At 46.4% G+C, this 72,089-nt stretch overlaps 1 protein-coding gene and 1 long non-coding RNA gene across 28 annotated transcripts in view; both read right to left on the reverse strand.

Moving 5' to 3' along the window:
• Window positions 1-4,510, reverse strand: part of LOC100859944 (TOM1-like protein 9) — an 8,871-nt gene extending 4,361 nt beyond the window's left edge. The window contains exons 1-5 of the mRNA XM_044574211.1: window positions 4,223-4,510; window positions 1,657-1,735; window positions 912-1,010; window positions 716-829; window positions 343-506 (exon numbers count right to left, since the gene is read on the reverse strand). Of these exons, the coding sequence (XP_044430146.1) occupies window positions 343-506; window positions 716-829; window positions 912-1,010; window positions 1,657-1,735; window positions 4,223-4,326 (560 nt within the window). The 5' untranslated portion in view covers window positions 4,327-4,510. The remainder of the gene's footprint in view (window positions 1-342; window positions 507-715; window positions 830-911; window positions 1,011-1,656; window positions 1,736-4,222) is intronic.
• A 27,156-nt stretch (window positions 4,511-31,666) lies between these two features.
• Window positions 31,667-38,106, reverse strand: LOC123160415 (uncharacterized). 27 transcript variants are annotated; one of them, XR_006480192.1, is made up of 13 exons: window positions 37,715-38,106; window positions 37,468-37,616; window positions 37,310-37,367; window positions 36,933-37,028; window positions 36,454-36,675; window positions 35,590-35,871; window positions 35,427-35,494; window positions 34,545-34,643; window positions 33,971-34,110; window positions 33,635-33,719; window positions 33,107-33,158; window positions 32,293-33,025; window positions 31,667-31,983 (listed from the first exon to the last, which is right to left on the reverse strand). It is a non-coding gene; the product is annotated as an uncharacterized lncRNA (long non-coding RNA). The 27 variants fall into 27 exon arrangements; XR_006480196.1 differs by having other exon boundaries at window positions 32,293-32,397; window positions 32,958-33,025; window positions 33,107-33,719; XR_006480181.1 differs by adding an exon at window positions 36,249-36,308 and having other exon boundaries at window positions 32,293-33,719; window positions 34,545-34,638; window positions 35,590-35,656; window positions 35,752-35,871.
• Between the last annotated feature and the right edge of the window lie 33,983 nt (window positions 38,107-72,089).

Below are 72,089 nucleotides of genomic sequence, written 5' to 3' on the forward strand. Positions count from 1 at the left end.
TCTGGAAAGAGGAAGCATTTCAGTATTTAAGGTCTCATATATTTGTGCATCACCTCAAATTAATACATAATATCTTAGGGTTCTGGTTAGGTTATGCCGTAACACTTCTCTATAAAATGATCCTAACGGAAATAATAATGTACACATACTGTCATCATATCAATTACATAAATTTTGGAGGCAAATTGCATAGTATATTAATGAGCAAAAGGATTAGCAGTATGTCAGCAATCAATACTGTCATCATTCAAATGCGCACAAGATAATGGACATAGTTCACATTAGTTCTGAGCATCATTTATCCGTGCCTGCATGGTCACTAAGTTCGTGAAGATAATGTACCTTAGTGTAGATACTTCTGGCACTGAAGATGATTCAGGTGCCTCTTGCCGATAGTCAGTATTACGTAAAGCAGGAGGAGGGTAGTTCTGTAGAGGTTGAGTTTGTGGTGGAGTATAGATTGGCACAGAACTCTCTGACCTTTGAGGAAATACGGCTCCAGCACGCTGGTATATCAGAGAGCGACACTATGATAAGTTGAAGGAAGCTTCATATATCAAAGAGAAAATGTATGATGTACACTAGAGCACAGATGTTTTCATGTTACTGATGAATGTTGGCTTAAGAAATGCTCAAAAAATATTGTACAACTGATTTAATCTGATCTAGTAAAGGAAGATGAACCAAATGTCAGCATACTTAAAGTGAATAATACCAGCAGTTCTTGATATGCAGCATAATATTGTGGGTATCTTGCACGAGCACCACCAAAAGCTTCTTGCCAGGTGTCAATCAAAATGAGTATCTTCTCTTTTACATGATAATCAGGCTACAAAACAAAAGGGAAATCAAAACTGAAATCTTATTCTTAATATTATATTGTGAGACAGAATACTAATTTGCAGGCAGACCTTTTTCTTAACAATCTTCACCATTTCATGGAGTATATCTCTCTCAGCAACATGCATGTGAACAAAATCTCCACAATTTTTAATCAGCGTCTCCAGCAGCTAAAAAGGGGAAATAAAATGAAGTACTTCAGTACAGGCTTGCTTAGCTTACTTGGGATTAGATTACAGAACAAATAAACCACAAGTATGACTTTCCAACTAGCACTATGCACAGATACAGAGATACAAGATACTGCTCAGCATAGGTTAAGGAAACTAACAAGTGACAAGGCTACGTTACATAGCCCATTATGTTCTCCCTCATAAATTCTTCTGAATCTGTCACCTAGATCACTCCTAATATCCGCAATCCAAACAAACTTGTATTCACCATCACACCCATCTTTAAGATGCTATTCAAGCATGAATCATTTGACATACAATGATGTTGAAGTGCTGACTGGAGCCTCTTCAATGTCTTTTTGGCTCTGGCTAACTGTCAATCATTGATCATTACATGAGATTCTCCGCTTCACATTATTATGGCTACCATCAACTTCCGAACAAGCAATCAGTAGCTCATCACGCTAGCTTCATCCTAGTTTAGCTTCTAGCCAACTTATCATTCCGAAATCATCACCAAACCATAAGATGACGCACCCAATATGGAGTCATTAATCAATTCATATGTAAGTAATACTGAAAGATGTACAGAACTTTGCATTATCATGGAGATAAAGATACGAGTGCACAAAATGATACTTACTGTTAGTGCGAGGAGCTGGATCTTTGAGTTCTTGTGTCCAATCCGTTTCTTGATAGACTTGACTACATCTTTAGCTTGCCTATGTGCACATAAAGTATGAGAGAATATACTAGTAGTGAAAATGTTAAATACGGCATACCATGCAACAATATAGCAAATAACTGGCACACGAGCTAAAATAACATTTGGTCCGAGACTGTCTAATACTCCCTCCGTCCCAAAATAAGTGTCTCAACTTTAGTACAACTTATAAGCCTCAGACCAAAATCCTCGTGATTTCTTCAAAGCCCCTATGCAGGGGCGGAGCTCTGTAGGGGCAGACCCGGGCCATGGCCCACCCAGGAATTTGACAACAATTTTTTTTACTAGTCATCTTAGGCCAGCCCACTGAGCGCACACACGCATAGCCGCACAGGCCAACCTCCATCTTCTCCTCGTCTCAGGAGGGCTACTCACGCACGCTGCACGCGCAAGCGGCTTTCCCCATTTCCCCAATCTCACTATCAAACTCATCTAGCCGCGCCGCCGATGCCGACCGCCGCCGACAGGGAGCACGGTCCATCGGAGCACGCCGCCCGCCGTCTCGCGGAGCAACTGCCGCGGCGATGCCCCCCCCCCCTCCCCCGCGGGACCTCGCCTCGCCCCTGCCATGCTACCTCCCGCCCAGACTGATCTTGCCGCCCATCATCCGCTGCCTCCGGGATCCAGTGCGTCGTGCATGCTTCCGGCCATCCATTCCCGCGGTTGTTCTCCTCCAACTCCAAGTCTACAAGACTACAAGGCTGGCGCCCCCATGACTTAACCCCCTGCCCTGCCGCACGCACAATTCACAGGTAATTTTTCCCCAAACACTCAATTTGATAAGCAAATAGCCTGAATTTATTTAGTTCCATACAACTAGTGATCAGTCCTGCTAGTGATAAATAATAGCTTGATGATCTGATCTTATGCAAATTTCAACATAGGTAGTCATGGGAAGGAAAATCAGACTCAGAGAAGAATTGATTTAGTTTTTAAAAGAAAAAGAGATGACATAACTCAAGTTGAGTAAGACCATGAATTGCCCTTGCTTGAATTGGAACAACAACAGCCTGAACAACAACATAACCAAGATGGAGGAGTTCGAACAAATGAAGTTGTTACTTTCCGAGGTATCGAGTTCTTGCAGCGACACCCTGGATTGCGCCCTCAAATTTGGCAATATCCACCAGTTCAGAGAGATACCGTGAGAAGAGCATATTTGATGTTAGGTCCTATGCAACCCCGCCTAGAGAACTATAAACCTTCAGGTGAACCAGGGCATCAACGCCGCTTCCAGTATAGTTGGTTTGATGATTTTCCATCATGGCTAGAGTACTCAGTGGACAAGAGTTGTGCGTATTGTCTATATTGCTTTGTCTCCAGTAACAAAGAGAATACACGAGGTGGTTCTCATGTCTTCATGGTACATGGATTTGACAGTTGGAAGAGGGTTTGTGGGAAACATTGTGCATTCTTGACACATATAGGATCTGGACACATATAGGATTTGGATCTGCTAGCTCATTCTTGTAACATGTCGCTATGATTCATAATTTGAAAGGAAAATTGTGCTCTTCTTTTGTCTGGCCCGCCCAACTTTTTCTTTCAAGCTCCGCCACTGCCCCTATGGCTTTGAAACATCAATACTACTCGTACCGGTGATTATCTATTTTGATGGAACATGCACTTACTGCACAAGCTTCATGAACAGCTCAACAGGTCAAGATTATTACATTCATTGTCTATACGAAGTCAAAAAAAAACTAACAAGGAGTCCTCAAAATTCGCTGGCACAAGCTCCACTAAAATCCTGGTTATCGAATATTTGTTTCTTCCACTCCATGCAAGTTTTCTTATCCTTTCCAGTACCATTACTAGCTGCTACTGAACAGCTTGTTCATATTCACTTCTACAGGTCACAGGACAATATGTCAGCTATAACATTTGTATAGTGATTGGAAAGAGCTGACCATGTCACATTTTCCCATCACAACCCCAATCCTTGTCATTCCTTGACTAGGCACGGTATATGCTATCCTGTGGCAAGAAGATGGGAGATCTTTTGGCACCAGCAGGCGAGCCAGGAGTGCAGATAACTCGGGTGTATTGCATCTCCAAACAAAATTCACACTAAACTGGCATCTCAACTGTAGATTTAACTAACCTGGACAGGGCATTGATTCCTTAATTTCAGTTTCTTTACTTATCAGTGAATAGTGATTAGTGAAAAAATTCGCATTCACTCCATGTCTACACTGTACCACGAAAATAGATTGAACCTCAGTTGAATTTTGCAGGACAACAGGATCGATCAATCATTCCAGTCTGAGCCCTCGCCCCATATTTACCACAAGCGTCACCCCGACCTCCATCCTACAAAATCATGGGGAGACTACCACAGAATAGCAGCGGGACAGACCAGACCCCGTCCCAATCAAGCACAGTACCTCTCGTCTCGACCACGAGCACCACTCCACGCCGACGATGCCGTGAACGATCAAAGCAGACATGTGGATAGCAAAGGGGAGGGCGAAGAAGGGCTCACGAGGGGTCGTGGTTGAGGATGTCGCAGATCTCGAGGTTGAGGGACCAGTCGGGCCCGATGAGCGACTCGCTGGTCGCGCGATCGACCAGGACGGACTGCGGCATCGCGGCGGGGCGCCTGGTCGGCGTCGGTGGGGACGGGAGAGAGGAGCAGCGCAAACCCTAGTCGGCGAGCCTCGCTGTTTCCGTATCTTCGCGTTTGCTTGGCCCCTCTATGTCCGGTCGGTCGGACGACGAAAGGAAGAAAAATTCTCTCTCTTTAATTAAAAAAAATCCCTATTGGGAATCGGAATTTGATTTTGATCTGGTTCGGCCAGATTTGCTCTAACTTTGGTATAGATTGTCTTGTTTCTTTTTAAAGCTAAACGCCCTCCGACTCTTTATTCATTAGGCGCCAGTATGTCTGACTGCAAACAATCAATCAGCCACACAGGGATTGTACATACAAATGCATAAAAACAGAAAGTTTTAACGAGTGTCTAGCTAGATGGTGTGCCGCCATGTTAGTCTAGCGGCTTGCAAACCGTAGCTCAAATCCCTGGAATAAAGTAGACAGATCCTTCATCTCCGTGATGAGGTGAAAACACGCCGACCTCTGAGGTAACTCCCAGAGCCGCTGAATCTCTTGACAGTCCGTCTCCAACACCACTTGCTGAAAGCCCATGTCATGCGACATTAGGATCGTGTCTCTGCATGCAAGTAGCTCAATGGATAACGGGTCAATAACCCCGTCATATCTTGTACCTCCCGCTCTAACAAAAGCTCCATGATGATCTCGAGCAATGAAGCCCGCTCCTCCATGAATTAGACCCATGTCCGTAGCACCATTGGTATTGATCTTTATCCATCCCGCCTCCGGTGGCAACCACCTCGGGTGGGCAGTAGCTTGAGTTTTCTTCCTCTCAGGGATCTCAAGCGCCCTGATAATCTCTTCAATGATCACCATTGATTTGATCGGCTGGTACACCAACTCACCATGAATATAGTTGTTCCTGGAGTGCCACCAGCCCACATCACGGTAATCATAATAGTCGTCACTTCCTTCTTGTATAATCGTTGATCTAACAGATCTCGAGACCATGACAGTGGGTGTAATCTTGGTATGTCAATACCAAAGAAACGTTATGCTGCCTCCCAAAAACGTCTTGCATGTTCACATTCTATCAGCGAGTGAAACAACGTTTCATTGTCATGTCCACACATCGGGCAATTAGGTAGCTACTTGATGTGCCGCCTTTAAAGCTCACCATAGGACGGTAAGAAATTCTTCAGCGCTCGCCACCAAAACACCCGGATCTTTGGGAGCACATTGATCTTCCACAATGCCTTCCATATGGCCGAATCACCAGATGGTAAACCAACAGTTTTAGTCACCTGTATTTTAGTTTGCATCTCATGCCTGTACGCCGACCTGACCGTGAAAAGGCCGGACTTTTCCCTTGCCCATGCCCACACATCTGCCCCTCCCACCCGCGGTCTTGCCATGGCAAGAATAGCTGTCGCATCGGGGGCGTAGAAAATACTCCGGACTAACTCCGTGTCCCATTGATTTGTAGTCGGGTCAATCAGGTCCGACACTAACTGTACTGAGTTCTGCTCAAGAGCTCCCATCGGTTTCATTGATATGGTGCCATCAATCCATTGATCATGCCACACCTTAGTGGTCTCTCCATTACCAATTCGCCGGATGAGTCCCCTCTTCAACATCTCTCTCCCTTTGATAATTGCTTTCCATGTCTTGGAGGCACTAGCCGGACAGCCCGCCGTTAGAAAATTCTCACTAGGAAAATATCGTGCTTTAAGCACACATGCACACAAGCTATTTGGATTCTCAAGTAACCTCCATGCTTGCTTTGCTAACAACGCATCGTTGAAAGTTTCCAGGTCTCGGAATTCCATTCCTCCTTGTGACTTTGCAATGCACATCTTATCCCAAGATTGCCAATGCATTCCTTTTTTGTCAAGTGATCCGGCCCACCAATATTGTGACATATTTGTCGTCAATTTCTTGCACAAAACCTTTTGTGAGTTTGAAACAACTCATAGAGTAGGCTGGTAGAGCTTGGACCACTAAATTCAAAAGAACTTCTCTTGCTGGACATGACATTTTTCTTTTGCACCATCCTTGCACCCTTGCCCTTGATCGTTCATTAATATGTTCAAAACTTTGCTCTATAATTTTTCCCGATGTTGTTGGGAGCCCAAGATACTTTCCCGACATCGCTTCTCTTTGGATTTGTAAGGCTGCCTTGACTCCCATCTTAACTGAGGCGCCACTATTAGGGCTAAAAACATGGAGCTTTTTAGCTTGTTTGCACTCTGTCCGGAGCCTATGTTGTAGTGGTGCAGAATTTCATTCAGCCTTACAGCACTCCTGGAGTTAGCTTTCATAAAAACTAAGCAGTCATCTGCAAATAACAGATGGGAAATCCATGGGGCAGTATTGCCAACTCTGATCCCCCTATCAATCCAACCTCCATCATAGTTTTGCAGCATACACGAGAGGCCCTCTCCACACAGTAAGAACAGATACGGTGAGATCGGGTCCCCCTAACGAAAACCTCTCGGCGGTGAGAACAGCGGCAGCAAATCTCCGTTGACTTTCACTTGGAAACTCACTGTTGTCACACACGCCATGACAAGGGTAATCCACCGCTCATGAAACCCAAGTTGGCGCATTATCCCTTCTAGATACTCCCATTCTACTCGGTCGTACGCTTTGATCATATCGATCTTCACCGTACACCAACCTTGTTTTCCTCTCTTCCTTCTCATCGAGTGTATGCACTCGTACGCCACTAGGACATTGTCAGTGATCAACCGTCCCGGGACAAAAGCACTCTGTTCCTCTGCAATAATCTCATCAAGAATCTCCCTCAAGCGACTAGCAAGCACTTTAGAACAGATTTTGTATATAACATTGCACAAGGAGATCGGCCTATACTTTGTAATATTTTGCGTATTTTTTACCTTTGGTATAAGCACAATCACCGTGCTATTCACCGAAGCCGGCATGTGTCCTCCATTCAAGAGACCGAGGATCGCCGCTGTAACATCCGGTCCTATCAACTCCCAGTAGCGTTGATAGAATCCAGCATGGAAACCATCACATCCGGGTGCCTTTGTCGGCCCCATAGCAAAGAGCGCAGCCTTCACTTCTTCTTCTCTGAACGGCCTAATCAGTCGTTCATTCATTGGTTATGTTATTTTATGTGGTACATGGTGAAGTACTACCTCCACATCCGTATACTCTTGCGCCGTGTACAGGCTAGTATAGAACTGCTGCACCTCGGCATGAATCTCTTCTTTTGTCTCACAAATCTCCCCATCCACAGTTTGGAGGCTGTGAATCCGGTTTATGCTCTTGCGTGTTGCCGCTCGAGCCTGGAAGAAGCCCGTTCTACGATCACCTGCCTTAAGCCAGTTTGCCCTCGACCTCTGCCGCGCCAAGGTCTCCTCCTTTGAAGGAGCTCCGAGAGCTGACGGTCTAGGTCTTTTTCTTTCTTGGTCGGCCCCCGAAACAAAGAGTTGGATCTTTCCTTCTCGTACTCCTTGCGTACATTCTTACTTTTCCTATTCATGTCTCCAACCTTCTTTGTTTTCTAGTCCGTAAGATGTACTTGCATGTCCGAAAGGGCATGTTCTATGCCCTGCAATCCTTGCATTCCCGCCCCCTTGCGCGAGCCATGTAACACAGCGACATCATATGATTCTTCCTGCTGCCACGCCTCCTCATACATGAATCTGCACTGGAGCCTTTCTTCCTCCAATGCTACCCCCTTCATCTTCACCACTAGCATGCACTGATCAGATTTTGGCGTTGGAGAGTGTCTCACGAAGGAAGCTGGATACATTGACATCATCGCCGGGTTCACTAAGAACCTGTCAAGCCGAACTTTTACATTTGAATCACCACGTTGCATATTATCCCAAGTGAAAGGTACACCCTGGAAACCAAGATCGTGTAGTTCACAATCATCCACACATTGCCTAAAACCCTCCATTTGCCACTCCAGGCGATCATGAGCTCCAAAGTACTCCGAGTTATCAAGAATTTCATTAAAATCACCTCCACATAACCACGGAGCATCACTTTGAGCTTTCAACCATCTCAATAAGTTCCAACTTTCTACACGTTCACTTCGTCTAGCTTTCGCATAGAAACCCGTAAAGCGCCACTTTTTATTATCACCTCGTATGTTCTTAACCGATACATCAATATGCTGATTTGAGAAAGTATTCAGAGTTACTTCTACTTCTCTTGACCAAAACAAAGTTAGTCCGCCACTGAGGCCGTCACTACTAACAGGGTAGCAACCCTCAAAACCAAGTCGGGTAGTAAGATCACTAACCCTTCTTCCCTCAATCTTCGTCTCCGAAACAAAGACTAGGGCGGGAACTTCTCTCTTCACTAAGTTGTGAAGTTCACGAACTGTCTCCGGGTTCCCAAGCCTGCGACAGTTCCACGATATACAATTCATTGCTCCCCGCGGGGCTGGTACCCAGCCTCCGCGAGGTTCCTTGCTTCTTCTTCCTCCGCCTTCTTCTTTGAGTCTCTGTTGTCCTCTCGTGACACGGACGACTCATCCTCCTCATTCTGCCTCTTCCTCATGATCATCTCACTATCTTGCAGTAACATAGGGTCACTACCACCGCCCCTCGCAGTTGAGTTGTTCATGTCGACCCTGCGATAAACTGAGTTTGTCCCTCAACCTGTCCTACCTCCTCTGCCATCAACACCTCTCCCCCTTGCATTAAATTGATAGATTGTGTTTTTAACTCTGCCATTGGGAGGTCTCTCGGGTGAGTTTACTTCCAAACCAGGCTCCACATCTTCATGTCCTCCTCTTGTCTTGCTGTCTTCCCATGTCACGGGCGACCTCATGCTTATAAGTTGGTTGTCTGCCCCAACTCCTGTTTTTACTAGTTGAGAATCTGAGAGCCTCCCGGTACGGCGGCCTTCCATGCTCATCTCTCCCAAAAGGTGTAGGGCACATCAGTTCGGCATGTCCCAACAACTCACATGAGAAGCAAAAGTAGGGTAAATTTTCATATTGGATATCAAAGAATTCAGACTCTTTTGTTTTTGACTTCTCCAATTGCACCCAACACATCAAAGGTTAATCTACCTTGATCCAAGCCCTGAATCTGAGGCAGTCCCCAAAAGAAAACCCCTTGTCATCCGCATCCAGCGCAACCGCATCTCCCACCATGCTTGCTATGCGTTTTGGCCACGGCGGGCATAATAGGTTAAACGGGAGGTTGATCACCCGTGCCCAGATTTCGATCTTGTCTAATTCTAGCTCTATAGGGCGTGATCTGATGTTGAACCTCTCCAGAACCACACAGTGCTTCCCCACCACCCATGGACCTCCCTCGAAGATCCTATCGCAATCCCTCTTGATGGCAAAACTAGCAAGAAAAACGTTCTTTCCCTTTGGCCGGAAATTCAGTCCCCTCGGATTACCCCACGCAGGGCGCAGGGCCTCCTCGATGATGTTCACGTGAAAGGACTTCCGATACAAAACCTTGCCTATGAGTGCATAATATTCTTCCACTCTCTCTTCCTCCTCCTCATCAATGGCAAGCTTCGTCTTCTCCTTCTCCGTTAGATCCAGTCGATCCATCATCTGCTCCACCGTCTCAGCCTCCTTCGTCTTTCCCTCTCTCCTCCCATGGCGCTTGACTCCGCCATTACTTCGCCCAGCCTCCCCTGATCCCCTTGCCCATAGGGCCGCCAAGGGTGGGAAAGGACGCCAGGTCCCCCCTTGATCACCCCGAGCAGGCCGACTGCCAAGATCCGGCGATCGGAGAGTAGATGAGTCGGCGATCACAAAACCCTAGTCATGTGCCCCCGAGATCGCCTCGTGCACTGCCCTGCCACTCGAAGCCCTAGAAAAATGTTTCGGGGCTTGCATGGTGTGTGTTCGCTTCTTGGTCGCGTGTGGTAGTTGTCGGTGTCAAAACCGGCGGATCTCGGGTAGGGGGGTCCCGATCTGTGCGTCTAAGGCTAATGGTAATAGGAGGTAAGGGACACAATGTTTACCCAGGTTCGGGCCCTCTCGATGGAGGTAAAACCCTACTTCCTGCTTGATTGATATTGATGATATGAGTGTTACAAGAGTTGATCTACCACGAGATCGTAGAGGCTAAACCCTAGAAGCTAGCCTATGATGATTATGAATGTTGTGATTGTCCTCATACGGACTAAACTCTCCGGTTTATATAGACACAGAGAGAACTAGGGTTTACATGGAGTCGGTTACAAGGAAGGAAATATAATATCCGAATCGTCAAGCTTGTCTTCCACGCAAAGGAGAGTCCCATCCGGGCACGGGACGAAGTCTTGAGTCTTGTATCTTCACGGTCCAACAATCCGACCAAAGTATATAGTCCGGCTGTCCGGATACCCCCTAATCTAGGACTCCCTCAGTAGCCCCTGAACCAGGCTTCAATGACGATGAGTCCGGTGCGCAGTTGTCTTCGGCATTGCAAGGCGGGTTCCATATCCGAATAGTCCAAAGTACTTGTTGTGACGAACGGTGTCCGGCTTCCCATTAATGTTGTACTCCTCGGCTTATGTGCTTCAATAATGACCATCTCCACGTGTCGAGCGAATACGAGGAGCCGAGGCACTTTTGCATTTGCCCCCTTGGTCCTGTACGCAAACCATGTATTTGAAGGGACGGGGATTCCTAGATCCAAGCTTCACCTTCTTCCCTTGAACGAGCATCCAACAGAGCGCGCCCAGAAAAAATCATTCCAGCATGGCCGGCCGTCGCAGCTCCTCCTCTTGCTCCCGTAGCTCTAAGCCAGGCGATTGGGAAGAATGTTCTGTTTCTCAAAACCGCTTAATAGAGTTGCAGACCCAGGGGTTTCTTCCACCAGCGTTCATGGTCCCCGTCCGAGCCGGACTAGCCACCTATAATGGTGGGGAGCAAGCGGAGAAATCTCCAAATCCATCCCCAGGGGAGCGAATATGCCTCATCCCGCATCTGCTAAGAGGCGTCGGGTTTCCAATCCATCCATTCCTTCGTGGGCTCCTGGAGTTTTACGGCCTCCAGTTGCACAACTTTACCCCTGCCTCCATGCTGCACATAGCAGGATACGTCGCCCTTTGTGAATTATTTCTAGGCTGCGAGGCTCACTTCGGATTATGGAAGAAGTTGTTCTGCCTCGTCCCTCGCAACCAGGGGGAATCCATATGTCAAGTGGGCGGAGCCGAGGTATGGCGCGTCGCCGAGACCAGATACCTATCCGGTACTCCCAAGAAGGCACCAGAGAACTGGCCCTCGGAGTGGTTTTATATCGATGACGTTCCCCTTCTGGATCCAGTCCGGACAAGTCTCCCTAAGTTTAGTAATGCTCCGCCGAAGACATGCCGAAGTTGGCGCCCTCGGGGCCCCCAAGAGGAGGATACCAGAGAAGTACATTTCCTGATGAGCAGGATAAAGTTACTGGCAAAATCAGGGCTGACAATAGTCGAGGTTATGGCAATATGCATAATGCGGGGAGTGCAACCGCTTCAGTATCGGGGGAAGCCCATGTGGCACTACAACGGGGAAGATGATGCCCCCGCTGTGGTCGTAAGGGTCCGGACTCGGCCAATGCTCTGTCGAGAATATTGTTCGATTTGTATAAAGGAGAAGAAGAAGAATTCCTTCATATTAAACTGCGGGATGGGTTTTCTATGTACAACCCCCAAGCTGGGTAAGTCGTCACTCTTCCCCCCACTTCATTCATTCTGGCGTCATTCGTCAAGACTATTAACCTCGACATCTCCGAGCAGGAACCGAGGAGGGCCGTAGAAGGATTCTCCAGCCCCTCCCCGCAGCCAGAGGACCCCGGAAGGGCCTTCGATCTAGGACTCGAAGAAGACCCGGATATTACCGTGGAGCTCATCAACGGGACATTTTATCAGGCGAGCTGTGATGGCGCCTCAGTGGCCATTATTGCCGACTATCCTGGACTGCTACCTGCATCGCGGGTAAGCAAAGCCATAAACCCCTATCCTCATAAGAGGAATCCTTTTTGATGCCATGCCTTATGCCTGAAGTATCGTATTCGTGTAGAGACGACAGTCGGAATGCGGTACCGAGCCCCTAGGGGCCCGTCGGCAAAGGGCGTCCGGATCGGGCAGGTTTAAGAGGAAGGCGGTTAGGGCCGAAACGCCGCTACAAAGGTATGGAAAAAACCTACTATGTGATTATTGTGTTTAAAATGTGACAGTGTCCTTTGTGTCCTGGCAGAAAGAGGAGTAGCCGGACTATATCCGGAGATCCTGCCAATCACGCCTCCACCAACCGGATTCCAGGACCAGCTTCGAGGGAGGAGGCGGACACGGGGCCAATGCCGAATTGTCCTCCGATAGAGGATGCGGATATGCTCTTCGCCACGAATTCCGAAGTAGAGAGTGCCATGAATCATCAGCGCCGACGGGCCATTCTTTGCAACAGCATCTTTTTCGAAGAGGCATTTAACGCCTTCAATTCGAGAGACGCATACACCCGAGCTGCTCAAGGCGGGCTTGCCCGTGCGACGGACCAGTATGCCAAAGATATACGGGTAAGAAAATTTGATAAGCATGTATAGTAGTAGCCCCTGAGACTTGAAACGGTTGGAATAACTGTTTTAAGGATCAATTTATGCATAGGTCCTTGTAGATAAGAATGAACAATTGTCTCGAGAGCTGGAGGAGTGCAAGGCCCAACTGAGGGCCACAGTTGCCAAGCTAGAGGAATCCCAGAAGGCCTCTTTTGGTAAAATTTGTCTCAATTGTATGGAAGTGTACCAGTTAGTAAGTGGCTTGTATGATAAGTCTAACAGAAAATTCTGCAGACAATCCCGGGGTTAATCCGGAGGTCGTAGGAGGTGACGAGTCACATCTCCAAAGGCAGCTAAAAGCTGGCGAGCGTATTCTTACGCAAGTTAGGCAGGAGAAGAACAATCTTCAAGATGCCAATGTCCGGCTGGGCGTCGAATTAGGAGACGTTCGCACTCAGCGGGCGGACTCCGTGAAGGAGAACAGAAGGCTCCGTCGTGGCATTTATGGTAAGTGCCTAGACGAACTGTAGTACAGTTTGGCGAGGGAGCATATTGGCAGATTTTTATATCTGTAGGTATGCTAACGGGCCGTCCTGAAGAGGAGATGCCCGCGTCCACAGGTGATCTGCTGCGAGACCTCTCACAACTGCACGAGCGAGCTCGGTAGGTGATGCAGGGTATTGCCCAGGCCTTGTGGCCATCCACTTCCCTGCCAAAAGGCATGTGGGAGCTCGTGGATATGCTCCAAGGAGCAGGGCGGCGCTTCCGATTGTGGAAGATGTTAGCCTGCCGACAAGGTGCAAGGGAAGCCTGGGCTATGGTGAAGATGCACTACACCAAGCTTGACCCGAACCATATGGCCAAAGTCGGATCGGCGGGGCCAGATGGGCAAGAAATTCCCGTGAGTCTGGTGTATGACCAGGTAGCGTTAGCCGCAAAGTATTCCCAACAGGATTGTAGGCTAGATAGCCTGTTGGATGGTATAGAGGAAGAATTTAGTCAGTCCAAGTGACTATGTAATTCAATGGACATATGTAGTCCCTAGCCGGATTAAAATCATTTGTCATGGCTGACCTTTTCGCTTCAGCCTCCGAATCCAATAGTCTGGGCTGTATCCGAATACCCGCTCAGTTATGTAGAACCGGGGTATGCGTGGAAACCAGTCGTAGGGGTCATAAGTGCTTGAACAGACAAGTACCCAACTAGTTATGTTATATTACATGGATAGTAAGAAACATCTTCCAGGGAGAATAGTTCCGTTAGGGGTTCCTTTCCCTGGGTGCGCATGCATCAATGTACATGTCCGTACTGCGAACGGAGGCGCGGGATAAAAAACTTCAGGGGGTTCACGTTGTGATAAACGAAAAAAAAACATATTTTGTTCACCGACGGAATATTCCCTTAAGAACGCTAGCTTTCGGCTTCACCCAGTCTGAGGTACACATCCGGCTCAACCGGCAGTAACAATCGCAGAGGTGCTCCCCTTATGCCCTAACCGAATTAACGGGAACGTAGGGTATAAATACAAGAGCCAGGCAACCCAACATGGCCACATCTTAAGTCATATCGATGCATATAATGGTGAAAAAAAGGCACATATGGAAAAAGAACGCATATGTGATAAGTGTTGGTGTCAAAACCGGCGGATCTCGGGTAGGGGGTCCCGATCTGTGTGTCTTAGGCTGATGGTAACAGGAAGCAAGGGACACAATGTTTACCCAGGTTCGGGCCCTCTCGATGGAGGTAAAATCCTACTTCCTGCTTGATTAATATTGAAGGTATGAGTAGTACAAGAGTAGATCTACCACGAGATCGTAGAGGCTAAACCCTAGAAGCTAGCCTATGATGGTATGATTGTAATTGTGATCGGCCCTCTAAGGACCAACCTCTCCGGTTTATATAGACATCGGAGAGGGCTAGGGTTTACATGGAGCTGGTTACAAGGAAGGAAATATAATATCCGGATCGCCAAGCTTGTCTTCCACGCAAAGGAGAGTCCCATCTGGACATGGGCCGGAGTCTTGAGTCTTGTATCTTCACGTTCCAATAGTCCGATGTCCGGATACCCCCTAATCCAGGACTCCCTCAGTAGCCCCTGAACCAAGCTTCAATGACGATGAGTCCGGCACGCATTCTTGTCTTCGGCATTGCAAGGCGGGTTCCTTCTCCGAATACTCCAAGGTAATTATCGAACACGTAGACCGTGTCCAAATCTGCAAAATGATCTTCATATATCACCGTAGAGAGAACGATATTTCACAAATGTACTCTATTGACAACTTTTTAGACGTAACATGTCATTATGGTCGGGTCATTATTCGAATCGTTTTCCTTCAACCAGCCATAACGCATATTGCGAGGCGGTTTCCTTGACATGTCTTGTCAAAGCAGAGATCGTGTCCCCTTATCACGGGATTCTCATCAATACGGGTATGGGTAATCCCACCATGCCATCAATCGTGGCACTTGGGAGGTGAGCGTTTCCCAACGGGCAAGTGGGGAGAAGCACCGCTTCCGTCGCCTCTATAAGGGGATAAGAGTTCCCCATTTTTACCCACGCCTTCTTCCTCCTTTGCCCACTCTTGCCCCCTCGAGCTCCAGGGCCCTAGTCCAAGTCTCCTCCGCACAACTAAACATGTCCGGAGCAGGAGGTAAGTGGGTGGCTTCCACCGTGAAGGAGAAGGATATCGCGAATCTTCGGGCGGCCGGATACTTGGCCGCAGACATAGCGCACCGGCTACCAGACGATGGGCAGGTCATTCCAACCCCAGGACCCCACGAGAGGGTCGTGTTTCTCGCCCACTTCGTCCGTGGACTGGGGTTTCCACTTCACCCCTTCGTCCGCGGGCTCATGTTCTACTACGGGCTAGATTTCCATGATCTAGCCCCGAACTTCGTCCTCAACATCTCGGCATTCATCGTCGTATGCGAGGCCTTCCTCCGCATCAAGCCTCATTTCGGCTTGTGGCTACAAATCTTCTGCGTGAAGCCGAAGATCGTGAGCGGCCAGCAAGCGGAGTGCGGAGGAGCCATGGTGGGCAAGATGCCTAACGTCACCTGGCTTGATGGCTCCTTTGCGGAAACTGTGAAGGGGTGGCAGTCGGGGTGGTTCTACATCACCGAGCCGCGCGACGCCAACTGGGCGGTGGCCCCCGAGTTCCGATCCGGAACCCCCATGCAGCTCACCTCCTGGGGTGAGAAGGGCCTGTCCTGGGGCGAATCTAAAGAGCTGACTGGACTCCAAAACTGCATCAAGAGCATGAAGGACAAGAACATCAAGCTTTGTCAACGTGATCTCGGTCATGCTCGTTCGCCAGATTCTGCCGTGCCAAAGGCGGGCATTCAATCTGTGGGAGTTCGTCCCGGCCGAACACCAGATGCTTCAGAGGCTCTACGGCATGAAGCACAAAAACGCATGGAAGGCGTTGTTCAAGGCCTCCGAAGTACCTCCTCCCACATCCGAGGACCGTGGGCTCCATGCCGTGCGGCCTCCTATTTAGGTGAGTTTCTAGGCTACCACCGGATTTGGTTCTTCCCAATATATTCATGGGGGAGCCTCAAGTAATTGTGCATATTTGTTCAGGATTACATGGAGACAGCGGAGCAGATTGACTGTCCGGCTCCGCTGCCAGAAGACCCGGCTGATGCTCTCCTGACGGAGATGCTGGTCCCGGCGCCCTACAAGGTGCCGGAGAAGAAGGCCAAAAAGAAGGCCCTGGGGATCCGAAAGGGTCTCCGGCGTAAGGTTGCACCGGAAACCTCGTCCGAAGACGACGAGGCACGCTCCTTCCCCGAAGGGGAAGAAGAAGAAGAAGAGGAGGCCGCCCCATCCGGAGAGGACGGGGGGCCTGAGAGGGCGGACCAGGGGGCCAGGAGAGGCCCCCGGCGCAAGGCCGTCATACCCTCGTCGTCCGATGACGACGAGGCAGATTCCTCCCATGGAGGAGGGAAAAAACAAGAAGAAACTCCTCCTCCCCATATTGGGGGGGGGGAGAAAAAGAGGAAGGCCGCCCCGGAGGGGAGGCTAGGACGTCCAAGAAGGGAAAGGCGTCCCTTCCGGACTACTCCGCCACCGCCGCCGATAGCGAGGAGGGGTGGTTGCCCAGGAAGAAGCCCCTAGTGCGATCGTAAGTATCTGCACTCTATCATAATTTTGCTTCATAGTTTTGTTATAACGCCGAACTTGCATGTAGTCCGACCAGGGTCCATCCCGAGGTGTCATCTTTGGATGGGTCCTTGAGCGATTTGGCGATGAACTCGCTCCCGACGGCCACTACTCCTCAGCCTGCAAATGACACGGAGGTGTTGTCCCAAAGGCTCCTAGAGCGGGGGGAGGTGGCTCTGGAGGCGCCCCAAGGCGGCATTCCAGACGTCGGACACGCGGGGTTCAAGATCCCCGCAGATCGTGTCGGTGAGAGCCATAGTAGGTCGGGCTCTCAACCGAACACGGTTCCGGAGCCTTCAATGGTTCCGGATAAGGCGGGCAGCCCCTCGTTAAGGAGGGAGAGCCGTCTGTGTCGAGGACTTCCGTTGCGCCCGAGGCGCCGGATTGTCTGCTGGAAGCGCTTCGCGGCGCTTCCATGGATGAAGAGCACCGTACTCTTATGAGTGCGGTGATTCAGAAGGTTTCGTCCGCCAAGAGCGGACTAACCGAAGCTTGCACCAGCCTCCTGACAGTCTTTGAGGTAAGTATTAAAAATGTGTGAAATTACCACCCGATAGGTAGTATCCCCTGATACTCTGTTTGGTGTTCGGAAGGAAAAACCAAACGGAGGGTCAATTATAATTCGCAGGAGTCTAACAATAAGTTTGAATGTGAATAAGCAGGCTATGCTGCTTGCCGCTACGGTCCGTACCGTCGAGATCGCCAGACTAAAACAGGACCTAGAGCAGGCTCAGGGAGAGCTCAACCTCACGAGGAGGCAGCTCGAAGAGAACAAAGGTGAGTGATTCCCCGCTCTCATATAATGAAGGATAGATAAAATTGGTTATTCTAACAACGAAGCGTCGTGATTTTGTAACAGGGGCCACCACCGAAGTGGCGTCTCTGAAGAAAGCGCTGTCCGAGGCCGAACACAAGGCGGCCTTGGAACGCAAGGAGCGCGAGAAGCAAGATGCTAGAGTGGGCGAGGTACAGCAAGAGCTCCAGGAGCTCGGCAAAAAGTTCGAGTCCGTGGAGCATGAGCTTAAGGCGAAAGAGGCCGAGCTTGCGAAGGCCCTTGCAAGTATAAAAGACGCCAAGGCCGAAGCCGAGAAGGCACAGCAGGAAATCCAGGAGGCCAAAAAGATAGCGGCGGGTAAGAAATTCTTTATGCAAAGCAAACATGTGGAGGAGGCGTTTCTTTTACTTACCCGAGTTCGGAGCTCTCCAGGGGCATTCGCAGATCTACCATGCAGCGTATCAGATACCGCGGAGTTCTACCGTGCCCAGGAGGGGAGGTCAACGAAGAAGCTGTTCTGGTCCCAGTATGCTGGGGCCAAACATCCAACGCCTCTGAGTGACCAACTAAAGCAGTTGGTTGAACTCCACAGGGCAGCCGAAGCGGCTATGAAGGATTTCATAGTCCGGATGTGGCCCGGTGAGCCCCTGCCCGCCAGCTACTTCGGCCTGATCAAGCAGACGGTGAATACCTGTCCACGGCTTGAAGTGATCAAATGATCCGTTTGCATTGAGGGTGCCCGCCAGGCCTTTGCCCATGCGAAGGTGCATTGGGGCAAGCTGGATGCGGAGAAGCTGGTGAAGGATGGGCCGCCGGAGGGCAAGGCGCGCCGCTATCCCGAGAAATATTATGAAGGCGTTATGAAGGGCGCTCGTCTCGTGGCCGATGAATGTACCAAGGACACAATTTTAGAATGAATTCACTTCTTCCATGTTTGTAATATAAGGATGAAGTTACTTGCACTATGTAGTGCTTTTTAATTTAAAATATTACCTTCTGTGTGGATGTTTATAAAATTCTGAAAGTAGGCCAGTCGTCGGCTTCCGCCCTCACGCAACTAGTACTGGGGTGTTCGTGGAAAACCCGGACACTCTTTATCCAAATGTTTGGTCCCTTAAGGAGGTGTGTGGCGCAGCGAACAAGGCAATCGGACTATGCGGCTTTATAACTTTCACATAGCCATAGAACTCTACAATTTTAAATTTCGGCGAAGCCCCTAGAATCCGGAAGGCCGAATTGGGGCGCTATATACGCCTAGATCGGACGAAGCCGATTTATCGCCTAAAGCGGAAAGATCTTTAAGGATTTTGAGACCTCTCGAACAGGGACCAGCTCTCTCCACACCATGCCGGTCAATTTTCGGCTTTCTCTACTGAGGTGCTCGTCCGGAAGAACCGGGACACAATCGCAGTAGTTCTCCCTGCGCTATCTTAGCCGATATAACGGAACGTAAGGTACCAAAACAAGGAAGCCGGGCTAACCCAACTGTAGACCCAAGACACGATTCGGAGCTTATGCATATAATGCTATAAGTTCGGGGTGCTGCACTGTTGAAAGTGTTCGGACTTTGCTTGCCGCATTGCGGGGTGCCATAAGAAGCCCGTGGCAAAATAAATGTACCAAAGTGTACGGATGCAATAGTAAATAAACATTTATAGAAAAAATGTGCAGATAGGAATAATAAGCTGACACTATATATGATTTCCCATTGATGAATAATACGTTTAAGCGTATGTTTACAATGCGTGCATTTAAGCAGAAATGTGTAGGACTATTTAACATGTCCTATTCAAGGGCAGGCTGCATGTAGGTATATAAAATAGGTATAACGATCGTGAACAGATTCCACCTGGGTATTTCCTTTGATGCGCAAAGCATGTTACCTCCTTGGTTTGCTCTCCTTTGTAAGTTTGACGATCCGGCTCTTCTGAAGAGGCTGCACTAAAGCAATGTCCTGAAAGGTAAAAGGAAAGGTTATGAAGGTATATTGCGGTGATACCGCACTGTTGACTGAGCCACTGCTGCGCCTCTGCCTGTGCCCATGGTATTTTGAGTGCATAATTGTGTACACGTGGCATGAATGCTGCTTTGATAGGATTTGAGCGGAGGCCGGACTGCTAGTCGCGCTCTTGGCGTGCCTGGTGATCCTGTTGCGGGGTGCTCCGGACTCGCTTGACGGTGCTTGAGGTTGTCGTCGCTGGATTGGTGGTTTGTCGGAGGAGGTCGCATTGTACTTCTGCCGCGAGGGCTGCAGTATGCTCTTCTGTACGGAGAGAGCAGTCCATGTTTCCGTTGACTGTTATGACCCCGCGCAGGCCTGGCATCTTGAGCTTAAAGTATGCATAGTGTGGTACCGCGTTGAATCTAGCGAATGCGGTTTGTCCGAGCAGTGCATGGTAACCACTACGGAAAGGGACGATATCGAAGATTAACTCTTCGCTTCGGAAGTTATCCAGAGATCCAAAGACCACTTCCAATGTTATAGAGCCTGTACAACGGGCCTCTACTCCAGGAACTACACCTTTAAAGGTGGTTTTGGTGGGCTTGATCCTTGAAGGGTCGATGCCCATTTTGCGCACTATGTCCTGATAAAGCAGGTTCAGGCTGCTGCCGCCGTCCATGAGGACTCACGTGAGGTGGAATCCGTTAATGATTGGGTCTAAGACCAATGCGGCTGAGCTGCCGTGACGGATGCTAGTAGGATGATCCCTACGATCAAAGGTGATCGGACAAGCTGACCATGGGTTGAACTTGGGGGCGACTGCCTCCATCGCGTAGACGTCCCGTAGTGCTCGCTTCCGTTCCCGCCTGGGAATGTGAGTAGCGTAGATCATGTTGACCGTTTTCACCCGGGGGGGATTTCTTATGCCCCCCCGTGTTCGGACGCCGGGGCTCTTCATCATTGTTGATGTGCAGGCCCTTGTCCTTGTTTTTGGCGTTTATTTTGCCGGCCAGTTTGAACACCCAACAGTCTCTATTAGTGTGGTTAGCTGGCTTGTCTGGGGTGCCATGAATTTGGCACGGGCGCTCCAGTATGCGGTCAAGACTGGACGGTCCCTGATTGTTTCGTTTGAACGGTTTCTTCCACTGACCGGATTTGGATCTGCTGAATCCAGCGTTGACTGCCGTGTCTTCGGTGTTGTCGCCGTTGTTCCGTCGCTTGTGTCTTTTGCGCCATAGCTTGCCATTATTGTCACGGACGTCTGAAGTGCCAGAATGTGGCGTAGTGCTGCTGTGAGCCAACCAGCTGTCCTCGCCCGCGCAAAACGGGTCATTAGTGTCGTGAGAGCTGCCATGGACTTGGGTTTCTCCTGGCTGAGGTGTCGGGCGAGCCACTCGTCGCGGATATTATGCTTGAAGGCCGCCAGGGCTTCGGCGTCCGGACAGTCAACTCTTTGGTTCTTTTTAGTTAGGAACCGAGTCCAGAATTTCCTGGCGGATTCTCCGGGCTGTTGAGTAATGTGGCTCAAGTCATCGGCGTCCGGAGGTCGCACATATGTGCCTTGGAAGTTGTCAAGGAATGTGTCTTCCAGATTTTCCCAGCTGCCAATGGAATTTGCAGGCAGGCTTTTTAGCAAGTGCCGGGCGGGTCCTTTGAGCTTAAGGGGAAGATACTTGATGGCGTGTAGATCGTCTCCGCGGGCCATGTGGATGTGGAAAAGGAAATCTTCAATCCATACCGCGGGGTCTGTTGTGCCATTGTATGATTCGATGTTTACGGGTTTGAACCCTTTTGAGAATTCATGATCCATCACTTCATCGGTGAAGCAGACGGGGTGTGCGGCGCCTCTGTGCCGGGCTATGTCGCAACGCAGTCCGACTAAGTCTGGCTGGTTGTGTTCGGCCCGGCCGGATTTACTGTTAGTGTATCAGGTATGACGATCATCGTCATGTGCTGCAGCGCGCCCCCGTGATCCGTAGATCGATCTTGGTTGTCCTGCGGTGTTATCCAATCTTTCGTGCAGGTCCTGAGTATTGCCCCGGGCCGTGGTAAACTGGCGCGGGGGTGCGGGCTGGTATTCGGGCTGATATGCCATTTTATCCCGACCTCGAGGCGGCCGGTCAGCCGTGTGGCGCTCGAGTCCATATTCCTCGGCTGCCATGACTTCTGTTCATCTGTCTGTGAGCGGGTCTTGATCATCTTGAAGCTGTTCTTGCTTCTTCTTCAGGCTCCTCGCAGTGGCAATAAGCCGACGCTTGAAGCGCTCCTGCTCCACGGGGTCCTCAGGCACGCCGAACTCGTCGTCGCTGAGGCTAATCTTGTCTTCGAAGGGGGGCATGTAGTTGTCCTCCTCCGGATACCCGCCCGTCGCCTGTTCATCTGGGCTGTCCTGCCCATCTTCCTGCTCGGCCTGCTCGAAGGCGGGTTGATCGGGGTTGTATTCATCTTCGGCACCGTCCGGATTGTTGTCGTTCTGGTGCCGGTATTGCCGTGGCGGGGCTTGGAGCGGCGCTGGCGGGGCTTGGAGCGGCGCTGGCGACGCCCATGCTTTGCTTTCTTCTTGGAGGGGTTATCCTCCATTGCCTCATCGCCATTGGTTTCTTTCAGAGTGTCCACCATATATATGTCATATGAAGAGGTGGCTGTCCACCGCCCCTTGGGTGGTGGTTCCTGTTCTTCTCCTACATCATCGTCCAGACCGTCGATGTCTTCGGAGTCAAAGTCAAGCACGTCGGTCAAGTCATCGACCGTGGCTATGAAGTGGGTGGTGGGTGGGCAACGAATTCCTTCGTTGCTAGCTTCCCACACGAGCCGGACATAGTTCGCCCGAGAGCCTCCTGACAAAGAGAGAGACTTTAATGTGTTCAGCATGTCGCCAAAGGGCGAGTGCTGGAAGATATCCGCAGCGGTGAACTCCATAACCGGAGCCCAGCCAGGCTCGGCGGGCTCGGGAGTGCGCGGACTGGAACCTACAACCGGATACGAGTCCGGGGGTCTAGAATCACAAGCGTCCCTAGGGGTGAGGCCTGTGTTCGGCTCTACCGCCGATGAGTATGCGGCCTGCGAGGCGGGGCCCATCCCTCCGTCCTCAGGTGATGCAGCTTGTTCCGGATTTAGGTCCGGGGCTATTGCAGGGGTGATATCCCGAGCATTGTCCGACAGCAGGTCTAGGCCGTGCTCGTCATGATTGTCCGACGCTCTCGGCATAAGCCAGATTCCATCAAAGATCAAGTCTCCGCGGATATTGGCCGTGTAGTTCAGGTTTCCGAACCTGACCTGGTGGCCGGGGGCGTAGCTATCGATCTGCTCTAGATGGCCAAGCGAATTGGCCCGCAGTGCGAATCCGCCGAACACAAAGATCTGTCCGGGGAAAAAGTATCGCCCTGGACCGTGTTGTTGACGATTGAAGGCGCCATCAAGCCTCGAAGCGACGACACAGAGGAACTCTCGATGAAAGCACCAATGTCGGTGTCAAAACTGGCGGATCTCGGGTAGGGGGTCCCGATCTGTGCGTCTTAGGCTGATGGTAACAGGAAGCAAAGGACATAATGTTTACCCAGGTTCGGGCCCTCTCGATGGAGGTAAAACCCTACTTCCTGCTTGATTAATATTGAAGATATAAGTAGTACAAGAGTAGATCTACCACGAGATCGTAGAGGCTAAACCCTAGAAGCTAGCCTATGATAGTATGATTGTAATTGTGATCGGCCTTCTAAGGACCAACCTCTCCGGTTTATATAGACACGGAGAGGGCTAGGGTTTACATGGAGTCGGTTACAAGGAAGGAAATATAATATCCGGATCGCCAAGCTTGTCTTCCATGCAAAGGAGAGGCCCATCCGGACACGGGCCGGAGTCTTGAGTCTTGTATCTTCACGTTCCAATAGTCCGGACGATGTATATAGTCCGGCTGTCCGGATACCCCCTAATCCAGGACTCCCTCAATAAGCAAGAAGCCATGAAAGCAATTATATTCAGCTTCCGTATAGGAAGCCCCCAGGTATGTCTTACACACATAGTGCGGTCAGAACAATCCGAGCATCCGCACTGTATTGAGTAATTTGTGTGAAGAATGAAAAAGAACGAGAAAGGAAAAGGGGGAGGAACAAAATGAAAAAGGAGTGGTAAGGAGACGAACACTGAGTTTGGCATTAGGCGTAGAATCTCCGGAGTCTGGCCGCGTTCCATGGGTTCGGCTCGAGTCTGTTATCAGATGCATTACGTAGACGGTACGCTCCTCCAATGAGAACTTTGTCAATAACAAAGGGGCCCTCCCACTTAGGTTTGAGCTTGTCCTTCTTCTCCGGTAGGCGTAGAACGAGTTCACCAATATTATAAGTTTTGGCCCGCACTTCTCTGCTTTGGTACCGTCGAGCCTGCTGCTGATAGAATGCGGAACGGGCCTTTGCGATGTCGCACTCCTCCTCCAGGGCATCTAAGTCGTCCTGCCGGTCTAGCTCGACTTCCTTCTCTTTGTACATGCATACGCAAGGTGAATCATGTAATATATCACAGGGTAGTACTGCTTCTGCACCGTATACCATAAAAAATGGTGTGTATCCGGTGGTGCGATTCGGCGTGGTCCGTAGCCCCCAGAGTACGGAGTCGATTTCCTCGACCCAGTGCGTGTCTGATTCCGTCAAGGAACGCACTAGTCTGGGTTTGATGCCACTCATGATGAGACCGTTTGCACGTTCGACCTGGCCATTTGTTTGGGGATGGTAGACGGAGGCATAATCGAGCTTAATGCCCATGTTGTCGCACCAGGTTTTCACTTCATCGGCTGTGAAGTTTGAGCCATTGTCAGTGATGATGTTGTGGGGGATGCCGTATCGGTGTAAGACCCCGGATATGAAGTCTATCACTGGTCCGGATTCGGCCGTTTTGACTGGTTTGGCTTCTATCCATTTGGTGAACTTGTCCAGCATGACCAACAAGTATTTTTTCTTATGGCTTCCCCCTTTAAGGGGTCCGACAATATCCAGCCCCCAGATCACGAAGGGCCAAGTGATGGGGATTGTTTGGAGAGCGGTAGGGGGCATGTGGCTCTGATTGGCAAAGAGCTGGCAACCGACGCAGTGTTGAACAAGGTCTTGTGCGTCTGCTTGGGCTGTAGGCCAATAAAAGCCTGTGCGGAAGGCCTTGCTGACAAGTGCCGAAGCTGTAGCGTGGTGTCCGCCGAGTCCGGCATGGATTTCAGCCAAGAGCTACCGCCCTTCCTCTTCAAAGATGCATCTTTGGAGCACTCTGGTCGCGCTTTTCTTATAGAGTTCCTCCTCATGGACCTTGTAGGCTTTGGAACGCCGCATGATGCAACATGCTTCATTTTGGTCCTCGGGTAGCTCCTGCCTATTTAGGTAGGCCAAGAAAGGCTTGGTCCATGGGGCAATTACAGCCATGATTTCGTGGGCCGAAGGTGTTATTTCGGTGGCGGAGCCTCCGATTACGTCTGATGGTTCAGAGTCAAGGGGTGTATCCGGGTCCGTGCTAGTGTTGCCGGACTCCCCTTCCCATACTACGGACGGCCTGAACAGCCTTTCCAGGAATATGTTAGGTAGGACAGGGTCGCGTTTAGCACCGATGTGGGCGAGGATATCCGCTGCTTGATTGTTTTCTCGAGCCACATGGTGGAATTTGAGCCCCTCGAACCGAGCTGACATTTTGAGGACGACATTACGATAGGCCGCCATTTTCGGATCCTTGGCATCAAAGTCTCCGTTTATTTGTGATATTGCTAGGTTTGAATCCCTGCGCACCTCCAGGCGTTGAATGCCCATAGAGACTGCCATCCGAAGACCATGCAACAGAGCCTCATATTCGGGTGCGTTGTTGGAGTCTGTATATAATATTTGGAGTACGTATTGGACCGTGTCTCCGGTGGGAGACATCAGGACTACCCCTGCTCCCAATCCGGCCAGCATTTTAGAGCCGTCGAAGTGCATGATCCAGTTAGAGTACGCGCCGTACTCTTTAGGGAGTTCGGCTTCTGTCCATTCGGCGACAAAGTCAGCCAGTACTTGCGATTTAATGGCCCGCCGTGATTTGTATGTTATGTCAAACGAAAGGAGCTCGATGGCCCATTTAGCAATCTGGCATGTAGCATTGCAGTTATTTGTTATGTCGTTGAGTGGTACTTCGGAGGCCACCGTGATCGAACACTCTTGGAAGTAGTGTCGTAGCTTCCGGGATGCCATGAAGACCGCATATGCTATCTTTTGATAGTGTGGGTATCGGGATTTGCATGGGGTGAGGACCGTGGATACGTAATATACCGGCTTTTGGAGCGGGAATTTGTATCCGTTAGCCTCTCGTTTGACGATGAGCGCTGCGCTTACAACTTGATGTGTTGCAGCTATGTACAATAGCATAGGTTCGCCAGTATTTGGCGCTGTTAGGACTGGATTACTGGCCAACAAGGTCTTTATTTCATCCAGTCCGGCCGCGGCTGCATCCGTCCACATGAAGTGTTCGGTGCGCCGAAGAAGGTGGTAAAGAGGTAATGCCTTCTCCTAATCGGGAGATAAAGCGAGTTATGGCAGCCACGCACCCAGCTAGTTTCTGGATATGCTTGAGGTCTGTTGGGATAGCCAACTGCGACAGAGCTCAGATTTTTGCCAGATTCGCTTCAATTCCTCTATTGGAAACAATGAAGCCTAGCAGCTTTCCGGAGGGCACGCCGAAAACACATTTTTCCGGGTTTAGCTTGATGTCGTATCTCCGGAGGTTATCGAACGTAAGCCTCAAGTCATCTATTAGGGTTTCGACGTGTCTTGTTTTTATGACCACGTCATCCATGTATGCCTCCACTGCTTTGTCGATTTGCTTCTCCAGGCATGTTTGAATCATGCGTTGATAGGTTGCGCCGGCATTTTTAAGCCCGAAAGGCATAGTGTTGAAGCAGAAAAGACCGTATGGCGTTATGAAGGCCGTTGCAGCTTGGTCGGACTCTGCCATTTTTATTTGATGATATCCAGAGTATGCGTCGAGGAAACACAGTGAGTCGTGTCCTGTGGTGGCGTCGATGATTTGGTCGATGCGAGGGAGGGGGAAGGGATCCTTGGGGCAAGCCTTGTTGAGGTCTTTGAAGTCGACGCATAGGCACCAGGATTTGTCCTTCTTCGGTACCATTACCAGGTTAGCCAGCCAGTCCGGATGCTTGATATCTCTGATGAATCCGGCCTCAAGTAGCTTGGCTAGCTCTTCTCCCATGGCTTGCCGTTTAGGCTCTGAGAAGCGCCTAAGAGTCTGTTTGACTGGCTTGTATCCTTTCAGTATGTTGAGGCTGTGTTCGGCCAGCTCGCGTGGGATGCCCGACATGTCTGAAGGATGCCAGGCGAAAATGTCCCAATTCTCGCGTAGGAACTTGCATAGTGCGGCGTCCATTGTGGGGCTCAACTGTGTCCCGATGGAAGCTGTCTTCGTGGGGTCCGTTGGATGGACCTGGAATTTAACTATCTCGTTTGCGGGTTTAAATGATGTGGACTTGGGTCGTTTTTCGAGTATCACGTCGTCCCTGTCCACTGTGGTGTGCAGTGTTGTTAGTTCTTCGGCCGCTAGGGCTTCAAATAATGCCTCCAGGGCAAGTGCTGCAGTTTTATTTTCCGCGCGGAGTGCGACGTCTGGGTCACTCGCTAGAGTGATGATTCCATTGGGTCCGGGCATTTTAAGCTTCATGTATCCATAATGGGGTATAGCTTGAAAGCTTGTGAATGCATCCCGCCCTAAAAGGGCGTGGTATCCGCTGCTAAAAGGAGCCACTTGGAATGTGATTTCTTCGGACCTGTAATTCTCCGAGGTACCGAATACTACATCGAGTGTGATTTTTCCCGAACACCGTGCCTCCCGACTAGGGATGATTCCCCTAAAGGTTGTGCCGCTCTGCTCAATGCGACTTTTGTCCATTTCCATCTTGATGAGTGTTTCTTTATAGATCAAGTTTAGTCCACTTCCGCCGTCAATGAGTACTTTGGTGAGCCGAAAGCCGTCTATGATTGGGCTAAGGACCAATGCGGCAGGTGCCCGGACTGTCTGGAATTGTGGTTCGGCACTGGCACTGAAAGTTATAGCAGTGTCGTTCCACGGGTTTATTTTTGCCACGTGGCAAATTTCAGCGAGATTTCGATGGGCCCACTTGCGCCTATTATTTGAGGTGAAAGTCTCGAAGACTATTAATACCGCATTGTTGTCATTGGCGGGACGTTGCTCTTCTTTATTGATAAGAAGATCCTCGCCGCTTTTTGCTACCTGCCGGAGTATCCAACATGCTCTAAGGCTATGTGTTGGCTTAGTGTCCGGCGTGCCATGAATTTTGCATGGCCCATTGAGCCATTCTTCCAATACGGTTCCACGCCCTGGAGTGGGCTTTGGCTTTTTCGGAGTTGGATCGGGCAACTTAGGAGAGTTTGCCCTTTTAACTCGGAGGGAAGGCTTAGTGAGAGCCGAATTATCCCAAAAGTCGGCTTGGGTTTTCCAGGTACTTTTCATCGCACAGTACTTCTGTACTATGGCTGCTAAGTCAGCAAAGTGTACTATGTCACAACAACTTATAGCATTAAGGATCCCTTTGTTCGTTCAATTTGTGCAAAAAAATGAAATTGCGTCCTCCTCGCGACAGTCCTTAACCTTGTTTATCACAAGGAGGAATTTGGCCTAGTAGCGATGTACTGTTTCTTGTGGCTCTTGTCTGATATGGGAGAGATGGATTAAGTATGGGTGGGTGGGTGTAGTTGAATCTAGATTCTGATCCGATCTAACGCCCTGGGGCAGGGGAGCTTCCGGGCTTGACGGCCCGGGATCCGGAGCGCTGCCCGATTTTTCCGGCCTGATACCCGATTCTAAGTCCGGGATCTAGGTCGTGTTCTCCCGTGAGCGGGTATCCGGCTCAGGGAGCTCAGTAATCCGGACATAATTCGTCCTCAAAATAGAGGGACGATCCATATGTGGTTCCTCCACCACCGCTATCTCGTGGGTGACCGGTGGGGATTTAATATCCCTCTGGTCGGGTTTAAGCCCAATCCGGTCGTAGTCCGTAGCGATTCCCAAAGCGGCGATGCGATCCAAGAGCTCATTAAGGGAAGAGAGCTCCATTGGATCCATCTGTTTGGCGAGTTCCGAATTGACGTGGAGGCTATTCGTGATGACCCGAGAGGTCATCGTCGGTGCGACAGCCGATCAGGCGGCCATGATGAAGCCACCTAGTCGAAGAGTTTGGCCTACAGCCAGAGCTCCCCCAGAGGTGATGTTGTCCTTGACAACGAGACGGGCCATCGAGCCTTGCAACGACGGCACAGAGGAACTCTCAATGAAAGCACCAATGTTAGTGTCAAAACCGGCGGATCTCGGGTAGGGGGTCCCGATCTGTGCGTCTAAGGCTAATGGTAACATGAGGTAAGGGACACAATATTTACCCAGGTTTGGGCCCTCTCGATGGAGGTAAAACCCTACTTCCTTCTTGATTGATATTGATGATATGAGTGTTACAAGAGTTGATCTACCACGAGATCGTAGAGGCTAAACCCTAGAAGCTAGCCTATGATGATTATGAATGTTGTGATTGTCCTCATACGGACTAAACTCTGGTTTATATAGACACCGGAGAGAACTAGGGTTTACATGGAGTCGGTTACAAGGAAGGAAATATAATATCCGAATAGCCAAGCTTGTCTTCCACGCAAAGGAGAGTCCCATCCGGACACGGGATGAAGTCTTGAGTCTTGTATCTTCACGGTCCAACAGTCCGGCCAAAGTATATAGTCCGGCTGTCCGGATACCCCCTAATCCAAGACTCCCTTAGTAGTGGCTCCAACTTTGGTATAGATTATCAGCCTTATTATTTTCTCACTCGAGATTTTGGGGACATGTAAACTTGGAAAGTAGTACTTTTTTTCTAAACTAGTAGGAATAACTTGGAACATACTTATAGAGTATCTATAGTGAGACGTCTCAACCCCCAACCCCCCGCCTAAAACGCCCGGGAGGCCGGCCCGGTCAATGATGGATCAAGAAAATGCGATCAGACGGGCGCCTCAAACCGTCCTCCAACGCCCGGACAGACCGGCACCCCTCATATTCAGTCTAAATCTAGGGCACGACTGGGCACGTCTGCAACATCGGAATTGGCACACTCTTGCCCATCCTGACCCCACATATATTCGTCCACATCCGCTTCCCGGACCAAACCCTAGCCAATCCCCTCTAGTCGACTCCGCCACCCAAGCTCTGTACGGCGATCTCCAGTGTTCTCTGGCATGGGGGAGGGCAGCGCCCGCATTGCCCTTCATCGCTCCCGGGAGGATTGCACCCGACCAACAGGGGGATCTGTTCGATGTGAATCCATTGCATTGGCGCAAAGGGCGCTTGGATCCGCTGAGGCTGGTAGCCTTCCCATCTCTGGTCTGCCAGAGTATGAGTGGTACATGGATCAGTGCGCCCATCGTGGGAAGGAGAGGATAAGGGTGGCTGAGGCTCGCCTTGCTGCCGACATGGCGGCGGATGCAGTGGCACGTGTTGTTGCGGAGGAGGAAGCCATTTGTCCTTGCATCATAAAGAAGTGGCAGCGGGGGGACACGCTCTCTCTCGCCCTAGAGCAAAATCGGGCGGTATGTGCCATGGTCAGATAGCCTCCCAAAGAGAAGAAGGAGGACAATGATGGGTCGAACGACTCCGGTGATGAGCATGTCCGGCTAGATCCGTTTTGTGTTTTCGAGTGCTACTTCCGCGGGAAAGATGGCAAAGGTGCCGGGAAGGGCAAGGGCAGTTGTGGATGAGCTTCTCCATAGCTAATATGTAAGTAGAACATTCCAAATTTTGGTAGTTTGATGGCATGTTGATGTAGTAGCCAAACGGTGTGTGTTGTATCATTTAGGTACGCTGCATGTGTTTTGTATGGATTTGAGGTTTGCTAATTGAGGTGTCCAGTTGTGTGAAGGAAAATTTGAGGTGTGACCAGTCACTATCTGCGGATGCGTCCGGACGCGTCCGCCGGCTAATAGGGGCGGATTTGTCAAGTCCGGACATAGATGCTCTTAAAAGAGGAGTCCAGGGAGTGTCATTGACTCGCTACAATGCGGACCCTCAAACTACCAGCATCCGTTCGGACCGCGAGGTCCGCCATGCAGTCCTGCATCTGTCTATTGATCGGTCTTGGCGTCCTTTTTCCCACGAACTAGAAGCAAACAAGGGGCTTTGTGGGCGTCCATACCGCTGCCACCCACGCGTCTGACAACCCTGACCCACCCAAAACCTTCTCCCGCACTCACGCCCTTTCCCGCTCAAAGCGGTCAGCACCGCATTCATGCCGGCCAGAGTGGACGCAACCTCTCACTGGAGTCGACATTGTAGCTGCGTGCCGACCGAGAGCATCGCCTCGCCATTTAAACCAGTGTGTTTGCTGATACGTCTCCAACATATCTATAATTTATGAAATATTCATGCCATGTATACAACAATTTTATATTGTTTGGTATGATTTGATTAGAACTAACCCAGACTAACGATGTTTTCAGTAAAACTACCGTGGTGTTGTTTTTTATGCAGAAATAAAAGTTCTCGAAATGGGCTAAAAATTTACGATGTTTTTTTATGGACCAAAAGAGACTCCTGAAGCACCTGAGCTGGGCTAGGAAGTGAACAAGGAGGCCACAAGCCTAGGGGGCGCGCCCACCCCCCTAGGGCGCGTCTCCCTGGCTTGTGGGCCCTTCGGGCACCCTCCTGACGTGAGACCTACGCCAAATCTTGGCGCGAGGGTGCCTGTCCGAACGTTTTGGTCAAACGTGTAATGTTAAGTTATTAGTAACTCAATTGCTATTAGTAGCCACTATATAACCAAGAGATCAGAATGTTCAAAGCACACATGCTTCCCAAACCATATACAAAGACAGGCAATAGTAGAAACCTGATATCACAAATGATAATATCCTTTGTAGGTACAACTTTATTCCATGTTTGTGGCTGGAACATGTGTACATCAGAAACTTTAACTACAATATGGTAAACATCTCCACGACCAAGCAAGAAATCAGAAATAGAACAGCGGACATCTTAAGTAAAGCAAGCACCGGCCAATTACATATAAGTCTGTATTAATCCTCAGCACTGTCCATGACGAAGAGGGTACATAGGGTAGCATACAGACTGCAACATCTGCTTGTCCTTCGACAACATCACAACATTAACTAACCACATGGGTCAAACACATAAATAAATAAATGTCGGACAATATGGTGCAACAGAATCGGAGCTAGCAGAGACACGGGAAACTGCCTTAGAACATCCAAAGAGACGCCCCCATAGCCACACATCATTACTTCGTGCATCCACAAACAAAAGGATAGGGTCCTGCATATATATAGATAGATAGATTTGCAAGCCCAGATCAGCAGGATGTCGGAGTCATTTCTGATGCATAATAAGGTTCATGATATTTAAACAGTGATAATGGTAGACTTTGCATAACATGACAACGCATCATATCTCATAATTAGAATACATTATATTACTGAAAAATGAACTGAGGTGACCAATTGGAATACTCCCATTTAGGTGACCACATTCCATAGTTTAAATTCAAAAATTAGGCTTCTCCCTAAAGCATACACTCAGATAGGGTGCATTGAAAAAGAGTCTGGATGAAACACAGGGGCATACCTTCGATGTTTCATTGCGCATCTCAATAGAGACATTATTATCTTATGGACCTCGTTAAAATCAATGATCTTATTAGTTGCAACTATAATTATATGAAACTGGTGCCTGCAACGAAAAATGACAAACCATGATGTATCAGAAATGAATTAAGCAGCTAGTTGCAGCACGACATACCCAACTTCTCACCTCTGTCTTGCCTCCACCGACCAGTTAGAATTTTTTTTCTTCATTTATCAATACACATAGTGACACACCAACGCCTTGACTATGCTCTAGCTATCACAATGGTTTACAAAATTCTAGATTTGTATTCAAACAAATGAACTATATAATGAGTCATGATATGTGGGTGAGCCTTGCTTCTGTTCGGTTGTAATTATAGGGAGCATGCTAGGTTGGGAGTCTAGCTTCTCTCTGTGTGTAAAGATAGTGTGTCAAGAGAGCCTTGCTTTTGTTCGGTTACAACTTTAGCAAGCTTTCTATAGAGAAAGTTTAATGAGAACACTTAGATAGCAAGTAAGCCATGTGAGATTAAAAAAAGCACGGACACCAGCAGGAGAACTAAAATATTCCAGTTTCATAAAATGCATCTCCTTTGTACCTCTTATGATTAGAGGAAAGGCCATAAGGGAAGAACCTAAAGTTACCATAGAATTTATACATACATGTAATTACAGCAGCAGGGCGCTATGCTATTGGTGGTATCCTTTTTATATATATCCTCACTGGTTAGCTGACATAAGAAAAGGAAAAGATCAGAAGGGTATAACAGTTATGAAGCTATACCAGTTATTAAACAATGTGCCAGGCTCACAGGGAAAAATTCAGCGAGTTTTCCTAGGAGTAATACAAAGAAAAACCTGAAACTGAAAATATACACTCATAAGAGTGGCCGAAGTAAGTTTTCCGCATAACACAGCGAATGCAATTTCATAAGAGGTAGCAAAACCATGTAATGCAAATAGTCTGTGTTTTTTTGGGATGTATAGAGCAAAACGATTCAATAACCCAAGGGGAATATTATGTTGCAGCGAATATATCAAGCTGGGTTATAATGCATAAAAGGATGACAACAGACAATAGTGAGATAAGAAGGTAAACAGGGTTTGTCGGGCACTAATTATGTTGTAGCACAAAATACTAATAAATAGTAACTCTAAAGATCCGTTAGGAGCTGGGGAAGGAACTGTAAATAGCATACGTCAGCAGATTAAGCAAAGAGGCACTGTGATTATACAGAGAGACTCCAACACCAAACAATCAAAGGGCGACATCAATCACATACATGGGATGGAGGAAGAGAGCACAGACCATACTTAAAGCATGTCATCAGAGAACTAACCATCTGGATAGGACATGAAAATGCAACTTTTCCTATTATTTGCTTTCATAGAAACCATCGACACCAACAGCTCAAAGATCTACTTCTACATAACAAATTCAGACAATAAAATTAAAATTGATCACCATGGTTACACATTTCCTATTATTTACTTTCGAAGTGTAACACCATATTGAGCAAGACTAAGGTAAAAGCAGGAAAGCTTAAAATTGATCACCACAATTACACAAAAGGCGCATTTTTCCTTCTATAGGGAACCAAATATAGCTCAATGTATGATAATTATTTGTTATTATATATTTAATCAGCAAAGTCTTGAGAGAGAGGGGGTCTGACCTATTGAAGGGGCCACAGGAGCAAGGGGTGAGGAGATGCTCGGAAGCGGCACCGCTAGCCTACAACACCTCAAAGGCTGAAGCCGACCAGCTAGACTCCTGATGCTCACCCGCCCGCACTTGGTCCTCTTGCCTATGACACTGTATAGCAGAAACACATAAACTTGATCACACAGAGATTAGAGCAAGTTTCTTGTTGCAAAATAAGAGAGCATATTCCTAACACACACAATCGATGCTATTCATTCCCATCCAGTCGTATGTGTATATGTTTTCACTATGCGGTTTGATACACTGAGACTTCACCTCCAATTCAAGCATAATCATATGACAAATGGTATAGTGAAACTGACTTTGATTTTCTAAAGCTTGGAGCCTTAAATATTTGAATAAGAGAACATAAAAAAACAAGTTCACTGAGTAATCCTGTATGGAGATCACATTATCTGTCTAGAGAAGTACAACAAAACGGATTGTGGAGGGATAACTTCAACACGCAAATAGTGGCCCTTTGAGCAAAAATTCTAGAATCTCTTGAAACAATTACGTGAGTGCGGTGTATGCGCATAACTTACCTTAGCGACAGGTGGAAGAGGCAGTCAGAACTACGCACGGTTGCTCTCCTTCTTCCAACCTTCCTCTTCAGCTTGCCTCCTCTTTTTGTAAGCACTGCCCTGGCCATGGGGTGAAAAAAATAAGCATTTGCTGTAATAACCTATGTAAACTTCTTCAATCCAAAGGACAAACAAATGTTATCTTCTTCATATGCTTATAGAAACTGAGGAACATGTTTAGAGCCGTTGGAAATAGAAGCAAATATATCTGGACTATATCCAGTTGAAAATAGGAGGACGTGTAGCTTCCAGAATTTTAAAGCTAGCAGCATGGAAAAGGGCCAGCCACCACTTGTATGTTACCGCTGAATAAATCTAAAAAAATTAATATAGAAGGTTCATGCACCTTTTCACACATAGTTTGGCCCTATTTAACCAGTACTAAGCAAAAGAGCGTAGATATTGCAATCCAAATGGAACATGAGATTGCAATACCGAACCTGTTGCCGGACCGGACGGCGGCGAGGATGCCGGCGTCCTCCCGACAAATCGCTCTATGAATATTCTACATTTGTTGTGGTCATCGGTGTTGATGGAAAGCAGAGTGGCTTGGAGAGGCACACCACTTTCGACCATAAAGAGCACTAAAACTTCCGCTAATAGTAGCATGCTAACCAGTAAAATATATGCATACATTATAAATAGTCAATATAGATAATACTTCATATCATCTAAGAATAAAATCCAACAGGTAGGCTTCTCACTATTAATCAGTAGGAGATGGCTACCTCATATTTTACTATTTGTTTACACCTAAAAGTAAAATATACGGCTTCTCACTATTAATTCAGGAGGCAGGCTGTTCACTGAGAGTTTTTACAATGTCAATCATAGGATTCATACCTCTGTATCGATGGAAAATGTATCGTAAACATGATCCCAGTCTTGTTCAGCCACTACATTGGCTTCCCCTGCATTTCGAACAGGCACTACATCGTTAAGCAGCAGAACCACATATGCACCAATAGGAAATTGAGTTTACTTCAGATTTTTAAAGAACACTTACAGAGCATCCGTAGACATCTTCCTGCATACACTTCGCCTTCTCAATGTCAAGCCTACTTTTCCCATATCTGATGCCGAAACCATGCTTCCGTGAATAAAGATTGTAAAAGTCTTTATTTTTTTCCCACGGAATCCAATGTTAGCCCAATAGTAGCGTGCTCACCCAACTTATCTGCACACCCCTGAATCGTTTGCTCCAGTGCACCAATTCTCCCCGGACACGGCATCCGATCCTGTAATTTTAGTGGAGCGGAGTGTGCCGACCCTACTGGGACAAGGTGTCCTGTAATTTCAACGGAGCGGAGAGTTAGCATATTCCATAAAATGCACTGCATAAACTTAATCAAGCTCTGCAATGGCATGATGAGATCTTGTGTTTCTAATCTACATCATATTCTACCTCCGAAAATTCGGTCGGCAATTAACATACATGTTCATACATTGTCTACTACAATCTAATTTTTAAATGATCAATATCCTAGCTCTGTTGGATCGATGGCCTCTTAACCATAACTCTGAAAATTCCGTCAGCAATGACACACTTGGTCAGAGATCGTGTGTAAACTGAGGAATCTTCAGTAAAATGATAAATCTACTGCTTCATGCCCTATCGATGGCTCTTCACTAAAACATTGAAAACTATGTGTGCACTTGACATACATGTCGCATAGACCGTGTTTAAAGTTGAATATGCCACCACATGTTTGCTCCATGGCCTCACTGTAATTACATCCATTCAGATTTCAGTCGGAATCACACAACTTGAATTAAATGTACCTGAGCCGACACTGTTTTCTAGATATTCAGAACAGGTTTTCTTGGTCAATCATCAAGGCTATGCAAGGAAATGGTTGCATCAAATTACCTATTTGTCCAACCAGCGGCTTGTGGGTCCACTTTCCCCATCACTTGAGTCGACACTGTGTCGTCGCTTTCCACACTCATGAATCAAGTCAAATGTTAAACCTATATATGCAGGCTCAACTACATGGTCTCCCAACTTGTCTCCGAAGAGTATGCTCCAGCGAGCCAACTCTCTCTACACATGGTGTCCTATCCGGCAGATGTTTGCGCCTACCCTTACTCTCTGCCCAGCAAAAAATAAGCCACAAACCAAAATTAAAAGCATGTGATTTTCCACTCTAGTTAACAATTCATAAGCAGAACACAAAGTTTGCCTAGTGTGTAGAACAGTCGTGGAAATGCAACCAGCTATGCACCCAACACTACATCCTTTTTTTAATTGATCTAATATTTTTTTGTATATGCAAATGAGCCAGTGCATGCCACACATCATCTAATCCCCTCCCCATTTTGCAAACAAATGACCAGGAAAATGAATACCTTCTTGTCATGGTGGAGGTGACCGGCCTACCTGAATAGGCAAGAAACCTGCAACCAACGCCCGGGACACCAATCCATGCCAAGCCCGGCCAGTACCTGCAAAACAAATTTGGAAGAACATAAACAATACAGTATCAACCAAATGAAGAGGAAAACAAAAAAATATGAAAATAAGAGGAACATAATGAAAGTGGAAGGCTACAATCATAGAAACAAACGCTCCACAAACAGCGAAATTAGCCCAAGAAAAAAATCCAATGGAATGGCAGAGGCAATAAGAAGAAACCAAAACAGGAATAGGAGATGCAAAAGAATCCAAACGCAAAAAGATTCGTCGGAGATCAAATCCACCAGTACGATTCAAAAAAGACATGCACCTGCACGATGAAGCAACGTGACCTATCCTCAAATGTCTCTACAAACAGCAACGGCAACCTGCACGACGGGAGATGGAAGGAGCAGTGGTGAGAGAGGGAGAGAGGCTAAGCAAGGTTAGCACCACGAAGGGGAGCGGCACTAGCAGAAGGAGGCTCACCTCACCACGACGCCCTCGTCAGGTAGAGCAGCGACACGAGCGGCTCCGCTTGGCCGACGGGAAGGAGAAGGGCCAGGTCAGGGCAGATGGGCGACGGATCCGGGAGCACAACAGGGACCATGGCGTCGTCCTCGCCGCTGGCCTCCTTCCTACAGAGACGAGACCATGGTGAGAGAGGGATAGAAAGAGAGAGGAGAAATCCGTGGAAGAAGGAGGAAGAGGAGAGGGATCCGGTGCAGTGCCTCACCATGGCGGCTCGGTCCCCATGCTAGGGTTTGGGGTGTCTCCGTCCACGGCTGCAGCTGGGTCGGACCCCCCTCCATGGCCGACCTCGAGGACAGTGGCGGCTCATGTTAACGACGGCGCGTCGATCCCGCCGTGGATCTGGGCGCTGCATCACCACGTCCTCCTCGCGCTCGAGGAGCGGGCGGTGGTTCCCCTTCTCGCCCCTACGCACGAGCGTGCGGTGCGACGGCGGCCGGCTGGGCGAGAAGACGACAACGGCGGGGCTGGGAGGCGCGGGTGAGGTTCTAGGGTTTGCAGGGAGTGTGTGTGAGAGAGAGGCGGGGGTTCTAGCACGGGAGGGAGAGGTCGGGGAGAGGGTTGGGCGAGCGGAGGCGGCTGCGCGAGTGCGGGAGGAGCGACGGCTAGGTCACACCCATGTCGCTATTGGGTATTTTTCCAGCCATGTGAAATGACGAAAATGCCCCCGGCGGGGCAGGCTATTTACGCGCAGTGGCACGAACGTCTCTATACTATTTATTGCTACAGGGTCATCGATCCAATCCGACGGCCGACGCTCTCCAGCGGCTTGATCTGACGGAACAGAACACATCAAGCAAACGAATCGGACGGCTAGAATCGTCTAAACTCTCAGGACGCGCGGGAAGCACCGTCTCCCTTATTTCTCGATACCAAAACCCTCGAAAAGAACCCTAGATGAGAAGTTCCCCGCCGCAAGCCTCTATAGCCATGAAAAACCAATCGGGACCGTGTTCCGGCACCCTGTCGGAGGGGGAAATCATCACCGGAGGCCATCTTCATCATCCCGGCGGTCTCCATGACGAGGAGGGAGTAGTTCACCCTCGGGGCCGAGGGTATGTACCAGTAGCTATGTGTGTTTGATCTCTTTCTCTCTCTCGTGTTCTTGATTTGGCACGGTCTTGATGTATCGCGAGCTTTGTTATTATAGTTTGATCATATGGTGTTTCCCCCTCTCTATCTTGTTGTGATGAATTGAGTTTCTACCTTTGAGGTTTCACTATTATTGGATTGAATACTTTGTTGGATTTGAGAACACTTTATGTATGTCTTGCGATGGGATATCCGTGGTGACAATGGGATGTTCTATTGATTCACTTGATATATGTTTTGGCACTCAACTCGCAGATTCCCGAGGTGACATTGGGGTATCTATGCATAGGGGTTGATGCACGTTTTCATCCTAGTTTCTCCGATAGAAATCTTGGGGCACTCTTTGAGGTTCTTTGTGTTGGATTGAATATTATGAATCTAAAGTTATTTGATGCATATTGTATAATTGACCCACAGATACTTGTGGTGGCATTCTAGTATCTAGGTGACATTAGGGTTGATTGATGTGTATCATATGGTGTTATTTTAGTAAAAACTCTAGGGCTGTTTGTGACACTTATAGGAATAGCCAAAAGATTGATTAGAAAGAATAACTTTGAGGTGGTTTCGTACCCTACAAGCAATTTCGTCTTATGTTCTCCGTGATAGGAACTTTGGAGTGACTCTTTGTCGCACGTTGAGGGATTGCCATATGATTTAATTATGTTATCATTGTTGAGATCTTTACACTAGTGAAAGTATGAACCATATGCCTTGTTTTGAACCATTGCAATACTATTTTTGCTCACTTTTGTTACTAGTTACCTTGTTGTTTTTATTTATTCAGATTATACATCCATACTACACGTTTATCACTATCTCTTCACCGAACTAGTGCACCTATACAATTTACCATTGTATTGTGTGTGTTGGGGACACAAGAGACTCTTCATTATTTGGTTGCAGGGTTGTTTGATAGAGACCATTGTCACATCCCTAGCTTCTGGTGCTGCCTGGTGTGTGCATCATGTTTAAATTCAAATGAAATTTGAATTGAGGAATTTTCAAAAGCCTCAGGAAACCTCTAAAAATAACCAACAATTAAATCTTCTCAAATGTGTCCAAGAAAATGCTCCTCTTAGTCTCTGAAAATATTGCAAAGAGGTAAAACTCAAAACAATATTTTTGGTATCTCAGAGTTAATTATTTTGGGCCTTTGAATTAAATAAATAGCTATTTGCATTGGAGATATATATTATATATAAATAATATATGTCCAATAATTACTGGAACATTTTATGTGGTTTGGTATATTTTAGTTCTAGCCACATAATTATTTTCAGGATTTTATAAAATGGTTTAGTATTTTTTTTTCTAAACCAAAACAAAACAGAACAAAATAGAAAACAATAAATAAAAGACAGAGGAGAGAAATCTCACCTGGACCTACCTGGCAGCCCACCTAGCTGGCCCAGCTGGTGGCCTAGCCCACCAAGGCCCATGCCAGTCATCCTCTACCTCTGCCAGTAGGCAGAGGAGGGAGACAGCGCACGCGCGCGCCGTGGCGACACGCCACCTCCCTGCCTGCCTGCATCCCACGCCACCGCGGCGCCTGAACCGCCTCCCCGGCCTCCCCTCGACCCCTGGACACCGCACTCTCCCCTCTTCGCTCCTCTCTCGCTGTTCCCCACCACAGCCGAGCGCGCCCATCGCCGCCGACGCCGTTTACCGGGGCCACAGCCACCCCCTCGCTCCCTCTATGCATCCCTGAGCTCCGCCCCGACCCCGTGGAGCTACACACGCGACGCACGCAACCAGAGGAGGCCGCAGTCGACCAGAGCGTCGCCGTCTTCATCTCCGGTGCCCGGAGATCGCCGTCGTCAATTCGCCGTTGCAGAGGCTTCCCCGAGCCCACCGAGCTTCTCTCCCGACCCCTCGTGAGCCCCTGTCCATTTCCCCTCTCTCCCCGTGCCCGTCCGCGCCTTCTAACCACCCCGGCTGTCGGAGCCGACAGTTCCTCGCCGCCGGCGATGACGCAGACGGGGCTAGAGCCACCGTAGCTAACTCCCGAGCACGGCAACGTGCTCAGCACCCTTCCAGTAGCCGAGCGCGCCCACCCGTGCGACCTGCCGTGCCCCCTAGCGCCAACCCCGACCTCGCCGTGCTCCGGCCGCCGCCCCGCTCGCCGCCGTCGCCAAATCCGACCTCCCCAGCACGAACGGATGCCACGATTCGATGCGCGCACACACCAGCTACGCGTAGAGCCCCTCAGTCTACGATTTGGTCGCCGGAGGAGGATTTCCGACACCCTCCGCCGTCTCTGGCTCCGCCGGCGACAAGCCGCGGGTCAACTCCGGCGAGTTGACCCTGGGTTTGACCCTCTGATGTGTGGGCCCAGGCGCCTGGTTGATTAGTGTTAGATTAGTTAGCGTTAATTAACTTAGCTAATTAGATAGGCCACTGACATGCGGGCCCTGCCCGGCTAACTAAGTTAGTTAGGGCTAACTAACTTGGTTAGTTGATTGTGTCACTGACCAGTGGACCCCACTGGTCAGGTTTGACCTGGGGCGCCCAGTTGACTCTGCTGACGTCACAGTGACGTGGGGCTGACGCAATAAGTATTTTCTGAATTTAAAAATAACCAGGAAATTCCAGAAAATAGCTAAAACTTCAATAAATCATAGAAATTCAACCGTAACTCCAAATTAAATAATTTATATATGAAAAATTATCAGAAAAATTCAAGGAATCCATCTGTACCATTTTCATGCATGTTAGAACAACTTATAGATGCTGTTTAGCACAAATCATATAAATGGCATTTGAATAATCACATATGGAGTTTGAATTTGAATCTTGTATTCAAACCAACTTCATTTAATCTGTTGTTAGTTGCATTAGCTCAAAACACATTCATATTGCCATGTCATAGCATGCATCATATTGTGCATTGCATTGATCGTGTTTCTTCTGTGTTTGCCGGTGTTGTTCCCTCTCGATAGACGTGATACCGATGATGTGATCGTTGACACTGATGAAGACTCAATGTTATCTTCAGAAGTGTCAGGCAAGCAAAACCCCCTTGTTCATTCCGATAAAATCCCACTCTCTCGCTCCTGCTCTCTTTTACTGCATTAGGACAACAACGACATATTTGTTACTTGCTGCGGTAGCTGAACCCCTTTATCCTTTGCATGACCTGTCATTGCCACAGTAAATAGATGAAACCCACTAGCATGAGTAGGAGTTGTTTGAGCCCTGGTGTGCCTACTCATTCATGCTTGTTTGTCATGCCTGCTACTGCTTAGAGTTGAGTCAGGTCTGATTCATCGGGGATGAATCAGAGGCGTGTGAACATGTCCTACTGTGTGTGAGCTAAGTGTGTGAACACGATTTGGTAAAGGCAGCGGTGAGAGGCCATGTAGGAGTACATGGTGGGTTGTCTCATTGCAGCCGTCCTCAGGAACTGAGTTCTGTGTTTGTGATCCATGACCAGTTACTACCACACATTGGGTTCCGGTAACTCGACCCCTCTCGACTTATTAATCAACATGATCTCTGTCCAGGAGTTGCAACTAGTTTCTGGTGTTTGTAGGTAGTGTTAGTAGTCTACCAAGTGGCACCCGGTACAGGTGGGCTTGGGACAGACTAGGCACAGTGGCACGGTGTACCAAGTGGCACCCGGATGGTGGGCTTGGGAACCCTGCTCACATCGTTTGGGGCCGTAAGCGACACCCCGGCCGGATCTCCTTGCGGATGGAACCCGAATAGGCGATAAACCTGGACTAGAGACTTGTTCGGTTAGTCAGGTCGTGGCCGACTCCCTCGCCCGGCTTCCGCTTGAAGGTTGCCGAGGTACATGACGTGTACAGGGCGATAAGTGGCGAAAGCGTGTGTGAAGAAGTACACCCCTGCAGGGTTATCATTATCTATTCGAATAGCCGGATTCCTCGGATATGGAAACTTGGACCCCTTGCATAGTTCATAGACAAGTGAAAGTGGATACTCTAAAATACGCAAGATAAGCGTGAGTGCTATGGATGGCGTTCTCGTAGGGAGACGGGAGCGGATCCATAGTGGTGTATTGATATGGTGAATATGTGGACTCGTGTGCGCCACCTCAAAAGAGTTACTTGCAGTCGTAGTTCAGGTTAGCCACCGAGTCAAAGCTGGCTTGCTGCAGTTAAACTCCACCACCCCCTTTGTTGATAATGATGCATATGTAGATAGATCTGATGTAAGTCTTGCTGGGTACATTTGTACTCACGTTTGCCTATTTATGTTTTTGCAGAGAGACTTCAGTCTCACTAGTAGTTCCACGTGGACTTCGACGTTTAGCTTGTTACCTCAGCTACGATCTTGTGCCCTCGGCAGGATCTGGTAGATAGTCAGGCTTCTCAGCCTTTTTCATTTATAGTTGTCTGTACTCAGACATCATAGCTTCCGCATGTGCTTTGCCTTGTATGCTCTGAATGTCGGGTCATGAGACCCATGTTTGTAATATCTCGCTCCTCGGAGCCTATTGAATAACTACTTGAGTCGTAGAGTCATTTTGTGATGCCATGTTGTATTGCACATATCGAGCATATTGTGTGTATGTTATTGAAATGCTCGGTATGTGTGGGATCTGACTATCTAGTTGTTTATCTTTAGTAGCCTCTCTTACCGGGAAATGTCTCCTAGTGTTTCCACCGAGCCATGGTAGCTTGCTACTGCTCCGGAACACTTAGGCTGGCCGGCATGTGTCCTTCTTCGTTCCTGTGTCTGTCCCTTCGGGGAAATGTCACGCGATGAATACCAGAGTCCTGTTAGCCCGCTACAGCCCGGTTCACCGGAGTCCTGCTAGCCCAGTGCTACAGCCTGGATTCACTCGCTGATGACCGACACGTTCGATGCTGGGTCATGGATGCATGTCCCTGTAAGTTTGTGCCACTTTGGGTTTACGACTAGCCATGTCAGCCCGGGCTCCTTATCATATGGATGCTAGCGACACTATCATATACGTGTGCCAAAAGACGCAAACGGTCCCGGGCAAAGGTAAGGCGACACCCGTGGGAGTACCGTGTGTGAGGCCGCAAAGTGATATGAGGTGTTACATGCTAGATCGATGTGGCATTGAGTCGGGGTCCTGACAGCGTTGGTATCAGAGCTTGACTGCCTGTAGGATTACCAAGCCAAACTGGTCGAAGTTGTGTCTAGAAATTCTTTAGTTATATAAGGGAATTGATTGTGGGATGGAACGTAAGGCTCTTTTACTCCTTATACCTTATGCCTTCTGATCTGAGTCATCATCTTCTCTTCTACGGGGGTTAAGGAACTAGGCTATCTCTCTTTCTATCAGGATCACGTGTTACTAATCCGTAGACTTATAGATTGTTGGATTTAAGTCTCAGTTCAGTTCCTACTACTTCGGTATGTTACTGTTGATCTCGAAACCTTGATATTGTGCTTCTGAGTGGTTATGCCACCATTTTTGTGAATGTCTCAAATCTTTTTGAGCATTTACAGCCGTTATGCTGTCCGAGTCATCCCAGGTTTCTAAACAGTCTGATGCATTTGCAAAATCCTTCCCTCTGGTTTCGATGTTCCTTTATGCCAGCTCAATCACACTAATTAGTGAGTTGAGGTACTTTATTGCCTCGACATATATGTTGGAATTATTAATATGACCCTAGGTGTCCTAGGGGATCATCTAGTAATTTAGCCATGATTTGTGTCCCAGTGTGATGATTCTGGCCTTTATTCTCGAAAGCATCCCGTGATGCCACTTAGTAGTAGGTATTCTACTTCTGGGTTTTGAACCCGAGATTTACCCTACTTGCTTCATGTTGATAGTTTCTGCTCGTTCCTTTAGGATATTAGTAACCTTGCGATAGTCCTCGAGGTCCGTGGTATCTCCTTCTTCCAAATACTATGAACCGCTTATGGCAGATGTTCCTCGCTGATCGAAAGATCACAATCAGAGTGCTCTCGATGGGTTCTCGATTCTATATTGTGACTCTGCCAGTTCTACCTTTCTGCATGGGTTATCCGGAAGAAATATGTTGAATTCGCTCGACATGCTAGCCCATGCAACCACAACTCAGAAAATCATATGTTCCTTTGAGTTGTCCCTCTTTAGTTGTTTTCTGGCCCTCGTCTATCAATTGATAGTCAGGAGTAATTGTGCATTCGTGTTATCAATGCTTATTACTCTTGTGGTCCGTCAAGCCATTCTGTCCTGAATGACTTGGAGAAACAAACTCCAGTACCTCATCCATATCTAGGATTGGGTCCAAGCAGTTGTATTCCGCAGATCAAATGCCAATCCAGCTTTTGGTTCTATTCTACCTTGGAGTATTACCCCCTTTATGTCAGAATTGTCATGAGAACTGCACCAACTCTCATGATTTTTGACATAGTGATACTTCTCACCGTCATTAGTCATTCCTCGGTCTTCGTGTTGATGCAACCGGAATACCGACAAATGAATTGTGATGTGTGAAATCAATACTCCTAGCAACCTTGTTGCTTGGTAGTTAAAGGCCAATAACTTCATTCTTAGCGTGTTGGTTTTTGAATCATCCTTCTAAGACTGATCGTGCTACCTAGTCCTTATTTCGGTGCACCCTTCGATTGATGAGTTAGGATCTTGTCAAGTCCTCACTCATTTGATCATATCGTCTTGCCTCAAAAGCGAGATTGTTCTCGAGCTTAGTAACATATCAGTGGTTCGTGATTTTTCGAATATCTTCTCGAAAGTATCACCAGGTTGTCACCTGACTGTTATGTTGAGCTCGTGATCAAGTGGTTTATCCTGTAAACCACCCTCTCTCCAAGAATTCGTGTTGGATACCCCTGAGCTAGTTGGATAAGCTAAACAACAACTTGGAGAGTTGGAAGATAAAAGCTTGCCTGACTTAGTTCGTTCCAAAGGGATATTCTTGTGTAGTGTGTGTTGGAGAAAGATGATATCTTCATCGATTGGTCCTTGTGATCAGTTGCTGGACCTATTGTCTTATCAATCGTTGATTTGAGTATGAGCTATCTTCAAATCAAATCAGAACCAACGATATTCGTAATGTTGTCTTACTCGTGGTTTTCCTCGAGCATACACCATTATATCTTTTGGTCTGACCAATACTATCACCTTGTTCACATAGTTATGGAATTCCATCTCCATGGGAATCTGGATGAATTGTTGTTGAGCCCATCGACAACATCCTTGTCTTCTCCATAATTTGGTTAAAACATTAAGCTAGTGTTGGAAACTTTTGAAAGCATTTTCTTCATGCTAGCTCATGAAGTATTTGTTTGATGAAAGGAGTGATTTTCTCTTATACACGTGCATTTGGTGAAAGTTGCCGCCATGAAATTGAGAAAGTTAGTTTTGCTTCCTCTGGAATCATCGCAAGTCAGTCATGCATGTGCGAAGTATTCTATGGTCTGATAGACCGATCATCTTCATTCCATATGTATCCCTAGCACACCAAGCCACTGACTGATTTGTTCAAGGAGAAGGAGTATCTTCATAAGAGCTAATCCGGACTTATGAAAGAACTTCGATATCCTCGCTGATGGTTCCCAACCAGAACTCGGTAGTGTTTTATTGTAAGACTACCATGTGATCATGTTTGTCTGGACAGCGTGTTCACACGTGTGTAGCAGAACCAGCTCATGTTTTGGAGCTTGCTATCGTAGTTCATTTCCCGAGAATCTCGCAACGTCATCTCGTCGAATTGTGTTGCAAACTTTCGTTTTCTTCCTAGACTCAATGAGTCTGGAATATTCTGACCCCAACCAGTTCTGAATCTCAGGCAGATATGATGGTTGGAGCATTTCCCAAGAATTATAATATTGGTCTCGCGATAACCGGTAAAGTGAATGTCGTGGCCAACACACCCCGCCGGGAGACCTAATATTGTAGTATCTTGATTGGAGAAGTTGGCCACCTCCCCATGAGGATTTCTTATGGATTCACTTCCGTAGTTATTCTTTATGATTTTGTCCTCCTGAAGTCCGACCTTTACTTGATGTTCTAGATACCAAACCATTTCAATGAATGGGATACGCTAGCACATCAAGGAGAACATTAGAAGCGGAGTGCTAAATGTCTCTCGGTCGATCATCCAGATTTTGTTTCCTTGGCCTCGCTAAGATGAAATCTGAGAAGGTGTTATCTTCCTTTGCGTCTGCATCATCCATCATTAGCCATCATGGTAGTATGTTGTGTTGTCAGCACCCTTGACACGGATGTTGATAAAACCTTGATGATTGTGGAAATGCTCAAGTTCTTGAGAGCACGCACAAGCGCTACGTGTTGTCATCGGCACTAACTGGGATTCCTCTCAGTTCCCTCGGCAATGCTATGACCTTTTCAAACAGTGAGTTCACTCTCTATTGTTGGGTTCTTCCCCAGTTACCAGAATCATTCCCAGCATTTGTATTTTGTTCCCAGCTTGCACCGCCCATGTGCCATTCTACTATGGGTCTCTTCCATTTCCGGTGGTAAGCAAATTCATCCATTACGTTGTCTTCAACAAGGTAATCCACATCATCCAAGTCCGGGTATGCCTTTCTACCGAACCCCTCTAAATGATCGATTATGATTTGCCTTAAGCTGGTATAAAGAGTCTCAATGATCTTTAAATCACAGGTAATTCTTTTTGCCACTTAAGGGGATATTTCTACGAGTCACCGTCCCTAAGGTGCTTTGTTGTGGTATCATGGCAACTCAACTCCTCGCTACGTTGACAATCGTTTACCACCTTTTTAAGTGTGGAATTGTTGTCCACCTAGTGAACCTTCGTCATCCGTTTCTTTCCACCCCTCTTGATGTGTATCTCATGTCTCAACCCGAGAGATGGTTCTATGTCTCATTCCGTGAGTTGTTCGACCTTCAAGAAGTTCGATCCTTCTAGAGTTTCCCTTTCCCCTTCTTGTCATGATTAGCTGAAGTTCTCGAAGCAAGACATCAAGACAATGATGGTGAACGAATCAACATTCATTCGAAGTGCAACCTGGATCGTGAAGATTATACTAGTTGCGTCCCCCCTTCACCTTGCCCTACGCTTGAATCTCGGGACGAGATTTTTGTTTAGTGGGGGTGAGTTGTCACATCCCTGGTCCTGTTATGCACTAGGCTAGACCTCATGTGTGCATCATGTTTAAATTCAAATGAAATTTGAATTGAGGAATTTTCAAAAGCCTCAGGAAACCTCTAAAAATAACCAACAATTAAATCTTCTCAAATGTGTCCAAGAAAATGCTCCTCTTAGTCTCTGAAAATATTGCAAAGAGGTAAAACTCAAAACAATATTTTTGGTATCTCAGAGTTAATTATTTTGGGCCTTTGAATTAAATAAATAGCTATTTGCATTGGAGATATATATTATATATAAATAATATATGTCCAATAATTACTGGAACATTTTATGTGGTTTGGTATATTTTAGTTCTAGCCACATAATTATTTTCAGGATTTTATAAAATGGTTTAGTATTTTTTTTCTAAACCAAAACAAAACAGAACAAAATAGAAAACAATAAATAAAAGACAGAGGAGAGAAATCTCACCTGGACCTACCTGGCAGCCCACCTAGCTGGCCCAGCTGGTGGCCTAGCCCACCAAGGCCCATGCCAGTCATCCTCTACCTCTGCCAGTAGGCAGAGGAGGGAGACAGCGCACGCGCGCGCCGTGGCGACACGCCACCTCCCTGCCTGCCTGCATCCCACGCCACCGCGGCGCCTGAACCGCCTCCCCGGCCTCCCCTTGACCCCTGGACACCGCACTCTCCCCTCTTCGCTCCTCTCTCGCTGTTCCCCACCACAGCCGAGCGCGCCCATCGCCGCCGACACCGTTTACCGGGGCCACAGCCACCCCCTCGCTCCCTCTATGCATCCCTGAGCTCCGCCCCGACCCCGTGGAGCTACACACGCGACGCACGCAACCAGAGGAGGCCGCAGTCGACCGGAGCGTCCCGTCTTCATCTCCGGTGCCCGGAGATCGCCGTCGTCAATTCGCCGTTGCAGAGGCTTCCCCGAGCCCACCGAGCTTCTCTCCCGACCCCTCGTGAGCCCCTGTCCATTTCCCCTCTCTCCCCGTGCCCGTCCGCGCCTTCTAACCACCCCGGCTGTCGGAGCCGACAGTTCCTCGCCGCCGGCGATGACGCAGACGGGGCTAGAGCCACCGTAGCTAACTCCCGAGCACGGCAACGTGCTCAGCACCCTTCCAGGAGCCGAGCGCGCCCACCCGTGCGACCTGCCGTGCCCCCTAGCGCCAACCCCGACCTCGCCGTGCTCCGGCCGCCGCCCCGCTCGCCGCCGTCGCCAAATCCGACCTCCCCAGCACGAACGGATGCCACGATTCGATGCGCGCACACACCAGCTACGCGTAGAGCCCCTCAGTCTACGATTTGGTCGCCGGAGGAGGATTTCCGACCCCCTCCGCCGTCTCTGGCTCCGCCGGCGACAAGCCGCGGGTCAACTCCGGCGAGTTGACCCGGGGTTTGACCCCCTGACGTGTGGGCCCAGGCGCCTGCTTGATTAGTGTTAGATTAGTTAGCGTTAATTAACTTAGCTAATTAGATAGGCCACTGACATGCGGGCCCTGCCCGGCTAACTAAGTTAGTTAGGGCTAACTAACTTGGTTAGTTGATTGTGTCACTGACCAGTGGACCCCACTGGTCAGGTTTGACCTGGGACGCCCAGTTGACTCTGCTGACGTCACAGTGACGTGGGGCTGACGCAATAAGTATTTTCTGGATTTAAAAATAATCAGGAAATTCCAGAAAATAGCTAAAACTTCAATAAATCATAGAAATTCAACCGTAACTCCAAATTAAATAATTTATATATGAAAAATTATCAGAAAAATTCAAGGAATCCATCTGTACCATTTTCATGCATGTTAGAACAACTTATCACTACTGTTTAGGACAAATGAAGTGAATGGCATTTAAATAATCACATATGGAGTTTGAATTTGAATCTTGTATTCAAACCAACTCCATTTAACTTGTTGCTAGATGCATTAGCTCAAAACACCAGCATGTTGCCATGTCATAGCATGCATCATATTGTGCATTGCATTGATTGTGTTTCTTCTGTGTTTGCCGGTGTTGTTCCCCCTCGGTAGACGTGTACCGATGATGTGATCGTTGACACTGATGAAGACTCAATGTTATCTTCAGAAGTGCCAGGCAAGCAAAACCCCCTTGTTCATTCCGATAAAATCCCACTCTCTCGCTCCTGCTCTCTTTTACTGCATTAGGACAACAACGACATATTTGTTACTTGCTGCGGTAGCTGAACCCCTTTATCCTTTGCATGACCTGTCATTGCCACAGTAAATAGATGAAACCCACTAGCATGAGTAGGAGTTGTTTGAGCCCTGATGTGCCTACTCATTCATGCTTGTTTGTCATGCCTGCTACTGCTTAGAGTTGAGTCAGGTCTGATTCATCGGGGATGAATCAGAGGCGTGTGAACATGTCCTACTGTGTGTGAGCTAAGTGTGTGAACACGATTTGGTAAAGGTAGCGGTGAGAGGCCATGTAGGAGTACATGGTGGGTTGTCTCATTGCAGCCGTCCTCAGGAACTGAGTTCTGTGTTTGTGATCCATGACCAGTTACTACCACACATTGGGTTCCGGTAACTCGACCCCTCTCGACTTATTAATCAACATGATCTCTGTCCAGGAGTTGCAACTAGTTTCTGGTGTTTGTAGGTAGTGTTAGTAGTCTACCAAGTGGCACCCGGTACAGGTGGGCTTGGGACAGACTAGGCACAGTGGCACGGTGTACCAAGTGGCACCCGGATGGTGGGCTTGGGAACCCTGCTCACATCGTTTGGGGCCGTAAGCGACACCCCGGCCGGATCTCCTTGCGGATGGAACCCGAATAGGCGATAAATCTGGACTAGAGACTTGTTCGGTTAGTCAGGTCGTGGCCGACTCCCTCGCCCGGCTTCCGCTTGAAGGTTGCCGAGGTACATGACGTGTACAGGGCGGTAAGTGGCGAGAGCGTGTGTGAAGAAGTACACCCCTGCAGGGTTATCATTATCTATTCGAATAGCCGGATTCCTCGGATATGGAAACTTGGACCCCTTGCATAGTTCATAGACAAGTGAAAGTGGACACTCTAAAATACGCAAGATAAGCGTGAGTGCTATGGATGGCGTTCTCGTAGGGAGACGGGAGCGGATCCATAGTGGTGTATTGATATGGTGAATATGTGGACTCGTGTGCACCACCTCAAAAGAGTTACTTGCAGTCGTAGTTCAGGTTAGCCACCGAGTCAAAGCTGGCTTGCTGCAGTTAAACTCCACCACCCCCTTTGTTGATAATGATGCATATGTAGATAGATCTGATGTAAGTCTTGCTGGGTACATTTGTACTCACGTTGCTTAATTTATGTTTTGCAGAGAGACTTCAGTCTCACTAGTAGTTCCACGTGGACTTCGACGTTTAGCTTGTTACCTCAGCTATGATCTTGTGCCCTCGGCAGGATCTGGTAGATAGTCAGGCTTCTCAGCCTTTTTCATTTATAGTTGTCTGTACTCAGACATCATAGCTTCCGCATGTGCTTTGCCTTGTATGCTCTGAATGTCGGGTCATGAGACCCATGTTTGTAATATCTCGCTCCTCGGAGCCTATTGAATAACTACTTGAGTTGTAGAGTCATTTTGTGATGCCGTGTTGTATTGCACATATCGAGCATATTGTGTGTATGTTATTGAAATGCTCGGTATGTGTGGGATCTGACTATCTAGTTGTTTATCTTTAGTAGCCTCTCTTACCGGGAAATGTCTCCTAGTGTTTCCACCGAGCCATGGTAGCTTGCTACTGCTCCGGAACACTTAGGCTGGCCGGCATGTGTCCTTCTTCGTTCCTGTGTCTGTCCCTTCGGGGAAATGTCACGCGATGAATACCAGAGTCCTGTTAGCCCGCTACAGCCCGGTTCACCGGAGTCCTGCTAGCCCAGTGCTACAGCCTGGATTCACTCGCTGATGACCGACACGTTCGATGTTGGGTCATGGATGCCTGTCCCTATAAGTTTGTGCCACTTTGGGTTTACGACTAGCCATGTCAGCCCGGGCTCCTTATCATATGGATGCTAGCGACACTATCATATACGTGTGCCAAAAGACGCAAACGGTCCCGGGCAAAGGTAAGGCGACACCCGTGGGAGTACCGTGCGTGAGGCCGCAAAGTGATATGAGGTGTTACATGCTAGATCGATGTGGCATTGAGTCGGGGTCCTGACAACCATCTTCATCCTATGCCTCCCACGAATTGATAAACCTTAGGTCATCCACTTGAGGGAAAATTGTTATTGTCCTACAGAACTCTGCGCTTGGAGGCCCAACACGAGTCTACAAGAATAAGTTGTATAGTAGACATCAAGCTCTTTTCTGGCGCCATTGCCGGGGAGGTGAGTGCTTGAAGGTATATCTTTAGATTCTGCAATTGAATCTTTTAACTTCTTGTTTTTATCACTAGTTTGGTTTATAAAAAAATTACAAAAAATGGAACTAAGGTTGCCTCATATTATTCATCTTTATAATGTCTTTCGTGAAAATGATGGTTCAGAAAACTGTGCCCAATTGACAGAAGAAGTCAATAAAATGTTTGGCACTAAATCTTTGAATGACGAGCTTGATTGCAATGTTGTTGGTATGAATTCTTTGAATATCCATGATGCTAATAATATGCCAAGACATAAGCTTAGGGATGTTATGCGTGATGAAGATGATATTTTTAGTCTCCCAAGTTTTGATGAGCAAATTTATTATGATGAAAGCATGCCTCCTATTTATGATGATTATATTGATGAAAGTGGTTCCGGAAGAGTGTCAACTTTAGATAATTATGATCCCACTATTTTGGAGGGTGTTGAATCTTGTTATAATGATAAAAGTTGATTTAGAGAGGTCATGACTTTATTTAGTGATGTCACGGGTTTGTCAGAGCAGATGTCCTAGTGAAAGGACTTAGGTGTGGAGCCATCACAACTAGGTTAGCTTGAAGGGGTTGAAAGGGACAAAGGACACAAGGAGTTTACGCAGGTTCGACCCCTCACAATCGAGGTAAAAGCCTACATCCTGCTTCTAATTGTATTGCTTGAGTTTCGATTACAAGGGAGCGAATACGATTAATCTAGCTCTCGATTACTTGTTTCTTGAGTTAACCCGCCGCCGGGTCTCACCTTTATATACACAGGTTATGACCTGGTGGCTTACAGAATCCCGGCCGATTCACACACCGTGGTCGGCTCGGTTTCTAACTAATCCTTGCCTTACAAGACAAGTTATCATGTAGCGGTTCATAGGCCCCAGTCATGGGCCTTCTCCAGGCTTGCCTCCATGAGCCGCCATGTCATATAGCATTATACGTTTTCAAACTTTTTGGTACTTGTTGCCAAAGGGGGAGAAAGTGTATAGATCATAGGCTTCGGGAGAGAGTGTCTTTTGCTTCTTTGTTGGTTTTATTTGCCGTGCTACTTTGTTTGTTTGGTTGTTGCTACTTGATGCTACTTTTGTGCTATGCTCGTGAGATACCTTGTGTGATCATGTGTTTGATGAGTGCTTGCATGATTATGCCTATGATTATTTGTGTATGATCAATCACTTGTTTGTTTGGTGGTGAGTGCTTTTTTTACTTCACTCTTATCATTTTGTGCGCTTCACCAAGATGTATGTGACATGGAAGAGTTACCCATGATCCTAATCGATTGTGCATTTGCATTCAAATGCAAACTTTAAATAATGCACAAATTTAAGGGGGGCTCTTCCTTATCACATACCTCTCAAAGCGATGATGTATTTCATTTATATTATCATTTGTCAAATCTTTGATCTATATATTGTCATCTATTACCAAAAAGGGGGAGACTGAAAGTGCAATTAATCCCTGGGTGGTTTTGGTAATTTATAACAACATGCTCATTGAACTAATATCCACTCAAGTTTAATATTTCTGAAAGTTCAATGAGTGGCATGACATGAATGTGGACCCCTCAAAATGCGAAGGACACATATTGGCAAATGCTTAAGACTCTTCATTTCTATTTTAGTGATCCATGATCACATTGAGTCCATAGGAAAGCCAATACTATTAAAACGGGATGAGGTGTTGCTTAATGGCTTACTTGCTCAAATGCTTAGTGATATTGCTCCAAAGCCCTCAACCACTTTCTCATTCCAAATATGTCCAAAACCTAAAGTCAAACTCGCCCCACCGATTCTTTCTACCAGGAACCACCGAGTCCATATGACATAGCCAGTGCCGGAAACCCTAATAGTTCGGTCACACCGATACATATCTCGCTCTCACTGAGATGGCTTTGCAAACTCTCAGTTTCCCTTTGTAACATTTTGGTCTCACTGAAATAAGCAATCGGTCCAACCGAGTTTGCTTGGCATCTTCTCTGTTTGCTCATTGCTTCACTTCAGTCTCACCGAGTTGATGCAATCAGCGCCACCGAGTTGATGTTTGCCCTAAGCCCTAGCACATCGGTCACACTGAGTTGTTCCAGTCGGTCCCACCAAGATCCCTAACGTTCACATTCTGAACTGAATTGGTCTCACCGAGTTCATCTATTCGTTCTGACCAAGTTGGGTCAAATGTGTGTAATGGTTGGATTTTGTGTGGAGGCTATGTATACCCCTCCACTCCATCTCCATCTGTGAGAGAGCCATCAGAATGTGCCTACACTTCCAGCATACATTTTCTGAGAGAAAACCACCTACTCATGTGTTGAGATCAAGATATACCAATCCTACCACACGAATCTTGATTTCTAGCCTTCCCCAAGTTGCTTTCCACTCAAATCATCTTTCCACCATATCCAAATCTGTGAGAGAGAGTTGAGTGTTGGGGAGACTACCATTTGAAGCACAAGAGCAAGGAATTCATCATCAACACACCATCTATTACCTTTTGGAGAGTGGTATCTCCTAGATTGGTTAGGTGTCGCTTGGGAGCCTCCGTCAAGAGGTGGAGTTGAACCAAGAAGTTTGTAAGGGCAAGGTGATCGCCTACTTCATGAAGATCTACTCGAGTGAGGTAAGTCCTTTGTGGGCGAGGCCATGTTAGGATAGACAAGGTGCTTCTTCGTGGACCCTTCGTGGGTGGAGCCCTCCGTGGACTCGCGCAGCTGTTACCCTTCGTGGGTTGAAGTCTCCATCAACGTGGACGTACGATAGCACCACCTATCGGAACCACGCCAAAATTCTCATGTCATCATTGCGTTTGTCTTCTCCAAATCTTTCCATTTACCTTCATATGCAATGTTTTACTTTCCGCTGCTACACTCTTAGAACTGCATGTGTAGGTTGACTGCTTAACTTGTGTTAGTTGCTAAAATCTGCCCACAACTAAAATTGGGAAAAGGCTAGATTTTTATTTGGTCAAGTAGTCTAATCACCCCCCCCCTCTAGACCTACTTTCGATCCTACACACCTGCCTTGTGATGTTTAACTATGTCAATTTTATTTCTATCCATACCAGTTTCAATGGCTATACTAGGTTGTCTGTTGTAGTAAACAATTCTATCCATTTGTAACCCGTCCCTTTGCTACCGTACTACTCTTTTGCAATGACGATATCACTAAAGATGCTGCCATTTATTATCATTTGCTATTTTTGGTGGATGTTAACCCTATTGTAGTTAACATTTCCTTTCCATGTACTTACATGGCTACAATGGGCGATGCTATTGTTTGTCATCGAGGTTAGCTGCATCCCATGTCTTATACACCATTTGTTCCTAAATATAAGTATTTTTAGAGATTCCGGTATAGACTACATATGGAGCAAAATGAGTGAATCTAGATTCTAATCTAAACTATGTCTATATACATCCGTATGTAGTTCATATTGAAATCTCTAAAAATACTTGTACTTAGCAACTTAGGTAGTTGTATTTTACATGATTTGTGCAATCTCAATTTAGCCTCTAACATTTACTGGTTGCTTGTAGGTACATATATGAGCGGTACTAATCCACGCTTCTATCCCTTTGCATATGGGGCAATGAGTTATTCATGAACAAGCGTCAAATGAGGAAACTAAGAAAGATTGTTAGGCGAAAGAGACGGGTAATGGGAATTAATTAAGCTCTTTATTTACACTTTGTCCAAGACAACAATGAACTTTAGGATGGTAAGTAATGTGTTGCCTTTTCCCCTGCCCACAACAAGTTACTCTATTAGACCTGAGTATCTGAAAGTTTTCTCTTTTCAGTGGTTTCCGAAGCAATTTACTGATGATTACCTTGCAAACTACGTGACCGGAGTGGAGGCAACTAACATTAAAGTATATAATTCATGCTACCATGATAATGCTATAGAAGTCTTCCTGAAGGCGGTGATGGGCGGGCGATTGTCACTAGGGGTTGGACAAAAGTTGTTCGTGCTTATGGCATGCAGGAGGGCACATTATGGGCATTCTGCTTCTTCAACACCATCGATAGCCAACATGATTTACACTTGTCTCTTCACCTTTACTGACTCTAAATATTGTGGTTCATCATAGTTAATTGATGCCTAATCCTGTAATTACTGAATATATTGTACTGATAATTTTATTTATGGATTAGTTGTTGAACCATTGTGCTGAGAATTTGAATTCCATGTTTCATATTTCAAAATTTCCAATTCGAATAATAAATTACAGGGAAAAACAAAATTAAACAGTAGCGAATGAAATTACGTACACACGGTTAGAAAGAAAACAACATGTGCGACAAAAAAATAGAGAATAGACGGTTCTTTGATGTGAAACATTTGCTATGCCTGACGGACACACACACGGTTTCGTCTCATATGCGTGTGCGATTCATGGTAATACGACAAACATTTCAAACGTGTGTGCGTGTGTGATAGGAATACATATCGCACACAGTTATGAAAATTGACACATTGGTGTTAGTAGAGGCACCGCACACATTTTACATTCTTGAACTATGTGCGATAATGTACCTATCGCAAACACATCGGTAGATTAAATGTTTGTGATGTCCACCTTTTTCACATGACTATAGTGGCGTAATCGTTTCGGATGTCTCTCGGATCAGAAACGTAACATCAAGACGTAACGTGTGGGACTGGGGTGACTTCTCATATGTTTATTATATGGCGATCGTCAATAGCCGCTCACCTATCCCCGATGGTTTTTGGGTCATGTGGGAAGGACCCCCCCTATCGCACACACTGACTTGGCAACGGTTCAGAATGCCGTTGCGGAAAGGGGTTCAAAACCGTTTGTATAGCACGTTACGGTACGAGTGTGTAGTCGGGTTGACCTGGAGGGTACCCGTGAGATAATTATGTGGCATGGCCGGGCATTCTTAGCCCTTTCCATAAGTCCATGAGGCGGGGCGACGGGGTCACATGATCGCGAGTCTCTGCTTGTTACCGCGTGCTACCAAGACACTAATGATTTGGATATGTGATCTGAGTAGGCCTCTGGCCTTTTCCCACTGACCACCATGCGGGAATAAGTATGGGCACTATCCGTCGTATGTATCAGCCGAAAGCTCTTCGGACGTTAGCAATGGAGCGCCACGCGTCCGGGTGGCCCGCGTAAGCACCTGCCTTGTATAAGGAGGTTGCCAGCACTGATCCTGACCGTCCATGCAACATGCAGGAGTGCAAAGGGCGATGGGCCCAAGACCCCTGCGCGCTTAGGATGTAGACCAGCGTGCTGGCCTCTCTGTTGAGCCCAGGTAGGACTTGTTGGGGAACGTAGTTATTTCAAAAAAAAATCCTACGTACACGCAAGATCATGGTGATGAATAGCAACAAGCGAGGAGAGTAAGTCCATGTACCCTCGTAGACCGAAAGTGGAAGTGTTAGCACAACGCGGTTGATGTAGTCGTACGTCTTCACGATCCGACCGATCCAAGTATCGAACGTACGACACCTTCGAGTTCAGCACATGTTCAGCTCGATGACGTCTCGCGAACTCCGATCCAGCAGAGCTTTGCGGGAGAGTTCCCTCAGCACAACGGCGTGATGATGATGTTGATGATGCTACCGACGCAGGGCTTCGCCTAAGCACCGCTACGATATTACCAAGGTGGAATATGGTGGAGGGGGCACCACACACGGCTAAGAGATCAAAGATCAATTGTTGTGTAGAGGTGCCCCTGCCCCCGTATATAAAGGAGCAAGGGGGGAGGCCAGCCAGCCCCTGTAGGGCATGCCAGGAGGAGGAGTCCTCCTCCTAGTAGGAGTAGGACTCCTCTTTCCTACTCCCACTAGGAGGAGGAAAGGAAGGAGGAGAGGGAGAAGGAAGGAGAGGGAGGAAAAAGAGGAAAGGGGGGTCAGCCCCCTAGTCCAATTTGGTTTAGGCTACGGGGCCCGCGCGCCCTGCCTCCTCTCTTCCAACCTTGGCCCATGAGGCCCATTACTTCTTCCTCGTATTCCCGTAACTCTCCGGTACCCTGAAAAATACCCGAATCACTCGGAATCTTTCCGATGTCCGAATATAGTCGTCCAATATATCGATCTTTACGTCTCAACTATTTTGAGACTCCTCGTCATGTCCCCGATCTCATCCGGGACTCCAAACTACCTTAGGTACATCAAATCACATAAACTCATAATACTGATCGTCACCGAACTTTAAGCGTGCGGACCCTACGGGTTCGAGAACTATGTAGACATGACCGAGACACATCTGCGGTCAATAACCAATAGCGGAACCTGGATGCTCATATTGGCTCGCACATATTCTACGAAGATCTTTATCGGTCAAACCGCATAACAACATATGTTGTTCCCTTTGTCATCGGTATGTTACTTGCCCGAGATTCGATGGTTGGTATCTCAATACCTAGTTCAATCTCGTTAGCGGCAAGTCTCTTTACTCGTTATGTAATGCATCATCCCGCAACTAACTCATTAATCACATTGCTTGCAAGGCTTATAGTGATGTGCATTACCGACAGGGCCCAGAGATACCTTTCCGACAATCACAGTGACAAATCCTAATCTTGAAATATGCCAACTCAACAAGTACCTTCAGAGACACCTGTAGAGCACCTTTATAATCACCCAGTTACGTTGTGATGTTTGGTAGCACAGAAAGTGTTCCTCCGGTAAACGTGAGTTGCATAATCTCATAGTCATAGGAACATGTATAAGTCATGAAGAAAGCAATAACAACATACTAAACGATCAAGTGCTAAGCTAACAGAATGAGTCAAGTCAATCACATCATTCTTCTAATGATGTGATCCCGTTAATCAAATGACAACTCGTGTCTATGGTTAGGAAACTTAACCATCTTTGATCAACGAGCTAGTCAAGTAGAGGCATACTAGTGACACTATATTTGTCTATGTATTCACACATGTATTATGTTTCCAGTTAATACAATTCTAGCATGAATAATAAACATTTATCATGAAATAAGGAAATAAATAATAACTTTATTATTGCCTCTAGGGCATATTTCCTTCAGTCTCCCACTTGCACTAGAGTCAATAATCTAGTTCACATCACCATGTGATTTAACACTAATATTCACATCTGCATGTGATTAACACCCATAGTTCACATTGTCATGTGACCAATGCCCAAAGGGTTTACTAGAGTCAATAATCTAGTTCACATCTATATGTGATTAACACCCAAAGAGTACTAAGGTGTGATCATGTTTTGCTCGTGAGAGAAGTTTAGTCAACGGATCTGTCACATTCAGAGCCGTTATGTATTTTGCAAATATTCTATGTCTACAATGCTCTGCACAGAGCTACTCTAGCTAATTGCTCCCACTTTCAATATGTATCCATATTGAGACTTAGAGTCATCTGGATCGGTGTAAAAGCTTGCATCATTGTAACTCTTTATGACGAGCTCTTTTATCACTTCCATTATTGAGAGATATTTCCTTAGTCCTCACTAAGGATATTCCTGACCGTTGTCCAGTGATCTACTCCTAGATCAAAATTGTACTCCCTTGCCAAACTCAGAGCAATAAGTCTGGTACACAACATAACATACTTTATAGAACCTATGACTGAGGCATAGGGAATGACTTTTCATTCTTTTTCTATTTTCTGCCATGGTCGGGTTTTGAGTCTTACTCAACTTCACACCTTGCAACACAGGCAAGAATTCCTTCTTTGACTGTTCCATTTTGAACTACTTCAAAATCTTATCAAGGTATGTACTCATTGAAAAAACTTATCAAGCGTCTTGATCTATCTCTATAGATCTTGATGCTCAATGTGTAAGCAGCTTCACCGAGGGCTTTCTTTGAAAAACTCTTATTCAAGTATCCTTTTATGCTATCCAGAAAATTCTACATTATTTCTGATCAACAATATGTCATTCACATATACTTATCAGAAAAGTTGTAGTGCTCCCACTCACTTTCTTGTAAATACAGGCTTCACCGCAAGTCTGTATAAAACTATATGCATTGATCAACTCGTTAAGGCGTATATTCCAACTCCGAGAGGTTTGCACCAGTCCATAGATGGATCACTGGAGCTTGCACATTTTGTTAGCACCTTTAGGATTGACAAAACCTTCTGGTTGCATCATATACAACTCTTCTTTAATAAATCCATTAAGGAATGCAGTTTTGACATCCATTTGCCAGATTTCATAAATGTGGCAATTGCTAACATGATTCGGATAGACTTAAGCATCGATACGAGTGAGAAAATCTTATTGTATTCAACATCTTGAACTTGTCGACAAAATTTTTGTGACAATTCAAGCTTTGTAGATAGTAATATTACTATTAGCGTCCGTCTTCCTCTTGAAGATCCATTTATTTTCTATGGCTTGCCGATCATCGGGCAAGTCCACCAAAGTCCACACTTTGTTCTTATATATGGATCCCATCTCAGATTTCATGGCTTCAAGCCATTTCGCGGAATCTGGGCTCATCATCGCTTCCTCATAGTTCATAGGTTCGCCATGGTCAAGTAACATGACCTCCAGAATAGGATTACCGTACCGCTCTGGTGCAGATCTTACTCTGGTTGACCTATGAGGTTCGGTAGTAACTTGATCTGAAGTTTCATGATCAATATCATTAGCTTCCTCACTAATTGGTGTAGGCGTCACAGGAACCGGTTTCTGTGATGAACTGCTTTCAAATAAGGGAGCAGGTACAGTTAACTCATCAAGTTCTACTTTCCTCCCACTCACTTCTTTCGAGAGAAACTCCTTCTCTAGAAAGGATCCATTCTTAGCAACGAATGTCTTGCCTTTGGATCTGTGATAGAAGGTGTACCCAATAGTTTCCTTTGGGTATTCTATGAAGACGCACTTCTACGATTTGGGTTCGAGCTTATCAGGTTGAAACTTTTTCACATAAGCATCGCAGCCCCAAACTTGAAACGACAACTTTGGTTTCTTGCCAAACCATAGTTCATAAGGCGTCGTCTCAACGGACTTTGATGTTGCCCTATTTAAAGTGAATGCAGCTGTCTCTAATGCATAACCCCAAAACGATAGTGGTAAATCGGTAAGATACATTATAGATCGCACTATATCCAACAAAGTGTGGTTACGACGTTTGGACACACCATTACGCTGTGGTGTTCCATGTTGCGTGAGCTGTGAAACTATTCCACATTGTTTTAAATGAAGGCCAAACTCGTAACTCAAATATTCTCCTCCACGATCAGATCATAGAAACTTTATTTTCTTGTTACGATGATTCTCCACTTCACTCTAAAATTCTTTGAACTTTTCAAATGTTTCAGACTTGTGCTTCATTAAGTAGATATACTCATATCTGCTCAAATCATCTGTGAAGGTCAGAAAATAACGATACCCGCCACGAGCATCAACACTCATTGGACCGCATACATAGGTATGTATTATTTCCAACAAGTCAGTAGCTCGTTCCATTATTCCGGAGAACGGAGTTTTAGTCATCTTGCCCAAAAGGCACGGTTCGCAAGCATCAAATGATTCATAACCAAGTGATTCCAAAAGTCCATCTTTATGGAGTTTCTTCATGCGCTTTACACCGATATGACCCAAACGACAGTGCCACAAATAAGTTGCACTATCATCATCAACTTTGCATCTTTTGGCATCAATATTATGAATTTGTGTATCTCTACAATCGAGATCCAACAAACTATTTTCATTGGGTGTATGACCATCGAAGCTTTTATTCATGTAAACAGAACAACAATTATTCTCTGACTTTAAATGAATAACCGTATTGCAATAAACATGATCAAATCATATTCATGCTCAACGCAAATGCCAAATAACATTTATTTAGGTTTAACACTAATCCCGAAAGAATAGGGAGTGTGCAATGATGATCATATCAATCTTGGAACCACTTCCAACACACATCGTTACTTCACCCTCAACTAGTCTTTGTTTATTTTGTAACTCCTGTTTCGAGTTACTAATTTTTAGCAACTGAACAAGTATCAAATACCCAGGGGCTACTATAAACACTAGTAAGGTACACATCAATAGCCTGTATATCAAATATACCCTTGTTCACTCTGCCATCCTTCTTATCCACCAAATATTCAGGGAATTTCCGCTTCCAGTGACCATTTCCTTTGCAGTAGAAACACTTAGTTTCATGCTTTAGTCTAGCTTTGGGCTTCTTCACAGAAGTGACAACTTGCTTGCAATTCTATATGAAGTTCCCTTTCTTTCCCTTTGCCCTTTTCTTGAAACTAGTGGTCTTGTTAATCATCAACACTTGATGCTTTTTCTTGATTTCTACCTTCATCAATTTCATCATCATGAAAAACTCGGGAATCGTTTTCGTCATCCCTTGCATACTATAGTTCATCACGAAGTTCTACTAACTTGGTGATGGTGACTAGAGAACTCTGTCAATCACTATCTTATCTGGAAGATTAACTCCCACTTGATTCAAGCGATTGTAGTACCCAGACAATCTGAGCACATGCTCACTGCTTGAGCTATTCTCCTCCATCTTTTAGCTATAGAACTTGTTGGAGACTTCATATCTCTCAACTCGGGTATTTGCTTGAAATATTAACTTCAACTCCTGGAACATCTCATATGGTCCATGACGTTCAAAACGTCTTTGAAGTCCCGATTCTAAGCCGTTAAGCATGGTGCACTAAACTATCAAGTAGTCATCATTTTGAGCTAACCAATCGTTCAGAACGTCTGCATCTGCTCCTGCAATAGGTTTGTCACCTAGCGGTGCATCAAGGACATAATTCTTCTGTGCAACAATGAGGATAATCCTCAGATCACGGATCCAATCCGCATCATTGCTACTATCATCTTTCAACTTAGTTTTCTCTAGGAACACATATAAAACATAGGGAAGCAACAACGCGAGCTATTGATCTACAACATTATTTGCAAAATACTACCAGGACTAAGTTCATGATAAATTAAAGTTCAATTAATCATTTTACTTAAGAACTCCCACTTAGATAGACATCCCTCTAATCATCTAAGTGATCACGTGATCCAAATCAACTAAACCATAACCGATCATCACGTGAGATGGAGTAGTTTTCAATGGTGAACATCACTATGTTGATCATATCTACTATATGATTCACGCTCGACCTTTCGGTCTCAGTGTTCCGAGGCCATATCTGCATATGCTAGGCTCGTCAAGTTTAACCCGAGTATTCTGCGTGTGCAAAACTGACTTGCACCAGTTGTAGGTGAACGTTGAGCTTATCACACCCGATCATCACATGGTGTCTCGGCACGACGAACTTTGGCAACGGTGCATACTCAGGGAGAACACTTATACCTTGAAATTTTATTAAGGGATCATCTTATAAAGCTACCGCCGAACTAAGCAAAATAAGATGTATAAAAGATAAACATCACATGCAATCAAAATATGTGATATGATATGGCCAACATCATCTTGTGCCTTGGATCTCCATCTCCAAAGCATCGTCATGATCTCCATCGTCACCGACATGACATCATGATCTCTATCATCTTGATCTATATCAATGTGTCGTCACATGGTCGTCTCGCCAACTATTGCTCTTGCAACTATTGCTATCGCATAGCGATAAAGTAAAGCAATTATTTGGCGCTTGCATCTTATGCAACAAAGAGACAACCATAAGGCTTCTGCCAGTTGCCGATAACTTCAACAAAACATGATCATCTCATACAACAACTTATATCTCATCACATCTTGACCATATCACATCACAACATGCCCTGCAAAAACAAGTTAGACGTCCTCTACTTTGTTGTTGCAAGTTTTACGTGGCTGCTACAGGCTGAGAAAGAACCATTCTTACCTACGCATCAAAACCACAACGATATTTCGTCAAGTTAGTGCTGTTTTAACCTTCACAAGGACCGGGCATAGCCACACTCGGTTCAACTAAAGTTGGAGAAACAGACACCCGCCAGCCACCCGTGTGCAAAGCACGTCGGTAGAACTAGTCTCGCGTAAGCATACGCGTAATGTCGGTCTGGGCCGCTTCATCCAACAATATCGTCGAACCAAAGTATGACATGCTGGTAAGCAGTATGACTTGTATTGCCCACAACTCAATTGTGTTCTACTCGTGCATATAACATCTACGCATAAACTTGGCTCGGATGCCACTGTTGGGGAACGTAGTAATTTCAAAAAAAATCCTACATACACGCAAGATCATGGTGATGCATAGCAACGAGCGAGGAGAGTAAGTCCACGTACCCTCTAGACCGAAAGCGGAAGCGTTAGCACAATGCGGTTGATTTAGTCATACGTCTTCACGATCCAACCGATCCAAGTACCGAACATACGGCACCTCCAAGTTCAGCACACGTTCAACTCGATGACGTCCCGCGAACTCCGATCCAGCAGAGCTTTGCGGGAGAGTTCTGTCAGCACGACGGAGTGATGACGGTGTTGATGATGCTACCGACGCAGGGCTTCGCCTAAGCATCGCTACGATATTACCGAGGTGGAATATGGTGGAGGGGGGCACCGCACACGGCTAAGAGATCACAGATCAATTGTTGTGTAGAGGTGCCCCCTGTATATAAAGGAGCAAGGGGGGAGGCCGGCCGGCCCCTGTAGGGCGCGCCAGGAGGAGTCCTCCTCCTAGTAGGAGTAGAACTCCCCTTTCCTACTCCTAGTAGGAGGAGGAAAGGAAGGAGGAGAGGGAGAAGGAAGGAAAGGGAGGAAAAAGAGGAAAGAGGGGCCGGCCCCCTACTCCAGTTCGGTTTGGGCTAGGGGGGTCGCGCGCCCTGCCTCCTCTCTTCCACCACTTGGCCCATGAGGCCCATTACTTCTTCCTCGTATTCCCGTAACTCCCCGGTACCCCGAAAAATACCCGAATCACTCGGAACCTTTCCGATGTCTGAATATAGTCGTACAATATATCGATCTTTACGTCTCAACCATTTTAAGACTCCTCGCCATGTCCCCGATCTCATCCGGGACTCCGAACTACCTTCAGTACATCAAATCACATAAACTCATAATACTGATCGTCACCAAACTTTAAGCGTGCGGACCCTACGGGTTCGAGAACTATGTAGACATGACCGAGACACATCTCCGGTCAATAACCAATAGCGGAACCTGGATGCTCATATTGGCTCCCACATATTCTACGAAGATCTTTATCGGTCAAACCGCATAACAACATACGTTGTTCCCTTTGTCATCGGTATATTACTTGCCCAAGATTCGATCGTCGGTATCTCAATACCTAGTTCAATCTCGTTACCGGCAAGTCTCTTTACTCGTTATTTAATGCATCATCCCGCAACTTACTCATTAGTCACATTGCTTGCAAGGCTTATAGTGATGTGCATTACTGAGAGGGCCTAGAGATACCTTTCCGACAATTGGAGTGACAAATCCTAATCTCGAAATATGCCAACTCAACAAGTACCTTCGGAGACACCTGTAGAGCACCTTTATAATCACCCAGTTACGTTGTGACATTTGGTAGCACACAAAGTGTTCCTCCGGTAAACGGAAGTTGCATAATCTCATAGTCATAGGAACATGTATAAGGCATGAAGAAAGCAATAACAACATACTAAACGGTCAAGTGCTAAGCTAACGGAATGGGTCAAGTCAATCACATCATTCTGCTAATGATGTGATACCGTTAATCAAATGACAACTCATGTCTATGGTTAGGAAACTTAACCATCTTTGATTAACGAGCTAGTCAAGTAGAGGCATACTACTAACACTATGTTTGTCTATGTATTCACACATGTATTATGTTTTCGGTTAATACAATTCTAGCATGAATAATAAACATTTATCATGAAATAAGGAAATAAATAATAACTTTATTATTGCCTCTAGGGCATATTTCCTTCAGGACTGTGGTGTATTGATCGGCCGACGCCGGTCATGACCTGATGGTGTATCCGGTCGGAGTTGATCGAGCGTCTTAGGTAAGTTTGTGCACCCACCCAGGGAGTATTATCTATTCGAATAGTCATGTCCATGGTAATGGACGCTCGGAGTTGTATCCCAATTGATACAACTAGAACTGGATGCTGAGGCATGAAATGGATATGATGGCTCGAGGATTGCTTTCTCGCAGGGAGTCGAGGAAGTGATCTCTGGGAGTTAATGTTACAACATACTTACTACTATTATAATATGTCACTCTTATCTCTTATGATGCTGCAAGATGCTTGAAAATGCTAGTCTTTGATAGGCTAGGCTTTCCCTTCCCTTCTGGCATTCTACAGTTCAATCCACAGATACAACCCATTTCTTTGATACAAATGCATACTTAGTTTAGATCTGATGTAAGTCTTGCGAGTACTTTGATGAGTACTCACGGTTGCTTTGCTACCTCTTTTCCCCTATGCCCGATTGTTGCGATCAGATGACGGACCCTAGCAGCCAGATGCCATCGCCGACGACTACTACTACCCCGAGGGTCCCTACTACTAAGTGGAGACCGCCGACGACCAGGAGTAGTTAGGAGGCTCCCAGGCAGGAGGACTTGCCTTTTTGACTGTGTTGCTTTTGTGCTAGCCTTCTTAAGGCAAACTTCATTAACTTATGTTTGTGCTCAGATATTGTTGCTTCCGCTGACTCGTTTGTATTTGAGCTGATGTATTCGAGCCCTCGAGGCCCCTGGCTTGTAATATAAAGTTTGTGACTTTAATTTGTGTCTAGAGTTGTGTTGTGATATCTTCCTGTGATTCCCTGATCTTGATCGTAAACATTTGCGTGTATGATTAGTGTGCGATTGAATTGTGGGCGTCACAAGTTGGCATCAGAGCCAACTGCCTGTAGGAATCCCCTTTCCAACTCCTTGCTCAAAGTTGAGTCTAGTCATTGAAAAACTTTTTACTAAAGTGTGGCTTACAGGCCCACATCGCCATTGGGTGGTATTAGGATCTTTTATTCCTCGTCTATACTCTGGGAATCTGATCTCTCTTCTATTCGGGTTAAAGACTTTACTAACTCTAACTCTAGGTTCTCGTAACTACTTCCTCCCGAAACCACTCATTCCAAATGATGGCTTCATTCATCAGAAGACTCCAAAGATATGCTCCGATGTTTTTCCGAGACCCACCACTTTTGCAATTTCCTTACATCGATAAGCCCCTATGGATAACTACTCACACTTGTCATTCATACATTCATCCCCAGTTACTATTGTTATTACTAGATACCCCGAAATACTCATCGTTGTTCTGAGAATCCTTTGTGCCTACTGCCTTGCAGTTCCTTGTAGCCTAAATGCACCTGCAAATTAATTCTCACAAAATTCTTCGAAGTACAATTCGATCTTCCAAAAATCCTCTACAGCCTATTACTCTTGAAATTCTTGCTTGCTTGCATTATGATTAATCCCATAAGTCTAGTAATCCTTTTGGCATCCTTTGTCACTATCATTTTGAGTCCCTTAATTCAATATGTTGTAGATGCTCGCAATCCTCACTCAAATCCTAGAATTCATCCTTCCGGCTCAGACGTCATTTTGAACAGGAGCTGGTTCTCGATTAATCAAATTGTTGTCGATCATACCCCTAAGTCTATTCAAGTTGCTTCTGATCCCTTGATTTGGAAATGATAATTCCTTTGCATTTGAACTTTGAATTAGTTAGTTGTTTCTAAAATCTGATCTCCGTGCATTCTTTCTTCTTCTAGTTGAGTACCGATGCTCACATCAGATCCCTTGTGGATTGCAGATCCTTTGTTGGATTTTATCCGACAACCTCCTTCATATTCAATAACCTTGTGAGCCTTTCCTCAAATATATAATGCCTTTGGTAAATTGTATCATCTGCTTTCTCAACCATGCTCTGCTTTTGAGCTTGTATAATTTACTCCTGAAGTTTGCGTTATATGTTCCTAAGATGCCCCAATGGGTTGAACCTATGCCTTCCCCAATCTGTGTGAACTCGAAAATTATGCGGGTTATACTCTACTGGCTTTTCTTCTCATAAAATTTCAATGCTACAACTTCTACGAAAGTGAGAACTGAATGAAAGGTTGTGCATTGGGGAAGTGAGAGTTGATACGTCTCCGTCGTATCTATAATTTTTGATTGTTCCATGCCAATATTATTCACTTCCATATACTTTTTGGCAACTTTTTATATTATTTTTGGGACTAACATATTGATCCAATGCCCAGTGCGAGTTCCTTTCTGTTGCATGTTTTTTGTTTCGCAGAAACCCAATATCAAACGGAGTCCAAACGGGATAAAAACAGACGGAGATTTTTTTTGGAATATTTATGATTTTTGGGAAGTGGAATCAACGCGAAACGGTGTCCGGGGTGGTCACGAGGTAGGGGGCGCGCCCTACCCCCCAGGCGCGCCCCTGACCCTCGTGGTTCACCCGTAAGGTGGTTGACGCTCTTCTTTTGGCGCAAGAAAGCTAATTTTATGAGAAAGATCTGGGCAAAAGATTCACCCCAATCGGAGTTACGGATCTCCAGATATAAAGGAAACGGTGAAGGGGTAGAATTAGGGAACGCCGAGAATGCAGAAACAGAGAGATAGACCCAATCTCGGAGGGGCTCTCGCCCCTCCCAAGCCATGGGAGCCAAGGACCAGAGGGGAAACCCTTCTCCCATCTCGGGAGAAGGTCAAGGAAGAAGAAGAAGGGGCCCTCTCTCCCCCTTGCTTCCGGTGGCGCCGGAGCGCTGCTGGGGGCCATCATCATCACCGCGATCTTCACCAACACCGCCGTCATCTTCACCAACATCTCCATCACCTTCCCCCTTCTATATCCAGCAGTCCACTCTCCCGCAACCCGCTGTACCCTCTACTTGAACATGGTGCTTTATGCTTCATATTATTATCCAATGATGTGTTGCCATCCTATGATGTCTGAGTATATTTCTATTGTCCTACCGGTGATTGATGAATTGCTATGATTGGTTTGAGTTGCATGTTTTATTATTGGTGCTGTCCTATGGTGCTCTCCGTGTCGCGCAAGCGCGAGGGATTCCCGCTGTAGGGTTTGCAATATGTTTATGATTTGCTTATGGTGGGTGGCGTGAGTGACAGAAGCACAGACCCGAGTAAGTAGGTTGTTTGCGTATGGGATAAAAGGGGACTTGATACTTTAATGCTATGGTTGGGTTCTACCTTAATGAATCTTTAGTAGTTTTGGATGCTTGCTAGAGTTCCAATCATAAGTGCATATGATCCAAGTAGAGAAAGTATGTTAGCTTATGCCTCTCCCTCAAATAGAATTGCAATAGTGATTACCGATCTAGTAACGTAGTCAATTGCCTAGGGACAATTCCACAGCTCCTATCACCACTTTTTCACACTCGTTATATTTACTTTTTTGCATCTTTATCTAAACAGCCCCTAGTTTATGTTTACGTGTTCTTTATTATCTTGCAAACCTATCCTATCACACCTACAAAGTACTTCTAGTTTCAGACTTGTTCTAGGTAAAGCGAACGTCAAGCGTGCGTAGAGTTGTATCGGTGGTCGATAGAACTTGAGGGAATATTTATTCTACCTTTAGCTCCTCGTTGGGTTCGATACTCTTATCGAAAGAGGCTACAACTATCCCCTATACTTGTGGGTTATCAAGACCTTTTTCTAGCGCCATTACCGGGGAGACATAGCGTGGGGTGAATATTCTCGTGTGTGCTTGTTTGAGTTATCACTAAGTAATTTTTATTTGCTGTCCTAAGTTGTTCTCTATCTTCAGTTATGGATATGGAACGCAAAATACCAAAATAATTAGCTGTACTTGCTACTCATGAAGATGGGGTAACTCCTAAAACCCCCGACTCTCATTATGCGAGAGATATTATGTACTACTTTGATAATCCCGAGAAAGCCCCATACAACTTTATAATGGGAGACACGTTGGATCAACGTGTATACTTTAGGGATTATCGCTCGACACAAAAAGGGAAACTATTATGGTATCAATTTATTATGTTGCGTTGGTATGCCTGGAATCTATGCTTGAGATATGATATTACTTGTTGCTCTAGGATGGAGGCTCCACACCTCCCCTTTTCATGCAAATTTAACGATAATGAAACCTTAGCTTCCTATGCTAATGGTATATATGATTACTATGATGTGGAACAAATAGAAGAATTTGTTGCTTTTAAGGCTGCCTATGATATTGAAGCTTTGTTTGAAAAGTATGAAGCTTTTGATGATGATGGTTATAGGCCTGAAAATCTTGCTATACTTGGATATTGCTATGAAAATTATGAATACAATTACTATATTAATGCTTTTATGAAGAAAGTCAACGCTGTCCAAGAAGAGACTAATATTTTGCAGGAAGCTATGGAAGAAGAAAGTGATGAAATTGTGAGCTCATTGGATGAAAAAGATGATGAGGAGAGCGAAGAACAAAATAAGGAAGAGCGGATTGATCACCCGTGCCCACCTTCCAATGAGAGTAACTCTTCAACTCATACATTGTTTAACTCCCCTTCGTGCTTACCGAAGGATGATTGCTATGATGACTGCTATGATCCCTATGATTCTTTTGAAATATCCCTTTTTGATGATGCTTGCTATGCTTGTGGCCAAGATGCCAATATGACTGATGCTTATGGATATGAACTTGCTACAGTTCCTTATGTTAAACATGAAATTGTCGCTATTGCACCCACGCATGATAGTCCTATTATCTTTTTGAATTCTCCCGATTATACTATATCGGAGAAGTTTGCACTTATTAAGGATTATATTGATGGGTTGCCTTTTACCGTTGCACATGATGATTTTGATGAATATAATATGCATGTGCTTGCTGCTCCTACTTGCAATTATTATGATAGAGGAACTATACCTCCACCTCTCTATGTTTCCCATACGATAGAATTGCAAGAAATTGCTTATAATATGCATTGGCCTTTACTTGGTGTGCATGAATTGTTCTTTTATGACATGCCGATGCATAGGAAGAGAGTTAGACTTCGTTGTTGCATGATATATGTTACTTTGTGCTCATTACTAAATTAAAAATCATTGTTAATTAAAATTGGCTTTGATATACCTTGGGATCCGGGTGGATTCATTACTTGAGCACTAAATGCCTAGCTTAATGGCTTTAAAGAAAGCACCGCCAGTGAGACAACCCGGAAGTTTTAGAGAGTCATTTATTTCTGTTGAGTGCTTTCATATAGTTTAAAAACAAAAAAAATGAAGAGGGGAACCTCAAAACTTTTCAAAAAGGAAAGTGAAAGTGAGAAAGACAAGCATCGTTGAAGTGGGAGCTAGCCTTGAACTTTGTTCATGCTCATGGAAACTTTGTGAATCTTGATTTTAGAAACTTTTCAACAAAAATAATTACCCCCCTGTACAATTCCATTGTATTATAAAAATAATGTGCCAAGGTTTGCCTTTAGGATGTTTACAATGCTTGTTGGTTTGTACGGTGCAGGACAGAAACTTTGGCTGTAGTGCGCGATTTTACATTTTTAACTGGAAAGTCAAACAGTTCTGACTCCTTTTGCACTGTCTTGCTGTACAACTTGTTTATTTTTCCTAAGTTTGGTAGAATTTTTGGGGTACCAGAAGTATGGTGGATGTTCAGATTGCTACAGACTGTTCTGTTTTTGACAGATTCTGTTTTGATGCATAGTTTGCTTGTTTTGATGAATCTATCAATTTATATCAGTGGATTAAGCCATGGAAAAGCTATATTACAGTATACACAATGCAAAAACAAAATATGAATTGGTTTGCTATAGTTCTTAGAGTAGTGATTTTCTTTATTATACTAACGGATCTTACCGAGTTTTCTGTTGAAGTTTTGTGTGGATGTAGTGTCTAATCGAGGATGTTTCGATGTGAGAAGAAGGAAGAGAGGCAAGAGCTCAAGCTTGGGGATGCCTGAGGCACCCCAAGTAAATATTCAAGGAGACTCAAGCGTCTAAGCTTGGGGATGCTGGGGAGGCATCCCCTCTTTCTTCAACAAGTATCGATATGTTTTCGAATTCGTTTCGTTCATGCATTATGTGCAAGTCTTGGAGCGTCTTTTGCATTTAGGTTTTTATTTTTCTTTTATGCACCATGCTGGTATGAGATAGTCCTTGGTTGATTTATAGAATGCTCATTGCACTTCACTTATATCTTTTGAGTATGGCTTTATAGAATGCTTCATATGCTTCACTT

This window comes from Triticum aestivum, chromosome 7B, assembly GCF_018294505.1.
Source record: "Triticum aestivum cultivar Chinese Spring chromosome 7B, IWGSC CS RefSeq v2.1, whole genome shotgun sequence".
Lineage (NCBI taxonomy): Eukaryota > Viridiplantae > Streptophyta > Magnoliopsida > Poales > Poaceae > Triticum > Triticum aestivum.